This window comes from Marmota monax, unplaced genomic scaffold, assembly GCF_021218885.2.
Source record: "Marmota monax isolate L192 unplaced genomic scaffold, Marmota_monax_Labrador192_F-V1.1 WCK01_AAM20220418_F8-fsc00101, whole genome shotgun sequence".
In the NCBI taxonomy this organism is placed as follows: Eukaryota; Metazoa; Chordata; class Mammalia; order Rodentia; family Sciuridae; genus Marmota; species Marmota monax.
The window spans coordinates 1346484-1418572 of NW_026692786.1; the positions used below are offsets into that span (position 1 = coordinate 1346484).

A 72089-nucleotide genomic window follows, 5' to 3' on the forward strand; every position below is an offset into this window, starting at 1 on the left:
ACAATACTCTTACTTGATTTATTTATTTTTATGTGGTACTGAGGATAGAACCCAGGGCCTTACACGTGCTAGGCAAGTGCTCTACCACTGAGCCACAACCCCAGCCCACAAATGACATATTCTTTAACATATTTGCTATTCATATCACAAAAAATTAATTTTCCACATTTATAAAGAGCTTCTAAAAATCAACCAGAAGAAACATCAATCCAGTTAATAAAATGGCAAAGAATAGGATGTAAACAAAATATGATGAAATCATATTTTCTTTTCAGAAGGAGAAAAATCTAATGTTTCTTCAACATAAGAAAAGCCACTTGACTTCACTCATCTTAAGAGAAGAACAAATTTATTAGTCAGCCATAAAGAATAAAATTGTGGCACGTGAATGGATCTGGAGACTGTCATACTAAGGGAAATAAGTCAATTCCAAAAAACCAAAGGCCAAATGTTCTCTCTGAGTAAATGCAGACTCACAGGCCGGGAGGGGTAAGATTAGAAGTTCACCTGATTAGACAAAGGGGAATGAAGGTAAGGGAGGGGGGAGGCGAATAGGAAAGACAGTAGAATGAATTGGACATAACTTTCCTGTGTCCATATATGAATACACAACCAATGTAACTGCACATCACGTACAACCACGAGAACGGGAAGTTACACTCCATGTGTGTGTATAATATGCCAAAATACACTCTACTGCTATGTATATTAAAAAGAACAAAAAAAAAAAAAGAAAAAAGATAAGCAAATTTAAACTTCTATAAGACATGATTCTTCACATATCAGATTGGCCATGATTTTAAAAGTTTGCCAATGTTTGCTGGCAGGGGTGTGGGCCGACAGGCATCATTGAATACCGCTGCTAGGAACAGAACTTGCCAGTACCTCCAGAGAAAGCTGTGTGGAAATATTTAGAAATGCAGGGTTGTGGTTTGGATCTGGAATGTCCCCCAAAGTCTTGTGTTGAAAGTTTGATCCCAATGCAGAAAGATTCAGAGGTGGGGCTTTTAGGCATGGGTCATGGGGACTCTGAATCTCCTCAGTGGATCAACCCATTTGGTGGATTAATCTCTCTATAACTGACAGTACTATGCCTGAGACCTAGTTGAAGGAAGTAGGTCTTTGGGGCCATGTCCTGGAAGAGCTCATCTTCTTCCTATCCCTTTCTGCTCTCGCTCTCTCTGTTTCCAGGACACCATGATCTGAACAGCTTCCTTTGCTCCATGTTCCTGCCACCAAGATGTTCCGCCTCACCCGAGGCTCAGAGCAATGGAGTTAGTTGACCATGAACTGAAACCGTGAGCCCAAAGGAACCTTTCTCCTATTGCTGGGGGACAGACTGGTCAAGAAGCATCAGGCAGCACTCAGGAGAGGAGGAGGAGGAGAACTCCAGGAAAACACAACTCTAAATTCTGATCCACAGTTTCTCACAACACTTATAGGTTATTTGGTGTCATCTTAGACCTGTCCTATCATTGAGACTTTTTCCTCTTAAAAAAAAAAAATTCCTATTCTTCGAGGCTGAAGGCATGGTGCTGGGTCTCTAACATAAAGCACACTCACAGAATCAGATAGGAAGGATGGGATCTTTTCACAGGCATCTGTCACATTTCAAGAGGGAGTCCTTGGACTCCCTGGGCAGTTATTTAGGATCCAAAATGTAGGGACCCAGGGTTAATGAGGCTTCCTGGAGAAAGGCGGAGAGAAGGGAGGGGACTGCCCCTTTCCCCAGGCAGTGGTTTCTTACTATAATCTTTTTATGATCTCATTTCACAACCAGGTCTGGTTTTGCTATAACACGATAAGTTGTTTTCTCTTGTAATTGATAAGAAACAAAAGGCTGACTCATACATCCCTTTGGATTTTAACCAAGACTTATGATGCTAGAAATTTTTCCTGTAGAGAGACTCACAAATGTGAGGTAGAACATAGATATTGCTATTCACTTCAGCATCCCCGTGGTACGAAAGATTGAAAACGATTTACAGTTTAGGTGATTACTAATGGGGGGTAGTTAAATGAATCCCAGTTCACACTGTAGTGTGCAGCTGGCTTTCTGTGGGGGAAGAGCACCGATTAGCATATTTGGATTCTTTATCATCTGGAAGCAAATACGAATCTAGATGCTTATTTTCTAGAATACTAAATGCACCCTGTGTTTAAATCCTAGTATTCCTTACAGCTCCGCCTGGCTTTCCTGGCTCCTCTCTCCATCCATCCTCCCTGTTCCTCTCACTCCTCTGGGGTTTATCCTGTAGAGACCAACAACTCCCATGTCTCCATCTTCAGTCCCGTCCTCAGAGCTCCAGAACCTTCCGGGTGGCTCTCCCAGGATTTCTTGCTTGCTGTTCACCCTCAGTAAGTGAACTCCAAGCCAGACTTTCTCCTGACTCCCCAAAACATCCCCCCACGCCACCATCCCCCCTTTATATGGTCCCATCCCTCCTCCCCACACCCACAGTCACATTTCCATGAAAGGTTCTTTTTCTGTATCTCACTTTATTCTGAAATAATTTTAGACTTACAGAAAAGGAACAAAAGAACAGAATACCGAGAGTTCCTATGTACCCTTCACTCTGCTTCCCTGATCATGCATGACTACAAAAACATTAAGCAAAAACTAAAGAATTCACCTTAGTATGGCTCTGTTAACTAAACTCTAGGCTTCATATGAATTTGACCAGCTGGGTCCTGTTTAGGACCCCACACTGCCTTTTCTTGTCCTTGTCCCAATCTGTGATAGTTCTTCAGACTTTCCTTGTATTTTCATGACCTTGAACGTTTTGAAGAGTATCGGTTAAGTATTTTGTAGAGGGCTCCTTCTTTGGTTGGGCTCCTCTGATGTTTTCTTTTGATTCTGGGGGTGGAGGGAAGGGACCTCCCAGGTGCATCAGAGCAAGGGTTCCGTGGTGTCGGCGTGACATTACCAGTGGCGGTGAACTTGATCACTTGGTTAAGGTGGCGTCTGTTGGGTTTCTTACTGTAAAGTTACTATTTTTCCCTTGTAAATAATTATTGCTGGGTGACCAGCACCCCGCCAGGGTAGGTTCCTGCTCAGGATGTACGAGTCGCCTGGGAAGTAAAATGTCTGAAATAATTAGTAAGAAATAGAGACAGATCCAGAAATTAGATAAAAAGGGGAGCACCTGATAGGTCTTCCAGTCCTGATAGGAGCTGGAATTGAACAACTGACAAATGGCTCGATTCTTTATTTAAGGAGGAGGACATCAAAGGCAGGGATAAGGTTTCAGCAGGAGGGGTCTCGGTGCTCGATTCTCAGTGTGGCAGGGGGCTCACAGTAAAGAGGTTGATTGGCATTTTGGCAAGCCACACCCATCTCCTAGAGGCTGTGTGACTCCAGTGGGTCGTCCCATTTCTGATCCTATACTGAACTTGTGACGGAGCCACCTGAACCAGGTAGGACGCCACATGAACCAGGCGTTCTCAAACCAGCAGGGTTGCTGCTGGAAGTTCCTGATACCAGGCTTCCCAGCCTAATGGCTTCAACATCATTTTAGTTCATGCACAGTTCACAGATGGCTTCCTGCAAATAATCAATTTCCCTGCATGCATTTCCATCATAGGTTCGGGCACACAGTAAATGTACAGAATAAGGTTAGATCTCATCTTCACTTTCCCCATGTCCAACTTCTACCATGGCAAGAGGGACCTGGGGGTCGTCCTTGAGCAGATAAAGTCATTTGCTTTCAGGCTGAAGGTCTCTGTGGTCTCAGTCTTCCACCCTGAGGCTCTGGAAAGAGGAAGTAGGGAACAGCCCCCTCCCACAACAAGGGCATTCCCACAGGCGATTGGACAAAGACTCGGCAGCTGCCTACCACTGGTGGGTGCCATTGCTCAATGGCAGTGGGAGGCAGAGGAAAGTGGCATTGGGTTTGGGTTGGCCAGCTAAGGAGCGTGTAAGATCATTGTGCCTGGGAGGCCCAGAAGGCACAAGGCATGGGAGACTCATGCTGGATGGTGAATAGTTGCAAGCTAAATGACAGCGGAATGCATTACAATTCTTAGTGCACATTTAGTTGCAAGCTATTAATGGAAGAAAAGAGAGCTGGGAGACTGAGTAAGGAATTAAGGAGGCGGCTGGTTCAGGAATTCCTTCAGGAGATTATGGAAGCCTGGACTCCCATAGACACTGAGTGATGTAGAATCTTCCAGGCACTGCTTGAGCACGGTCATTGGGAGTGGAAGGAAAGGGATGGGAGGGGTGGTGAGTCAAGTGCCCCTTTGGGTGAGGACAATGAGCTCAGGCAATTGCACATGAATCCCCAGCCTGCAGGGTACCTTTGTGTGTGTGGCACTTGATCTTTAAATGTTGTGTTCCATAGGGCTCAATCCTAGCTAGGAAAGCACTTAGAACTGGGGACCCCCTTTCCAGTACTTGGAATCAGGCTCCTGGATTACTGAGGCTGTCCTTTGTAGGACTGGTTCAGGACTACTCCCTCAATAAGTCATTTTCTGAGGTTCACAGTCTCTCTCTCTTTCTCTCTCTCTCTCTCTCTCTCTCTCTCTCTCTCTCTCTCTCTCTCTCTCTCTTTGTCTCACTATCTCTTTTCACCTCTCTCTTTGGAAAGCATTGGACTAGATTGGGAGGGGAGATGTTCACTTGGAGAGGACTGAGAGATACTCAGTGGAAACGCAGGCCAAGAGGGCACAGGAAAGAGCCAGTGCTATAACTTTGGAATTCAGCAGGAAATGTGTGGTATTTAAGGTCAAGAGGCATGAATGAGCTCTGATGAGAGAGAGCGGACAAGAGGCACCATGGCAAAACAGACTAATTCACTCACCTAGTGGTCAAACTCCAGAGAGGGGCAATTAAAGGACTTCAATTTCCAAACAAGTCATTATAAAGCCTTCATCTCAATCGAAGCTAAGGACTTTCCTGACCCCATGAAAAAGAGAGGGAAAAGAGACATTTTCTATACAACTCAGAATAGTCTCAAGGTCTTGTTCTGGTACTTATTACCTTTATCAATTCGTCCACCTTCTTGTGGATCCTGAAGATGCTTCCCTATAGTTTGGAAAGGCCAATGGGTTAGAGTCACTGAAGGTTTACAATGAAATAAAAATATACCTGAATCTATCCCAGAGCTAAGGAAAATTGGAAAAGAGCTCTTGGATTCCATCCCTAGGGTCTTTCCAACTAAAATAGGTTGATCCAAGATTCAAGAGTACAAAAAACAAAGAGAAGAACTAGTTTCTAACTGCAGGTACCTCTTAGAGAACTTCTGGAAGTATGACTTGGTTCTGACTTTAGGTGACCACATAGTGTTTGCTTTAAATACTCACTTTGCTAATAGGTTTCTGTGGAACCACAAGAGGTTATTAAAAAAACATCAATTTTTTGTTGTTGTTGTTAACCAGGGACAGAACTCAGAGGCATTCAACCACTGAGCCACATCCCCAGCCCTATTTTGTATTTTATTTAGAGACAGGGTCTCACTGACTTGCTTAGCACTCACTTTTGCTGAGGCTGGCTTTGGACTTGCGATCCTCCTGTCTCAGCCTCTCTGCTGGGATTATAAGTGTACACCATTGTTCCCAGCTTTCAAAAATATCATCTTATTTGGCAAAATGTTCTTATCTCTGATATCTGTGCACAGAATCATGAGGATGCTCTGGCTGATAAAACTAAATCTACATAATGCAAACGTATGGCTTTCCAACTTAAAACAAACCAAGACAAACTAAAGAGAAATTATTCCCAGGCCTTCAGACTAGCCTCAACTTCACCAAAATCTTCAATAGAGATATACTTACAGACATACTGCAGGGCAAAGGGATTTGGGGCTAAAGATTGTGAATTTTAAAAGAAGTTAAAGGACAATTGTAATGGTCTAGTAGGAGTCCCATTGATTCCCTTCTGAGGAATCTGTTCCCGACAGACTAATTCACTCGCCTGCCTAGTCGTCCAACTCAGCCTTGGTCTCAATCTGACTTACCCACTATATTAAAAGATTTTCCTGGCCCATGAAAAAGTTAAAAAAAAAGAAATTTTTTATTTTTACATAATTCAGAATGGTCTTAGGGTTACAATCTCCACTGTTTACTCCCATCTTGGACTAATTGGTAAAGATGTCCAATGCCCTTGAATCCACAGAGTGGAATCATGAACTCAGCCAATGAGTGCCCACTTCCCTTCTGATGGATGCCAGGGCCCCCTGTTCCATACTCAACCTCCCACAGTTGCCCATTATAATTCTCAAGTACAAAAACCACCCCTGGTGGGGTTAGATCATTGACCACAAGACCCCTTTCTGTATCTCTTAGACCCCACCATGTCCCACATAGCTTTTTTGTTAAGCTCTACAGCCCTCTTTTCAGTTATTGGGCAAAAATTTCACTTCCAATTGGAATGCTTATCCAAGGGACTAACTCCTGAGGTCCCCGACTCCCCTCTCACTCATCTCCAGTAGATGACCCAGGTTTTCATGATCCCTCTCGACTCCCCCAGCCCTTGGCAATCCCCTTTCAGGACATGCTTGTTCACATTCCTGACTCACTTGGGGCTAATGGAATGACAGGCACAGGGCACATCTGAGAAGCAGAGTTTAAAGATGAAAACAGACCTCGCTACACCTGTCCCTAAACTAACCCAGTAGTCCCTACAACCTGAGGTACTGTATGGTTTCAGACTGGAGTGACTTCTTATTTCCGCCTCTATCTTCTAAACACATCTATTCTCCCTAACGGAGGGGCAGGGGCAGTATCTTGGTTGTGGGGTGATGGTCTATCATGTTACCAGGCCCCAGGTTCAATGCCTAGCATATCACGTGCACAAGGACACACACACACACACACACACACACACACACACGGGAAAAGGAAATGAAAAGAAACCTAGCCCTCATCCAGTAGGTGACTGATCTTCTGCTTATGGTTTGCATCTGGAATGTTCCTCAAGGGTCCACATGTTAAAAGCTTATTCCCCAATATGTTGCTAGTGGGAGGGGGCAGAATCCTTAAGAGGTAGGGCCCAGTAGGAGGTCTTAGGTCATCAGGAGTGTGTCCTTGAAGAGGACTGGGGGTGTTTGGCCTCTTCTTCTTTCTTTGCTTTTACTTCCTGGCTAGGGTGAGATGAGCCGTTTTCTTCCCCAATGCTCCCCACCATGATGTGCTGCCTGGCCACTGGTCATGGACTGAAATCTCTAAAACTGTGATTCAAAATAAACTTTTCCTCTTTGTAAGTTGATTCTCTCAGGTATTTTGTTTTCTCTTTCTTTCTGTGTTTTTCTGTGATACTGAGGATTGGGAATTGAGTCCCCCCACCCCCGCCTCAGGTGCTCTACCACTGAGTTACATCCCCTGCCATTTTTATTGTAAGGGAGACTAATTATCCCCTTTATCCATCTTAGCTCATACTTGGGAACTTCAGCTGAGCCTGGGAACCAAACTGACCCAAGATAGATTAACAGGAGGAAAGCATACAAGTTTTATATATTTTTACATATACCTGGGGACCTTCACAAGAGAATGAAGACCCAAAGAAATGGCCAAAATAACAAGAAATGATATTTAAAGAAATGGTAAGACAAAGGGGCTTGGGGTAGGGTATTAAATAGTGGGGAAATCACTAGAAGATATATGGGGAAGGGGAAGAGATGTAAAGCTCCTGGAGGAAGTATTATTTTAGTTCAGTTCATTTGTACAATTCCATTGCAGCGTCAATTTGCTGTCTCTGGTGATAAGACTTATTTTTCTCATCTGGGTACAGGGAAGGCTTACTTCAGTGTGGCCTGCTGCAGGGAAAGTCAGATTGCTCTTTTTTTTAAAATGAATTAATTATTTTTATTCTAATTTGTTACATATGAGAACAAAATACATTACAATTCATATTACACATACAGAGTACAATTTTTTATATCTCTGGTTGTATATAAAGTATATTCACACCATTCGTGTTTTCATACATCTATTTAGGGTAATGATGTCCATCTCATTCCACCATCGTTTTTAGCCCCCATGCCCCCTCCCTTTCCCTCCCTCCCCTCTTCCCTATCTAGAATTCATCTAATCCTCCCTGTTCCTCCTCCCTATCCCACTATGAATCAGCCTCCTTATAACAGAGAAAACATTTGGCACTTGTTTTGGGGGGATTGGCTAACTTCACTTAGCATTATCTTCTCCAACTCCATCCATTTACCTGAAAATGTCATGATTTTGTTCTCTTTTATTGCTAAGTAATATTCCATTGTGTATATATACCACATTTTCTTTATTTATCTATTGAGGGACATCTAGGTTGGTTCCACAATTTAGATATTGTGAATTGTGCTGCTATAAATATTGTTGTGGCTGTGTCCCTGCGTATGATATTTTTAAGTCCTTTGGGTATAGACCAAGGAATGGGATAGCTGGGTCAAATGGTGGTTCCATTCCCTGCTTTCCAAGGAATCTCCATACTGCTCTCCATATTGGCTACACCAATTTGCAGTCCCACCAGCAATGTATGAGTGTGCCTTTTCCCCCACATCCTCAGTAATACTTATTGTTGTTTGCGTTTTTAACAGCTGCCATTCTGACTGGAGTGAGATGATATCTTAGAGTAGTTTTGATTTGCATTTCTCTGATTGCTAGAGATGATGAACATTTTTTCATATATTTGTTGATTGATTGTATATCCTCTTCTGAGAAGTGTCTGTTCAGATCCTTGGCCCATTTAATGATTGGGCTGTTTGTTTTTTTGGTGTTTAGCTTTTTGAGTTCTTTATAGACCTTAGAGATTAGTGCTCTATCTGATCTGTGAGTCGTAAAAATTTGCTCCCATTCTGTAGGCTCTCTATTCACCACACTGATTGTTTCTTTTGCTGAGAAGAAGCTTTTTAGTTTGAATCCATCCCATTTATTGATTCTTGATTTTAATTCTCATGCTATAGGAGTCTTATTAAGTAAATTGGGGCCTAATCCCACATGATGGAGATTTGGGCCTACTTTTTCTTCTAATAGGCACAGTGTCTCTGGTTTAATTTTTAGGTCCTTGATCCACTTTGAGTTGAGTTTTGTGCATGATGAGAAAGAGGGGTTTAATTTCATTTTGTTGCATATAGATTTCCAGTTTCCCCAGCACCATCTGTTAAAGAGGCTATCTTTTCTCCAATGTATGTTTTTGGCACCTTTGTCTAATATAAGATAACTGTAATTATGTGGTTTAGTCTCTGTGTCCTCTATTCTGTACCATTGGTGTACCAGTCTATTTTGGTGTCAATACCATGCTGTTTTTGTTACTATAGCTCTGTAGTAATTTAAGCTGTGGTATAGTGATGCCACCTGCTTCACTCCTCTTGTTAAGGATTGCTTTAGCTATTCTGGGTCTCTTATTTTTCTGGATGAATTTCATGACTGCTCAGATTGCTCTTTCTGAAGCTATTATTTTTCAGGTGCTTTCAGCTTGAAATAATCAATCTGCCCAACTGGCGTCTTTTGGGATGCGTGTTCTTAACTCCTTCACTCTGCTTGAACTCCTATGACGGGATTCACCTTCCATGGTGGCATTAAAAAAAAAAAAAAAAAAAAAAAAACTCTCCTCATTTTCTCTACTCCCTCTTTGAGGCTCCCAAATGATTCCTTTCCCAGTTCCCTATTCATATATAAGAGAAAACAACATCCTATCTCAGAGGCCTAATGGAAAGCAGACAACCCTTGTTTTAACCTCCAGGCCCTAGAGCTGAAGCATGTGTGTGAGTAGCAGAAGCAACAGCAAAGTTGGTTCAAACCAATCTTGTCTTAGCCTGAAATTCATGTACCCTGAGCTGTCTCAATCATTCATCCTTCTCCTAACTGAAACACCCAAGGCGTGTGTGTGTGTGTGTGTGTGTGTTACTGGAGATTGAACCCAGGAGCATTCTACCACTGAGCTACATCCCAAGTTCTTTTTATTTTTTATTTTGAGGCAGGGTCTTGCTGAGTTGCTGAGGCTGTCCTTGAACTTGCAATTCTCCTGCCTCAGCCTCCTGAGTAGCTGGGAATTAGAGGCGTGCACCACTGTGCCCAGCCCACCCAAGATTTTTTGACCTCTCACTTTACCTCTCTCTTTTTTTAAAAAAAAATTATTAGTTATTGATAGACCTTTATTTTATTTATGTATTTACATGTGATGCTGAGAATCGAACCCAGTGCCTCACACATGCTAGGCAAGCACTCTACCCCTGAGCCACAACCCCAGCCCTCACTTTACCTCTCTTGAGATTCTTTCGCTTTCTCCCTCTCACATTACTTTCCACCGATGTTCAGAATCCTAACCCTGTTGCTTTTCTTTCTTAACAGAAGAGCAATCACATGGCTGCATTGCAGGCATCAACACTTTAACAACTCCTCATCTGGACCTTTTAGAGATTCCCCTTACAGACCCAGACCTCAACCTCTGTACTTCAGAAAGAACAATGCAGGCAGATATGCCAGCACGGACTTCTAAAGAGACTCTTCATGGAGTGAGTCTCTGTTGAAAGCAACTCAGGTCAGATAGTGGAACTCAATCACTCTCACAAGGGTAAGAAGAAGAGCATTAACATCTAGACCAGTGGGAGACAGCTTTGGAGGAGTACCTGACTGATGTATTGGAAACCTAGGGTATTAGGATTGTCAACCTGTACCTCTGTGGGAACTAACTTTATCAACTAGAGTATAGCGGATATGCAGTTCTTTTAGTGTTCAGTCTTACAGACTTCTTTGATTTTGAAAGTGACTTAGGTCAGCACTTATTCCCTCACCCTCATCAATGAACTTGTTTCATACATGTGCAATGCAGTTATTCTCCTATCACAGTCTGAATTCTTTCCTGGGATCTCATGACCACCTAAGTGATTTTTAAAATTTGCATACATTAAGATTCACTCTCTGGCTGGGGTTATGGCTCAGCAGTAGAGCGCTCGCTTAGCACATGCGAGGCTCTGGGTTCGATCCTCAGCACCACATAAAAATAAATAAATAAAATAAAGGTATAAAAAAAGATTCACTCTCTAGCTGGGCACAGTGGTGCCATCTGTAATCCTAGCAACTGGGGAATTGAGGCAGGAGGATTACAAGTTGGAGGCCAACCACAGTAATTTTACAAGACCCTATCTCAAAATAAAATAATAAAAACAAAGGGCTGAAGATGTGGCTCAGTGGTAGAGGGCTCCTTGGTTCAATATCTAGCACTAGAAAAAAAATTCACTCTCTATACTATAAAGTTCCATGCATTTTTTTAATTTGACAAGTGCATAATGTCATGTATCCACCATCCCAGAATCCTACAGAATCGTGTCACTGTCTTAAAACCCCCCTGTACTTCACCTCTTCTTTCCAAATTCACTTTGTTCCTTTTCTATGGGTTAAACTACAGCTATCTGGGGCCAGACTGTCATGGTTTAATCTTATAGAAGATTATGTGACATGTTGCTGTAAAATAAAGTGAATGGAATTTTAACAGCTTGGCCAGACAAAAATATGTAGGTGCATATAGGTTTCTATGGAATATTTTAGGGGTTCTTTCCTTGGGATTTTATTTGAAAGTATTCGCCAAGATACATGAAATGATCAGTGTTATCTCAAGGTAGAAACATATTACAAAGAAATATATAAAAATAATAATTTCTTTACTGTAAACCCTCCTCAGAAGTTTTTAGTGAAAACATTTCTAGTTTGGCCTCGTCGTTGTGGGCAGGAACTTTATATTACCTATTGTTACTGTATGAGTTTTCTCCTTTCAACGAGTTAATAGAGTTATCATATTAAATGACAGTGTGTATAGTTTTCTTTTCTTTTTTCTTTTTTTGAGAAAGGAATTATCTTTTGGGAACTGTGGCCTGCACTGTCCTCATTCACTGTCAACACAGTACCTACTACTGTGCCAGTTGACACCTGGGTTTGAGAGAGTCCAAGAAAGCCCTCTCTTGAAGTACCATGGTTCCTAGTCCAGGGTCTTTATTTCAAGATCTGGAAGCTCCTTTTACAACAGGAACTTCCAGATCTGGAAATAAATCTTCTCATGTAGAGAACTGGGCTCACACTTGTCCTGAAGCAGAAGTGAGATGCCCAGAGGACAAAAGACTCTGTCATTTGTTCCCTTATCACCTGGTTCTCCCCATCTATTGTCCTGTCTTTGGTTGAAGGGATCTGCTGTGCACTTGCTGGTACAATGGACAATAATCACGGGAGACCCTCTGTTCACACATATGGGCATACACTGTGTCCTGGGCACACTGAAGGGAGCTGGAACACATGGGGGCAGAGACATGGGGCCTGGCCTTGAGCAGGGCAGGAACTCACTGTGTAGTGTGGGCAACACTCATAAAGGCTCAGAGAATCAGCACTTCCACTAGGACTGAATCCTGTGGCCTTCAGAAACACAAAGGACAGGAGAATCGGAACTTGGGTAAGGAAGGGCAGGTGCAGAGGGCAAAGAATGGTCTAATGGGAAAGAATTTATACTCTGGGGATAAACTATGATTCCAGCTGAGTGAATTATGATGGTTACCAGCTGAATGGCCTCATGCATGCCACTTCTCCCTGGGCCTCAGTGTCCTCATGTGGTGCTACAGTTTGCACATGATTGGTTCCCCAAAGGTTCAGGTGTTGGAAGCTTGGTCCTCATTGTAATGGTAAAGAGAGGTGGTAGATCTTAAAGAGGTGGAGCCCAGTAGAAGATGACTAGTCATGTAGGTACCAACCTTAGGAAGGACTAGTGTTGATCTTCTTGAGTAGGTTGGGTCTCACAAGTGTGAATTAGTTCTCGAGACAGAGAGGTTGTTATAAAGCAAGGCCACCCCATGTGGAAGGACTAGTGTTGATCTTCTTGAGTAGGAAGAACCTTAGGAAGGACTAGTGTTGATCTTCTTGAGTAGGTTGGTCTCACAAGTGTGAATTAGTTCTCGAGACAGGTTGTTATAAAGCAAGGCCACACCATGTGGTTGGCCCCTTTGTGACACTATCAGGTAGGCCCTTGCCAGATGCTAATATCATGCTATTTGGATTTTCCAGCACCTGATTTATGAGCCAAATAAATCAGTTTTCTTTGTAAAGTACCTAGCCTAGTGTATTTTGTTATAGCAACACAAAATAAGATAAGAACAAAGATTAAAAAAATTAAATTGTACCATAGGGGATATAGAGCAGTAATGAGGTAAGTAGACAGGAAATGAGGTGATTTGATGCCTGAACAGATGGTTTCAAAGAGAAAACATCCCCGGCAAAGGACGGGACATGCCAAGATGCAGAGTCCAGGTGAACAACAGTGTGTCCAGAAGGGAGAGAGGAAAGGGCAGGGCCAGATTACAGGGCTTTGTGGATCACAATGAGAAATCTGGATTTATTCTACCTCTGTTTGGAGGCCAAGAAAGGGTTTTAACCAGTGACATAATCTGATTAAATCTGACTGGGGATGCTGTATGAAGAACACAAGAATTGATGTGGGGTCCCAGGGAGGTGTCCACTCCCCTGTTCAGGAGTACATTAACAGTGAACTGGCCCAGGGTGGTAGTGTTGGAGGGGACAATCTGGCACGTATTAGGAGGTGAAGCTAATGGGACACCAGGATGGTTAGGGTGCTAGATAAGGCCCAGGCAATGTAAGCTCCTCTCCTGAACCTCCATAAGATAGTCCTTTGTACCAACAACATGGCAGGGTGGCCCCTTTTCAGCACCCATTTAGAGTGACTGTATGAAGCCAAAAGCTCCTGTTTCTTAGAGGTAATGCATATGCCAGTTAGCTCTATTCAGCCATTCTGCAATGCTTATTTCCAAAATATCATCCTGTACATAATAAACACAGGTCATTTTAAAATCAATTTAAAAATTAAAAAATAAATGCATCTCATAAAAGAAGAATGAGAAAATAATATGAAAGGACCCAAGGGATACAACCTTATGCCTTCACGTATTTATTGAGTTAGAGAGCATTGTATTTTATATTTTGACAAATACCCTAAATGACCTTGTTGAGAAGGGTCTCTTACTGCCCTTTCACAGCCCTGTTTGTGAGTCTTGGGATGATGATGATGATGATGATAATGATAGCAGTAACTTTTATATAAAGCAGAAACCATGTACCTTCCATGTATCCTGTTACCCATTAGATGTGAGTAGTGTTATTTTCCCCATTTTATATACTGGATTTTAGAGAGTCCCTGTTCTCAAATTGGAGCAATCAAAGATTGCTTGATCGCCCCAAATGGCTTGTTAAGGCATTGAAAGTTGAACCCCATTCCTAGAATTTCGGAGTCCTTAAGTTTGGGTTGTTGTCTCCAACTTGCATTTCAACAAATTCCCAGGCGATGCCAACGTCCTGGTTTGAGAAGGACTGAATTAGAACACTTAATATTCGTACACAAAGATCCGCCAATCAGGTATTAACTTCAGTTTTCAACGTGAATCTAGATCCCTGAGTGAGGGGTGAAGGGCTCACCAATACCCACACCGGCAGGACGGGTGCGGGATCCGTCCCGGGCGTGACCTAGCGCTGGGAAAGGTCCCTTTAAGAGGAAAACTCAGGGACGGCCCGGCGGAGGGGGCGGAGCCGCCCCGGGCCCCGCCCAGGCCCCGCCCCCGCTGCCGGGCCGCGGGCGGAAAGGAGACCGGGTCCTGGGGCTCAGCTGGTGCATCGGCGGCTGGCGCCCGGCCACCGGCTGCAGGAGAGCGGCTTTACTTCTGGCCGCGGAGGCGGAGACTGGAACTTCCTGCGCGACAGTCCGGCGAGTCATTTCCCGGTGGCGGCTCTGAGTCCCTGCAGCCGGAGACCCTGGATCGGGTGGGAACGTGGGGCCTAGCCGCTGACCCTGCCCGGGGGGCTTTTCCGGATCGTGCAGGAAGGACGGGGAAGCTCGGACCCTCCGTCCCGCCTTTGCACCAGCCGGGACCCCCTGGAACTGGGGTGTCCGCCGGGGTCTGGAGGTCCGCCCGCTCTCCGCACCCACAGAGGCGGCCTGGGCCCTGTGCGCCTTTTACACGGCTTAGGGAGGGGGCACTGAGGGCGGCAGCACCACCCTCAGCCCGGGGTCCTGTCTCACCCGGGCCTGGCAGGATAGGTGGTGGTGGGGCTGAGTCCCTGAGAGCCACCTCTGTCACCTGCCTCTGACCTTTCCCAGGCCTCAATGGCTGTGGCGGCGTTGATGGGCCCCAGGCAGGTGAGTAGGTGGTCTTCAGACCGTCTGTGGTGGGATCCCCACCCTCTTGGTCCTGGCGCTCCTCTCCCTGCTTGAGTCAGAGAACCCTGGGGGGCAGGGAACGTCATTCCAGGCTTAGGGTCCTGGAATGCAGGCCAGGACTTACATAGAGCCGTTTCCATTTCTGCACTCTGAAGGGTGAGGGAGAAAGGGTTTTCTGCCCACAGGAACCTGCATGTACAAGTGTTTGTGAGGGTCGGTGTGTGTGTATTTGTGTGCAGTGAGTTGGGAGCCAGGAAATGTGAGGTTACTGTTTCTGTGTCTGCTGGAACCAGGCAGCCCACCCAGAAGATGCTGGGAGCCGTGGAGGATTTAGAGCAGAGGATGAACGTTGGGGATGCAAATCAAGTCAAGATGGCGCCTGGCAGTTTGCCAGGAGGAGAAGTTTGTGAAGCAACGCCAGCAAGCCATTAAGATGATGAGGATTCCTTATTGGCTGACTGCTGTATCTAGGTGATGTTAATTGAGTTAAGCTGTGTGTAATTAGTTGGGTATATGTACCTCTGCTGTCCCGCAGAGAAGTGGCTCCTGCTACCTTGGGTGCCCGCTACTTTGAGTTCTCGCTCAGTTCCTGCTGAGTTCACTCGCAATAAAGTCGTTCTTGATTCAACCTTCAAGTTGCTTGTCACCTCTCGGTTATTTTGCCCAGCCGGACTGCGGCAGATGAAGGTGGTAGGACTTGGATCTTAACCAGACTCCCTGTGGATGCAGAGTGGAAACTTGAATGTGTGGTGAGGATGGACATCAGGCAGGCCAAGGAGTAGCTCACTGCAGTAGTCCAGGTCAGTAGAAGAACTGCAGGTGGATTCTGGATCTGCTGAGCAGACTTTCTGATGGGCAGGTGAGAAGGAGGACAAATGACACCATGGTTCTGGGTTTTAGCTGCAGGAAGGATGGATGATCTGTTAACTGAGAGAGGAGGTTGGTTCTAGTGGGAATTTTTGGTGGAAATAGGTTAGGTTTTAGCCATGTTGAATCTCTGATGTTTTCAAGATTCTGAGTGGATTTGAAGAGTGGATTGATAATATATGTTCTGGCGGGGGGAGGTGTTAATTAAGGGCATGAGAACAATATGCAAACTGAACCATGGCCAGACCATATGTAAAAGTGGCACTCTGACCCGAAACCTGCCCAGGAAACCACCCCCTCAAGTTCATACACACCCCAGGAGGCCAGCCTGCTGCAAGTCAGACTTGCAGGAAGCCAGATTGCCATCTCTAGTGACAGTCCAGCTAATTAAATAACAACTTCAGTGACAATTGATCACCTGTGTGGTCCAGGCTTGATTAATAACTGACAACTGTGATTGTTTTTCCTGTGTCCAACTTAGGACCAAACACAAAAAGCCAAATGTGTTCCCCGACCCATCATACAGACTGCTCTGCTTCTGTGAGTCCACTTACAAACAACATCCGCCAGCCTCGCCCTTTGCCTCCAGTTAGGGCATACCTGCAGCTCTCCCTGTTCTCCATTATAATGCTTTCCCCCAGTTCTGCCTCCCATTGAGCCTCTGCCAAACCCTCAGCAATGGAGGCTGACTCCCTTGGTTTAGCCAGCTCTGAAGAAATAGCCCTTGCTTTTCTCGTTTGGGGGGTCTCTCTCTCTCTCTCTCTCTCTCTCTCTCTCTCTCTCTCTCTCTCTGCAAAACATCCAAATTGTGGCATCGTGTGTTGACAAGAGTGAAGATAGGTGGCAGATTTAAGAGGATGGAATCTTCAGGTCCTGGTGACAATCCTGGTAAGAGGAAGGTGTGGCTGGAGAACTGAGAGTAGGACATCTTGCTTGGGCATCAGGGTTGGCTTGTTTGGCATCACAAAAATGGATGAGGAAGAGTGGTGGTCATGGCGAGGGATGCTGTGTGGGATAAAAGCATCTGGCAAGTGGCCAGATCTTCCTCGGGGCATAGGTAGGAGATGGATATTGAGGTTTGGTAATCAGAGAAGTAATGCTCCAGTGAGGTTTGGGCTGTCCTTATCCACCCCCCTGTTCTTTCCAGAATTTTGTAGTGACCCTTAATGGAACCTGGGGATTTTCAGTCAGGCTGAGGAATGGGCTCAGGGGTAGGTAATTAGTTGGAATTGTTGCCAGCAACAATTGTTGCTGTGGGATGGTGGGATGTATTAGTTAGCTTTACATTGCTGTGACAAAATCCTGGGGTAATCAGCTTAAAAGGAACAAAGGTTTGTTGTATCTCATGGTTTTAGAGGTTTCAGTCCATCATGGCTTAGCCCTGTTGCTTTGAGTGTGCATGCATAGTCCATCATGGTGGTACTTGTGGAAGAGAAAGAGTGTTCAGCTCATGATGGCTAGGAAGCAAAGCGAGAGGAGGGGCTGGGATCCCAATGTGCCCTTCAAGGACCTAATTTCCTTCCAGTAGGCCACACCTCCTAAAGGTTCCACCCCCTCCCAATAGCATCACAGGCTGGGGACCAAGTCTTCAACATATGGGACTTTGGGGGACATTCAAGATCTAGACTGTGAATGGGAGTAGGAAGAGCAGAGGGATTGGCTTTGAGTGTGGGTGATGAAGGGATGGCATTTACAACACAGAGGGGCCAAGTGCACCTGACACCTCATCTGTGTGTGCTCCGGGTGGTTCATGTTGAAGCCAGGAGCAGGTCAGGTCTCAGAAGCAGAGGTGAGGTTACCTTTGGCAGTGGGTGACACCAAAGGCCCAGGGCAGAATGGGATCATGGCTGTATTTGTCAAGCACTCTCTGGGTGCCATGTGCAGAGTGACATGTGGGAGTCCATGGAGATGGCTGTGCTGTGGACAGGGGAGAGGGTAGCTGTGACAGCGAGCATGGAGTGGTGAGGTCCAGAGTTGTTCAAGGAGTGAAGCGCATCCAGGAGTGAGCTCTTGGCCGAGGGGATCCACACTGGGGATTAGGGGAAAAGACGGAGCCCCCTTTTGTTTGAGCCTGAGAAGCATGACGTGGATGGCACTAGGGAAGGGGGTTGAAGAGGGGTTTAGCCCCTCCAGGACAGGGCCAGAGCTTAGATGGTGTCCCTGTACCCACTGCTCCGTGGCCATCTGTGGGCTGACAGAGTGGTCATGTGGAGCAGGAGAAAAGAGCAAGCAGGAACTGGGCCTGGTGTCTTCCTGGAGCTGGGGAGCAGGGTGAGGGAGGAGGGTGAGCAGGGGACAGGTAGGGCATGCTGAGGAGAGAGACTGATCACAGAATGAAATGTCCTCATCATAGCAGGGCTGTGTGACCTTTGAGGACGTGACCATTTACTTCTCTCAGGAGGAGTGGGGACTGCTGGACGAGGCTCAGAGGCTCCTCTACTGTGATGTGATGCTGGAGAACTTTGCACTCACAGCCTCACTGGGTAAGGCCGTCATGTCCTCCTAGGTGTCCTGAGCTTGTCTCTGCCTGTCCCCTTTGCTCAAGGGACAGCTCTTTCCTTCTCACAGCCAGACCATGGGAACTGCTTCCACTTTCCAGTCCATGTGTTGTGGGTTCCAGGGCGGAGCTGTGTGCAGTATCCTCGTGTCCCCCATCAGCCCCACACCTGCTGCCTGAGCCTTGCAGAGAAGTGTTCAGGCAGAAGGAGCCTAGCAGTCAGCCTGGTAGAGCCCATCTGATTTGGCCACTCCTCACCTGGATGGTCGTCTAGATCCCTGACAGTGGTTTGGGTTCTGCTGTCCTTTGCCCACATTTCCTGTGCTTGAGTGCCAGAAATTCCAAGTGCTCGTGTGGTGGCTACTTGCTCACTGGATATTCCTGCCAGACTTCCTCTGTGTGTTCTTTTTGTAATATTGAGTTTTCTGTGATCTGATGTGGGTTAGTTCCCCCAGGTAGGTGCTGGCCACTGACCTTCCTTGTCTTTCCCTCAGGACTTACATCTTTCAGGTCCCACATAGTTGCCCAGCTGAATATGGGGAAAGAGCCCTGGGTGCCTGACAGAGTGGATATGACAACTGCCATGGCAAGAGGGGCTTATGGCAGGCCTGGTTCTGGTAAGTGGGAGCTGGGGAGGATGGGGTGTCAATAGTGTGTTCAAAATATTCCACCATTTTTCTTATATTCATCATTAGTGCCAAAGCCAGTGGCCACACTCATCTCTACCTTTCCTTCCCTATTGCCCACTTGGCATCTCTGCTCTGACTTTGGGTCCCTGGTTGGGCCCCACCTTTCTGGCCTCACGTCTCCTCCTTGCTACAGCTTCCTCAGTAGCACTCTCCAGTGTTGGATTCCATTTTGTAAATCCTGAGATATGCATATTTCCTTTAAGTGCTTGAAAACTCAGTTGGAATCAGATTTTCCCAGGCCTGACCTGATGCATAGCCCTCAAAGGTTTACAGCAGTGAAGACCCATCTGAAAGGCTTTGGAGAGAAGTGAGTTAGAGATACGGCCTCTCCACCCTGTACTGTACCCCATTCTTTTGTTCTTGGTTCTAATAAGGCCTCTCTTGTCTTGTGACTTGGTCAAGCATAAGACTGCAGAGCATAGCATTTTTTACTTTGTCCTGAGGCCTCTCACTTTACCAACAATTCTATGGACTCATTCCAGGGTTGGACAAGGATATGTACTGGGGTGTTTTCATCAAAGTTTATATGAACTTCACTAGCATTGCTCTGTTTGCAGATTTTTGCCAAGGAAGAGAGGGTGAGAAGCTACCTTCTGAACAAAGTGTCTCTGTAGAAGGAGTTTCACAGGACAGGAATTCCAAGGCAGCTCTATCTACCCAGAAGACCTACCCTTATGACACGTATAGCCTACAGTTGAAAGACTACCAGGCAACATATCCCATGCAGAAGCCGTCCATGTGTGAGGTGAATGGGAGAGGGTTCAAGGTCAATGCAAGTCCTCTCCAGCAACAGGCACAGCAGAATGCAGACAGGTCTGTCAGAAGGGAGGAAGGCAGAGCCTGTCCTATGAAGACCTTCAGAGACCACACATCAGAGAAGACTTTCATGTGCAGGGACAGCAGGAAGGACTTTGCGACCACATCAGGCTCTCTGCAGCATCACGTCACTCCAAGTGTGGAGGAGTCACACAGGAGCAGTGAAGGTGCAGTGGATTCTCAAACTATGCGAAGACATAACAAGAGCTGTGAATTCAGGGACGGTGAATTTTTGAGCGACAAATCCTCACTTGTTCAGCACCAGAGAATCTATGCTGGAGAAAGGCCTTATGAATGCAGCAAGTGTGGAATATTCTTTAGCCATGTTACCAGTCTCATTCAACACCAGAGGGTTCACAGCAGAGGAAAACCTTATGAGTGCTGCGAATGTGGCAAATTCTTTAGCCAAAACTCCAGTCTCATAAAGCATCAGAGAGTTCACACTGGTGAAAGCCCTCATGTGTGCAGCGACTGTGGGAAATTTTTTAGCCGAAGATCCAACTTTATTCAACATAAGAGGGTTCACACTGGAGAAAAGCCATATGAATGCAGTGAATGTGGGAAATTCTTTAGCCATCGCTCCAACCTCATTCATCATAAGAGGATTCACACTGGTAGAAGTGCTCATGAATGCAGGGAATGTGGGAAATCCTTCAATTGCAACTCCAGCCTAATTAAACATTGGAGAGTTCACACTGGAGAAAGATCTTATAAGTGCAATGAATGTGGAAAATTCTTTAGCCACATTGCTAGTCTCATTCAACACCAGACCATTCACACTGGTGAACGACCTTTTAGGTGCAGTGAATGTGGGAAAGCCTTCAGCCGAAGCTCTTACCTCATGAAACATCAGAGAGTTCACACTGGTGAACGGCCTTATGAGTGCAACGAATGTGGGAAATTGTTTAGCCAAAGCTCCAGTCTTAATAGCCATCGAAGACTTCACACTGGTGAACGACCATATCAGTGTAGTGAATGTGGGAAATTCTTTAACAAAAGCTTCAGCCTCAATAACCACCGGAGGCTTCACACTGGTGAACGGCCTTTTGAGTGCAGTAAATGTGGGAAAACTTTCAGACAAAGGTCAAATCTGAGTCAGCACCAGGAAGTTCACAAACCAGACAGGCCTTTTGAGTGTAATGAATGTGGGAAAGCCTTCAGCCGAAGCTCTGACCTCATGAAACATCAGAGAGTTCACACTGGTGAACGGCCTTATGAGTGCAACGAATGTGGGAAATTGTTTAGCCAAAACTCCAGTCTTAATAGCCATCGGAGACTTCACACTGGTGAACGACCATATCAGTGTAGTGAATGTGGGAAATTCTTTAACAAAAGCTCCAGCCTCAATAACCACCAGAGGCTTCACACTGATGAACGGCCTTTTGAGTGCAGTGAATGTGGGAAAACCTTCAGACAAAGGTCAAATCTGAGTCAGCACCAGGAAGTTCACAAACCAGACAGGCCTTATGAGTGTAATGAATGTGGGAAAGCCTTCAGCCGAAGGCCCACCCTCATTCAGCATCAGAAAATTCACGCCAGAGAAAGGAATATAGAGAATGTACTCCCTCCTTGTTCAACACAACACCACACACCGGAGAGAAGCTCTGAGAGTAGGCTTTATGAGGAGCTCTCAGACAGATGTTGAACCTTGGTCAACCAATAGTCTGCACTGGGGAGATTTCCTATGGAGGCTCGATATGGTGGAAGCTTCCAGGAGCTGAGTTGCATTTTCCGACGGTGAATGTTATCAGAGTTCTGTCACTGTGAGGATTTATAACAGAAGCTCTCCCACTGACAGACCTCCAGAGTGTATGTCAGCCTCTCCACAGCACTCAGGGAAGGCAGATCTCTTTCTGCTCCCTGGAGAGAATGATCAGTAGCCTGAGGCCATTGGAAGATGTCCTTCCCTTCCCCTGTGGCAGATTTATCCGTGGACATGATCCATTTTTAGCCATGAAGACCTGAGTGGGGTTCTACTGGCAGCTTGCAGAAAAGGTTTCCCTCTTTCAGGGACATTGGTCTAATGTGATTCTTGTGATGGACTTATTCAGCCTCTGTGTTACCTGGCCCAAATACCTACTGCACATTGCTGTTTTGTGTGATAACAAGGGCTTTATTGATAAAGCCACCTTTAATCTCTGTGTTCTGATCACTGTTAGGAGTGGAATGAGAACAGAGCAAATGTCTACTAAATTAAAGAAGTGTTGTGTGTGCCTCCAAATTTACTGCCTCAGAAGGGACAGTTTGATGGTAAAGAACAACTCAGCCCAGATCTGGCCTTGTGCATTGCCCCCCAGGGGTTTTAAGGAAAGATCATGTGGCTTGGTGAGCCCATTTTTGCAGTCTGAATGCTATGAATTTTCATAATATGACCATGTTATCCTAAGGAGGGGGCAGTTGTGACAACCTATAAGACATCTAGGAGCAGTTCATACTTAGAGGATGTGTCCCTTTTTGTTCAACACAACAACACACCAGAGAGAAGCTCTGAGAGTAGGCTATATGAGGAGGTGTCAGACAGATGTTGAACCTTGTTCACCCAAAAATCTGCACAGGGGAGATTTCCTATGGATGCTAGATAAGGTGGAAGCTTTCAGGAGCTAATGTATCCCTTTTCCCCTAGCAGTATTAAGCAGTTGCTATTTAACTGGTACCTGAGGTTCAGCATCTTCTAACAGATGTCTCTTTTTACCAAGATGTTCCAAGCCCAGGTGGACCCATAATTTGTACAGAAACATAGAGCATGATTATAGGGCATAGGTGAGATTATCACAAACCAGCAGGAATGGATCTACACTAAAAGTGCATCCACAAGCTTCCTTTGAATGTGGCTGTGCAGAATTCAGGATTTGCTGAAATTCTCAGAATCTTACCATGTCTGTCCTACAAATAAATTTGCTGCGAGAGCAAATAATCTAAACATACTGTAGGCTGTATGCACAATGCATCTCAAGGCCATTGCTGGCCTTTCTACTAAGAGAAAGGATCCTGTTCTCCATGGATGTCACATTCTTTGCTTGCCAAGGCATGAGGAGAGAGATGGCAGAGTTAATATAAAGGTTACTAAATCTACTAGTTTTCTAAAATGGGTGGTCAGATTTTTATGTGCAACAAATTCTTTTAATGTCTTGTTAAAATATAATTGTCACACAATAATTGACTATACCTGCACACATTTGATAAATTTTGAAATACATTACTCATATGTATCATATGATATTATGATATTTAATATCATAATTATGATAAATACATTATCGTAATTATGATATTAAAGATATCTTTAGCCCGTGACCAGCACCAGCTTCATGAATGAAGGTTCAAAACGTGAGAAATCTCTAAGGAGTTTTGAATTAAAGAGACAAGACTCTAATTACCTTTAAACCAGCTCCAGGACGGCTCCTCCTAGCTCCAGCCTCCAGCCACCTATTTGGTAGCGAGGTTTACTGAAGAGGCTAGGGAGAGAGAGAGAATACGCCAGGGAGTGGACTTTTATTGGGGAACAAAAAATTCTGGGGAAAATCCCATCCAATGAAGATTAAGGGGGGCAGTGTCCCAAGGTCAGGGGTGACAATTGGGTCTTCGGGGTAGTGGCCAGACACATCTCCACACGGACAAGCCCTCGGACCTGAGGAGGGTGGGGAAAGCTCTGGACACCAGCCAGGGAGGTAACTCAAATCACGTGTGAGGATGGCCTCCCATACATATCCATCACCCATAGAGCTACCTCATACCCCTTTATTATCCCTTCCTGCAGTCCTAGGAAAGCTATTGATTTACCTTTTTTTTTCCACTATAGATTTGTTAACTTTTCTCGAATTGCATATAATTAAAACCATAAAATATTATACTCTTTTTTAGTCTGATTTATTTTATACTGAGCACAGTTATCTTTTTTTTTTTTTTTAACAATTATGTTGACTAAGTTGTTTTAGATTTCAACAGGAGAGAATGACTGTATGTGAAAGCATAATTATTTTGAGAATCTCTGGGTTGTGGCTATGTCTAGTTCATTCCTTTTACTGCTGAGCAGAGCACTGTTGGATGAGTACACCACAATTTTTTTTGATTTATTAGAAGTTTTAAAGTACATAGCAAAAAAATTTGGCACCTTAATCATTTTAAGTGTACAGTTCAGTGGTATTAAGTATATTTATATTGTTTTACATCCATTACTAGCATCCATTTCCAGAATTCTTTTTCATTTTGCAAAACTGAAATCTATACCAACTAAATAATAGCTACCATTGTCCTTCCTTGCCAGGGTTATACCCTTGTGGGGTCCAGGGAGTCCTGAAGGATGAGTGGCATCAATGAAAAGGAGGAAACAGGGGTTGTTCCACTGGAGCAATCTCCAGAGAGAGAAATCTAATACAGCTTTCTCTGGGTCATCTTTTATTGCAATTTTTCTCATCATTATGGATTCAGAATACATCATTGATTATACAATTTCAAAAACTTTGCCAAGATGTGACATTTTCTTAACCATCACTAGGGATATAGAAAAATGTAACATCAATTTACATTTTTCCAGGATGTGGCATTTAGTTATCATTTATTAAGTGTACAGAATCGTTAATAAAATGCATCACTAATTTACATTTTCAGATTTTTCCGAAGATGTACTATTTTTCCCAAGATATGCTATTTTCTTATTAGCTAATGCCAAACTACATAACCAGACTCTAAGTCTCCTCACCTATCATTAACCTTTAAGTTTAAAGTATACTTGCACCTTATTCTTAATCTAAAATTCCCATCTAAAGAAATCCCCTTAAATCTTATACTTAAAATATCCTAAAGTCTACAAACCATTCTTAAATTCTATAAACCATTCTTAAAGCATATCAGAAAGCCATACAGCTAAAAACTTAAGAATTCTAAACCCAAGAATCTAAACAAAATAATATTTCTATCATTATTCTAAAAATATGTCTTACAAAGTTGCTTTAATTAATTCCTACATTTATTCTCATAAAACTGGTTGAACTGCTTTCTCAAAGAGTTTTTTTTGTTTCTTAGTCAAGGTGCACTAGTTCTTTTTTTAAAATATTTATTTTTTAGGTGTAGATGGACACAACATAATGCCTTTATTTTTATGTGGTGCTGAGGATCAAACCTGGGTCCCTCCCATGCTAGGCAAGCGCTCTACCGCTGAGCCACAATCCCAGCCCCAAGGTGCACTTGTTCTTATATCTTTGTAATCTCTCTCAGTAAAAGGCAAGTTCTAAACATCAGTCCATTTACCGCCAACATTAACTATGCTCATCATAAGTCCCTATGTGAAGTAAAAGAGGATTTATAGAAAAGAGGAGAATATACCTTCATATGCCTTAACTTTCCTAAGTGTATAACATAACTTTTCCTTAATCAAAAATAAAACTACATATGGTGGGTTTTGTGCAATAAGCCTAATGATTAGGCTTTCTAAGAGGCCGGAAATATGGGCTTGGATTCTTAGTTGATATAATCAATGTGGTGCTTAAAATTCTCGTGACCTTTCAGAGAATGATTGTTGTCCATTATCAGTTTTGTCCTCAGTGTACTGAGATAGAGGAGCAGCCTTCTATTTTGTCCTTGTCATATTGAGGGGTAGTAGAACAGCCTTCAAGTCATGAACTACCTGTTATGTTCTAGCCATCTGAAATTTAATTTGGTTTAGCATTTAACATACTCATGCCTCCTGTCAGGAACATGAGCATGAAAATGAAAAGTCCCAATTACATAAAAAAGGGTCTCATGATTTCGGTTTGCCAGCATTCATCCTCACTGTGACCTTGTCAAGACAGTGGGAGAGTGGCTTTGCCAGCATTCATCCTCACTGTGACCCTGTCAAGACAGTGGGAGGGGGAGCGCCTTCACCACTTCCTCCCCATCCCAGGTCCTGGAAACCATCATTATACTTCCTCTTTATGTGAATTTGACCACTCTCAATACCTCATATAAGTGGGATCATAAGCATTTGTTTTTGTGGCTAGCTTATTTCCCTTGGTATAATGTCTTCAAGGTTCATCAGTGCTGTCACATGTGTCAGAATTTCTTCTTTTTTAAAATAAATTCCTTTTAAAAAACATTTATTTTTTTAGGTGTAGGTGGACATAACACATTATTTTTATTGGTGCTGAGGATTGAACCCGGGCCCCACCACTGCTAGGCGAGCACTCTACCGCTGAGCCACAATCTCAGCCCCTTAATATTTTTTAAGTTGTTGATAGAACTTTATTTATTTATAAGTGGTGCTGAGAATCTAATCCATTGCCTCACACATGCCCCAGGCAAGTGCACTACCACTGAGCCCCAGCCCAGAATCTCTTCTTTTTAAGACTGAAAGAATTCCAGCTTACTTCCTAAATATCATATTTTTGATGCTATTATAAATGAAACGGTTTCCATAATTTTCTTTTTGGATTTTTTATTATCAGTGTAGAGTAGCAGCACCCATTTTTCTGCATTGATTTTTTTTTATCCTGATACTTTGCTGAATTTGTTAGTTCTAACGTTTGTGTGTGTGTGTGTGTGGTGCTTTAGCATTTTCTCCATATAAGAAAATATCATTTGCAAACAGTTTTATTTTTGCCTTTCCAGTTTTAGTGCCTTTATATTTCTTTTTACTTTCATTTTTTTTTCCTACTTGCTGTGACTAGAACTTATAGTTCTGTGTTGAAATAGAGAAAGGGAGCATCCTTGTTACTGATCAAAAGGCTCTAAGTATTTCATTGAGTATGATTTCAGCTGTGAATTTTCATAATTGGCTTATGTTGAGATAATTTCCTCTATTCTTAATTTATTCCATGTTTTTAAAATCATAAATTGATATTGAATTTTGTCAAATGTTTTATGAGCATCATGAGTTGATGTTTTTGTCCCTTTATTCTGTTGATACTAGTGTATTACATTGATAAATTTTCATGTCAGAAATGCTTGCATTTAAGAAGTAAATTCCATCTAGACAGGGTGGAATTTGGTTTCCTAGTTTTTTGCATTATTGTTCATAAGGGATATTGGTTGGTAGTTTTCTTGTAGTGGTTTTGGTGTTTGGTATCAGGGCAATGCTAGCCTCATGGTATGAGTTAAGAAGTGTTTCCCATTTTTACAATTTTTTGAAAAATTTGAAGAAATATTGGTGTTAATTCTTTAAATGGTAGAATTCATTGGTTAAATTTTCAGGTTCAGTGATTTTTTTGGGTGGGGGTATATGTTTTTTTTATTCACTCTCTTTACTACTTATTGGTCTACTCAGATTTTCTATTTTTTCATGACTCAGTCTTGGTAAGTTTCCTGTTTCTAGGAATTTGTCCATATGTCTAAGTTATCCAATTTGTTAGGATACAGGTGTTCATAGTGCTCTATTGTCATGTTTTTATTTCTGTAGAATCAATAATAATATATTCACTTTCATTTCTAATTTTAATAATTTGAATCTTCTATCTTTTCTTCTTGAGAAATATACTTTATTTTTTAAATTATTTTTACTTCTTTTTGTGGTATTGGGAATTGAACCCAGGGCCTTGTGCATGCTGGGCAAGAGCTCTACCCCAGAGCTACATCCCCAGCCCTATCTTTTTTAAAAATTAATCTAGCTTAAGTGTCAAGTTTTGTCAAGTTTTAAAAGCTCTTTGAACATTCAACTTTTGGTTCTGTTGCTATTTTCTATCATTTTTCCATTCTCTAGTTATCTCTGTTCTAATCTTATTGTTTTCTTCCATCTTCTAGTTTTAGGTTTAGTTTGTACTTATCTTATTAGTTTCCTAAGTTGTAAAGTTTGATTTTATAAATTTGAGATTGTGCCTCTTTTTAATGTAAGCTTTATTCCTATAAATTTCCCTATTTGCACTGCTTTTGCTATATTCCATAGTTTGGGCATATTGTATTTTCATCTCTAAGTATTTTATAACTTCCTTTATGATTTCTTCTTTAATATATTGAATGTTTAAGAGTGTGCTCTTTCATTTCCACAAATTTGTGAGTTGTCCATTTTTTTTTTCATTTTGCTGTTGACAATCTGACTTCATCTTTTTGTGGTCAGGGGAGATATCTCTTTTAAAATACACTGAATCTTTATTTGTGGCCTAATATATGATCTAACATGGAGGATGTCCCATGAATACTTGAAAAGGATATGTATTCTGTTACTGTTGGGTAGTGTTCTGTATATTTCTGTTAGATCTGATTTGTTATATTTGCTATGTCCCTTTTTTCTTCATTGATCTTGTGTGCAGTTCTATCTATTATTGAGAGCAGGGTATTTGAAGTCTTTCAACTAGCATTGTAGAACTCTCTATCTCTTCTTTCAATTCTGTCCAATTTTGCTTCATATATTTTGATAGCCTATTATGTAGAATCAATAGTAACATCTCCACTTTCATTTCTAATTTTAATAATTCGAATCTTCTATCTTTTCTTTTTGAGAAATACTTTATTTTTAAAATTATTTTTACTTCTTTTTGTGGTGCTGGGAGTTGAACCCACGGCTTTATGCATGCTAGGCAAGAGCTCTACCCCAGAGCTACATCCCCACACCTGGTATGTCTTATTCCATTTGGTGTTGCTACAGCAGAATACCTGAGGCTGGCTGCTGTCTTAAGGAAAGAGATTAAAATTCTGGAGATTCAAGAGCATCTTCTTGATTCTTGCAAGGGCCTTTTGGCTGCATCATGACATGGTGGAAGTCATCATGGGAGCACTTGTGAGAGGGAGAGATCACATAACAAGACAGAAAGTAAGACAGAAAGTAAGAGACAGTGGAGACCCATGAACTTGCTTCATAACAACTAATTTTTGTGAAAACTCTTCCACTCTTTGAGACCAGCATGAACCCTTCTTAGGCCAGTACTGCTATGACCTCACCATCTCCCACTAGGTCCTGCCTGCCTCTTAGAGGTTCTACCACCTCAACACCATCACAATAGCAACCAAGCCTCCAGTGTGTGGACCTCGAGGGACACATTTAAACTTTATCCAAACCATAGCAGTGTGTAAATGTTTACATGTGTTCTTGTTGTATTGAATCTAAATATATACTGCCCTTTGTTTATTGTTTTATAAGTACACTTTGTTTAATACCTGCATAGCCACCCCTGCCCTCTTTTGGTTACAATTTACATGGAATGTCTTCCCATCCTTTCACTTTCAACTTATCTGAACCTTTGAATCTAAAATGAGTCTTCCACAGACAGCATATCATTGGATCATGGGATTTTTCAATTGTTTGTATTGTTTTGTAAACCAGTCTACCAATCTCTGTGTTTCTTTAAGAGCTGAATAATTTATATTTAAAGTAACTACTAACAAGGAAGACTTACTTCTGTCATTCTGCTACTTGTTTTTGATGTTTTTTGTTCTTTATTTTATGCATTACAAGCTTCTTTTATGTTTGATTTTTAAAATGTGAAACATTTTAATTTTCTTTTGTATATATTTTATGACCACTTTCTTTGGGATTACACTTAATATCCTGGAGTCATAATACTTTAACTTGAACTTATACCACCTTATTTGATAACATAGAAAACTCTGTTCTTATGAAACTCCATTCCTAACACCTTCAGTTATTGATGTCACAAAATCTTTTTTTCCATTTTATGTCCAAAAACCTAGATTAATTTTTAAAAATATATCATTCTCTTAAATAGTGTAGAAAAAAGTGGAGTTACAATAACACAAGCTTTTAAAGTTTCCTGTGTATGAACCTATGCCAGTTATCTTTATGTTTTCACATAGTTTTGAGTTACTGTCTAGTGTCCTTTCATTTTAACCTGAAGGGCTTCCTTTAGCATTTCTTGTAGAACAGGTCTATTGATGATGAACTCCCTCAGGTGGAAATGCATTAATTTCTTCATCACTTTTGAAGGATAGTTTTATTCGATGGAGATGTCTTGTTTGGAGAGAAGCACACAGGGATGTGTGCACACCAAGGAAAGATCATAGGAGGACACAGCAAGAAGGTGGCCATCTGTAATTCCACAAGAGAGGCCTTAGGATGAATCAAAACTACCCATACCTTAATCTTGGTCTTCCAGCCTCCAGAACAGAAAGAAAATATTTTTACGTTGCTTAAGCAACCCAGTCTGTGGAATAATGTCATGACAGCCTTAGCAAATATATCAATTAACACATAGATCATCTTGCCACCTGAAAACAAGGATAGTTTTATTTCTTCCATTCTAATCTGTTTACATTTCCTGTCTTGTAGTAGTGGCTAGAATTCAAGTTACAGTAAGAGTGGTGTCATCGGAAATCCACCCTTTGTTTCTGATTTTAGGTGGAAAGATTTCAGTCTTTCATCATTATGATTGAAGTTGCTTGTTCAATTTTTTCAGTAGTTGTTCTTTATCAAGTTGAGGAATTTCCCTTCTATTTCTATCTAGTTTGCTAAGGTTTCTAATTATTTTAAAATCATGTTTTTATTTGGAAAATACTTTGTAAGTATCCTTTTATTCTTCACTTGCCAAGTGCCCCGTGGGTTTGGCATTTATCATTTCTGCAGGTTTGCTCATGGTATGCACAGGGAGAACCTTGGGGAGAAATGGATGGCCCAGTACTGCTGAAGTATTCTGTGCTGATGTGCAGCCACAAGCAACTTAAGAAATTAATTTGGAGGAAATAGCAGTTTCCAGTGTGGACTTCAGCTAGCATTGGGTAACTAACGAGAATGAGAATGAGGTAGATGGTGGCACAAAGGTGATCTGCAATCAGCATGCTCTCCTCTCCCTGGTCTCCGTAATGTCAAGGTTATACTTGGCTTCAGGCTAGAAATTTTTACAGACTCTTAGGCCATTGTCCAAAGAGTTTCCCCTTTGGGATAAATAACTCTGGGAATATCTTACCAGGCCTCAGTGAGGCACTTGTCCCTTTCAGAATCCCAGACATTATTGACAATGACCAAGTACTCTTCTCACTTCTCTGAATGCACCTGCTGGGCACTTGCATGAGACTCTCAGTGGAAAGTCCACCTTCCTAACAGGCTTCAGGCTTCAGGTCTCATAGCGTGCTATAATGGCTGTTGTTAACAAGTTCAAATTCAGTTAAACAAAACATGGCATGTTTCAGTCATCAACCAAACTTCAGGGGTGAACTGTAATGAAAGTCTGACTCCACTTTTTGATGTTTGCTCATAGCTTTTAAGTCTCATCTCTTTCTTCTTCTTGTACCTCACATCCAGTCAAGCTGGTAAGAAAGTGATCCCACATCTTAACCACAATAAAAACCCAAGCCTGACCCCAGGGACCTCACTATGTATAACAACCCTTTCGTGTGTGTGTGTGTGTGTGTTCATCAGTCTCCATATATGAACTAAAGTTTAGGTGGGGGGGTCCATCCTGTCTTGTAGGGGTGGCTAAAACATAACTTTCTATATATTTTTAAAAATGGCATCAAACATGTTAATTATTTCTAAATATTTAAGTTAAAAGTACTCATCACTTTTATTTTTATAGTAACCTTAGTAATGTTGTTCTGAAAATATTGTGTTTCCATTATAACAACAAATGGAAAGGGGCTGTGGCTGTGGCTCAGTGGCAGAGCGCTTGCCTCACACATGTGAGGCGCTGGGTTCCATCCTCAGCACCATATGAAAATAAACAAACAACATAAAGATATTGTGTCCATGTATAACTAAAAGAATATTTTTTAAAAAGTAGACAGGAAATTTGTTAACTGGAAATGAAGACATTTAGTCCGAGAAGGAAAAAAAAATACAAAGCCACTTTCTCTATGTAAAATAAATAAATTTGGTTAAAAATGTTTTTATCACTATGAACTGAATTGGTTAAGAAACATCACCTAAAATGTAGTGAGCAGAGCATCCAGGGTTTTGCTTTTATCTTAGCTCAAGTTGCTATAGCAAAGCACCATAGACTGGGGTTTAAGCAGTGGACATTTTATTTCATCCACAGTTCTGGATGCTGGAAGTCTGAGATGAGGGTGCCTGTGTGGCTGGGCTCTTGATGACAGCTTTCCTTCTAGTCTGCAGATCTGCTTTCTCCTGTGTGTTCACAGGGCCTCACCTTGATGCATCCACATGGAACACATGGAAGGGAAAGAGAAAACCAGCTTTTTTTTTTTGTTTTGTTTTTAGATGGACCCAATATCTTTATTTATTTATTTTTATGTGGTGCTGAGGAACGAACCCAATGCCTCACATGTGCTAAGTAAGCACTCTACCACTGAGCTACACCCTCAGCCCCACCACATCTTCTTTTAAGGGCACTAATCTTATCTATCATGAGGGCTCCACACTCTTGACTTCATCTAAACTTAATTAATTACCTAAAGCTTTACCTTGAAATAACATCTCACTGGTAATTAGAGCTTCCACCTATGAATTTTGGGGGGCATAAATTTCAGTCCATAACATTTTCCCCCTAGTCACCTTCAAATTCATATCCCTCTCACATGCAAAATAAATTCATTCCATATTACCCCCAAAGATCTTAACTCATTCTAGCATTGAGTTTTTTTTTTCTTTTGGGTACTGGGGATTGAACTCAGGGGCACTCAACCACTGGGACACATCCCCAGCCCTATTTTTCATATTTTTATTTAGAGAAAGAGTCTCACTGAGTTGCTTAGCATCTCGCTAAAGTGCTGAGGCTGGCTTTAAACTTGCAATCCTCCTGCCTCAGCCTCCTGAGTCACTTGGATTACAAGTGTGTAATCCTACAAGTGTGTAATCTGTGCCCGGCTCCAGCATTGACTCTTAATCCTAAAGTCCAAAATCTCATCTAAATCAAATATGAGTGAGACTTGAAGTATGATTTAACCAGAGGCAAAATTCCATTCTACTTATGAACCCAGGAAATCTGACAAGCTATGTTCTTCCAAAACACAATGGTAGAATAGACAATCCAGTCCAAAAGTAGAAATTGCAATGAAGAAAGAGGAGGCGAAACCCAACCAACTCTAAAACCTATCAAAGCAAATAAGACAACATGGTAAATTTTAAAAATAATCCTTTTTTATTCAATGCTCCACTATCTGTGATGCTGTGAGCCTTTCAAGTACAGTTGCATCCTGAGTCTTGGTTTACCCAAAGACACTGCTAGGTGGAAGTAGTGCCCTCAAGACTCCAGACTGCCCCATTCCCTGGACTCTGAGCAGCTGCAGTCTGGTCTATTGAAACTGAGGTGTTGGCACCCCTGAAAATAGCTCTGTAATTCAGTCCTGTGATATCTAAGAAGTCAACAGCCTTCTTCATATTTTCCTGTCTCTGTCCCCTTCAGTTCAAACTGGCAGAGTTTTTGCTGAGAGCTGATTAGGTTGCTGGTTCACACCCACACTAATCTTACCAATGGTACCTTGCCATACCCTTGGATTTTTCTTCCAAACACACTTTCTCATTTTGTGACACATAAACAATCTTCTAGTTTATTTTTTGTTATTGTTTGTTTTGTTGAACAAATAATTCTTCAATTCATTTCATCCTTCTTATATTTCACTATAAGTCATCAATAGGACCCAAGCCACTTCTTTATGACTATGCTTAGAAATCTCCTAAGCTAAATATCCAATTTTACTTCCTACAAAACACTACAATATGAACAAAATTCAGCTAAATTCTTTGCTGCTTTATACCATGGATAGCCTTTTCTCCATTGTCTAACACATTTTCCACATTTCCTTCAGAAACCTCATCAGAATGGCCTTTACCATCCATTTTTTTTTTCAAAATTCTGTTCATGGTTATTTATGTATTCTTAAAGGAGTTGGAAACTTTCTGTATAACTTTTTTCTTTTTTTCCTGAGCCCTAACCAGAATCATCTTTGTAAGTCCTTTTACAGCAATCTTGGCTTCTCCTAGCTTGGCATGTGTCTAACATGCACCTCAAAATTCCTTTCTCTTAGTTCCACAACCACTTCCATATTTTTTAGATAGTTGTGTAACAGAACCCATTTGTAATAACAAGATCTGTCTTTAATCAGCTCAGGCTGCTATCACAAAATACCGAAGATTGGGTGGCTTAAACAACAGACATTTATTTTTCATAGTTCTGGAGGCTGAAAAAGTCTGAGTTCAGGATGCTAGTGTGTTTGTTGAGTTCTTGGTAAGAGCACATTTCCTGGCTTGTAGACAACTGCCTTCTCACAGTGTGCTCACAGGTCTTTTTTTGGTGGGGGATGAGGGGTTGAGAGGGAGGAATAGATCACTCTTCTTATTCTTGTAAGGACTCTAATCTCATTATGGGGGCTTTACCCTCATGACTCATCTAACCTAATTATTTCCCTCACCTCCAAATATCATACTATTGTTGATCTTGGCTTTAACGTATGCATTTTTTTTTTTTTTTGGAACACAAACATTCAGTCCACAATGTTTCATCTTTTATATCACTCCCTACAAAGTTAATTGAGATTTCTTAGAGAAATTATTACTTCCAGCAATGGTGCAGGGGAATTGCAAGGTGATCTTGGGACAGCTTTGTCCAAAAAGCAAAAAATTAATATATTTTATAAAATACACAGTAGTCAGGTTAAAGGATTTCTACTGACATGAGTTGTGATAATTTGAGCATGTCAGTACAAATCTTTTCAATCCTTAGACAAAAGCCAAGGATGTCCACTCTTACACTTTCAACGTGGAACTACAAAACACAGTATGAGTTGAATATTGAGACTGGATAGAAAGAAGTGTCTTAATTTTGTGTATAGAAATCCTAAGAAATCTACAAAAAGCCACTGGAACTCAAAGGAACTTAATTAGGTAATAGGAAAATTAAGATGCAAAAAATGATTCCTACAGTAGTTAAGATCTTTTTCTAATTGTTTACCAAGAGTAGTTGCCATGACAGAATTATTACTTAATTAGGGATAAATTTCACAAAATATATAGAGGATCTGACTCTGATTATTAGAAAATATTGCTGAAATTAGAAATCTAAATAAAAGGAGAAATACATGCTGTGGGTGGTGGACTTAATAGTGTTAAAATGTGAATTATCTCCATATTGACTAATAGAGTCAATGCAATCCACTTTATAATCCCAGCAGCTTTTTCCTCTCCATAGAAACTGATGTTGATTTAAAAATATGCAAGTGAAAAGGACCTACAACAGTCAAATAATTTTGAATTGTCATAATCAATATTCTTTGATATTGAAGCAAAAAAAAAAAAAAAAACCCATGGCACAGTGGTATCTTAGTCCACTTGGATTACTATAACAAAATACTATAGACTTGGTGGCAAATAGACAATTCACTTCTCCTGTTCAGGAGGCTGGAGACTTCAAGATCAAGGTGCCAGCAGATTTGATGCCTAATAAGGGCCTGTTTTTTCATAAACTGTCTTCTCACTTTAACTTCACATGGCAGAAAGAGTGGTGGTGGGGTCTCTCTTGGCCTCTTTTTTTAAAAAAATATTTTTTAAGTTGTAGTTGGACACAATACCTTTATTCTATTTATTTTTATGTGATGCTGGGGATTGAACCCAGTGTCTTGCATATGATAGGCAAGCACTCTACTGCTAAGCCACAACCCTAGCCCCTCTCTTGGTCTCTTTTTGAGGAAGTACTCCACTCATGAGGGCTCTACTCCCAGGACCAATAAATTCTCAAGGCCTCACCTCCTAAAACCATCTTCGTAGGGATAGGATTTCAATATAAGAATTTTGGGGAGGCATAAACATTCAGACCACAGCTAATGGTATAGAAGAGTATACATTGAGAAATAATTAAATCAAGCTTGTGGTCTGTTGATTTGCAACAGAGTGACTCAATGAGAAAGGTAATTCTTTTCAAAAACCAGCCCCAGAACAACTGAATATGATTATTTCTTCTTTTAATAGCTTTAGTAATTACATATACTCTGGCAATTATTACATTGGTGGAGAATGAAAAGGTGAACAAAATGGTTTCCTGTTGGTATTAAAACTATTATATATAAACAAATATTTCAATTTTACAGCTTTGGCCTCAAATTATAATACTGCCAGGTATGGAGGCCTGTGCCTAGAATTCCAGCTACCTGTGAGGCTTAGACAGGTGGAACACTTAAGCCCTGGAGTTCAAGGGCAGCCTTGGCAACATAGCAAGACTTCATCTCAAAATAAGTAAGTAAATACAATAAAAATTAAAATGTTTCTGATGCATAGGCATCTCATATTGCTGTTTTCTAAATAGACAAGAATTTCAAAATTTGATTTTCTCTTTATAATAACTATACAAATAGAGATACAAAAATATCACCATTCAGATTATTCACTGTATAAGGGAGCCTTATAATAGACTCCAACAATGCGTACCAAGTTTTAAGTTTGACTAATTATTGAAAGTCTGTATTACATGTTTCTAGATATAGGCAGCATCAGCTTGGAAATATTTTTTAGAACCCAATGAAATCTTTATAATATATGTATGTAAAAAGGGGATAAAAAGAACAAGTTAAATGACAGTATAAACAATCAAATGCAGAATGTAAGGCATTTTACAATTTCCTTAAACTCTTCCATAAAAATTCAAAATTGTGTAAAATGATGGGGCTCAAAAGTAATAGACTAATATTTAGGGGTGACAGCTGATGTTTTCTCAAATGTAGAAATGACTGTACAAGAGATACAGTGACAGATAAAATAAATAAGACAACATGTTATTAACAATGGCAGCAATTTTACTATTGTTTCTGCTTTTCTCCATGTTGAAAGTTTTCATCATAAGTCTTAAAAGAAAAATTTCAAGTGGATTACTTATATTTGCTACTCTATTATTGATTTCTAATTTACCTTGAATTTTAGACAAATAATGTGGATCATAGGCTAGTGTCAACACATTGTAACAGTGGATCTTTCAAGAATTGTAACTCACCTTATGAAATGATCTCTACATGAATCACCTCTCCTGTTCTTTCTTTCTGTTTTATCTGGAAAGATTTATCTAAAATGGATGAGTGGATACAGAGGCATTTATCGATTAATTATATCTTTAGGGGTTAACTCTCAAATTTTCACTTTATTTATTAAAAAAAAAAATCAAAAGAACCAGGTTCAGTGGCACACGCCTATAATCCCAGTGGCTCAGGAGGCTGAGGCAGGAGGATTGAAAATTCTAAGCAACTTCAGCAAGTTATCAAGGCTCCAAGCAACTTAGCCAGACCCTGTCCCAAAATAAAAAATAAAAGGGCAGTAGATGTGGCTCAGTGGTTAAGCTTCCCTGAGTTCAATCCCAGGTACCAAAAAAAAAAAAAACCCACCCAACCAACCAAACAAAACTATTATTGAGCACAGGTTTTTACAAGAACGTAGGCTTTATTATCAACACTTTAAAACAATGCCTTGAGGTGATAAGTATGAGTGTATTATCAACAGGCCTGTGGAATGATGATGATAGTTAACATGTTGCTAAAGGCTTTCACTGTATTACATGAAATAGTTTTTAAAAACCAAGATGAATTACCTAAAGTTCAACAATGGCTTCAGAGTTACAGGGAGGTTTTATTCACGTATTCTTATTCATTCAGTTATATTAGAATACAGCATACAAAATTTCAGAATATCCAAGCTGTGAGAACTAAGTATTAATGTTTCCCACCTTTCCTCAATTGTCCACCAATTCTGATACTGTAAACACAAGAAAGACAAATGGAAGCTTTCCTATTTTCTGAATTACATTATGAATTCTCTAAAACAGAGGGTCCCTGACTTAATGATGGTTTGACTTAACAATCTTTTGACTTTTGGATGATGTGAAAGTGATATGTATTCATTAGAAACTGTACTTCAAATTTTGATTTTTTTCAATAAATTACTGATATATTCAACATTTTATTATGACACAGGCTTTGTGTTAGATGATTTGCCTACAAATTAATGTAATTGTTCTGAAAAAGGTTAAAGTATGTTTGGCTAAACTATGGTGTTTGGTAGATTAGTTATACTACACTAAATGTGTTTTCTATCTGTTTATTGGGACATAATCTCATTGCAAGTCAAGGAGCATCTGTTAAGAAAGATGAGAATATTTTAAAAAGGTCTACCAACATTCTTTACTTCAAAAGTTTCTTACCAGTATACTGAACAATGAACCATATATAAAAAAGACTTCCGATGGGTGTAGTAGCATACACCTGTAATCCCAGCAGCTCAGGAGGCTGAGGTAGGAGGATTGTGAGTTCAAAACCAGCCTCAGCAACATCAAGGTGCTTAGCAATTCAGTGAGACCCTATCTCTAAGTAAAATGCAAAATAGGGCTGGGGATGTAGCTCAGTGGTGGAGGGTCCCCAAGTTCAATTCCCAGTACCAAAAAAAGGAAAGAAAGAAAAAAGATCCCCATATTTCTGAAATTCTTAGGATTGTACATCCATATGCTTTCTCTGATGTGCTTTAAGGGCTGAACTATGCCTAAAGGCCTTCCCACATTTTTTACATTGAAAGGGCTTCTCACCAGTATGTATCCTGTGATGTTCAGTAAGAAATGAATTCAGTCTAAAGGCCTTTCCACACTCCTTACATTCAAAGGGTTTCTCACCAGTATGAACACTCTGATGTCGAGTAAGGTGTCCATACACAGCAAAGGCCTTTCCACATTCTCTGCATTCATAGGGTTTTTCACCAGTATGAATTCTCTTATGTTTAACAAGGGATGAGCTAGTAGCAAAGGCCTTTCCACATTCTTTACATTCATAAGGTTTTTCACCAGTATGAATTCGCTGATGTTGAACAAGGTATGAAAAGGTACTAAAGGCCTTCCCACATTCCTTACACTCATAGGGCTTCTCACCAGTATGAGTTCTCTCATGTTGTATGAGGTACGAGGCCCGACTAAAAGTCTTTCCACATTCCTTACATTCATAGGGCTTCATATCAATATGAATTTTCTGATGCTGTGTAAGATGTACATGCACTCTAAAGGCCTTGCCACATTCCTTACATTCATAGGGTTTCTCACCAGTATGAACCCTTTGATGCACAGTAAGTTGACGGTGACTAATCAAGACCTTGCCACATTCATTACATTTAAAGGGTTTTTCAACAGCATGAATTCTCTGATGCTGAACAAGGTATGAGCCAGTACTATAGGCCTTGCCACATTCCTTACACTCATAGGGTTTCTCACCAGTATGAATTCTTTGATGTTGAACAAGATATGAGGCACGACTAAAGGCTTTCCCACATTCCTTACACTCATAGGGCTTTACCCCTGCATGAAATCGCTGATGTGCATTAAGAAAAGAGCTAAGCCTAAAGGCCTTCCCACATTCCTTACATTCAAAGGGTTTCTCACCAGTATGAACACTCTGATGTCCAACAAGTTGAGCATAAGCAGTAAAGGTTTTCCCACATCTGTTACATTCATAGGGTTTCTCACCAGTATGAATTCTTTGATGTTTAATGAGGTATGAGCTAGAACTAAATGCCTTCCCACATTCCTTACACTCATAGGGCTTCTCACCAGTATGAAGTCTTTCATGTTGAATAAGATATGAGGCACGACTAAAGGCTTTCCCACATTCCTTACACTCATAGGGCTTTACTGCTGCATGAATTCGCTGATGTGCATTAAGAAAAGAACTAAGCCTAAAGGCCTTTCCACACTCCTTACATTCAAAGGGTTTCTCACCAGTATGAGTACTTTGATGTCGAGTAAGTTGTCCATACACAGTAAAGGCCTTTCCACATTCCTTACATTCATAGGGTTTTTCACCAGTATGAATTCGCTGATGCTGAACAAGGGATGAGCTAGTAGCAAAGGCCTTCCCACATTCTTTACATTCATAAGGTTTTTCACCAGTATGAATTCGCTGATGTTGAACAAGGTATGAAAAGGTACTAAAGGCCTTCCCACATTCCTTACACTCATAGGGCTTCTCACCAGTATGAAGTCTTTCATGTTGAACAAGATATGAGGCAAGACTAAAGGTTTTCCCACATTCCTTACACTTATAGGGTTTTACGGCTGCATGAATTCGCTGATGTGCATTAAGAAAAGAATTAAGCCTAAAGGCCTTTCCACACTCCTTACATACGAAAGGTTTTTCACCAGTGTGAATATTCTGATGCCTAATAAGTTTTCCATATGCTGTAAAAACTTTCCCACATTTCTCACATTCATAGGGTTTCTCACCATTATGGATTCTTTGATGTTGAACAAGATATGAGCCACTGTAAAAAGCCTTTCCACATGCCCTACATTCATGCGGTTTCTTACCAATATGGATACGCTGATGTACAATAAATTGATGGCTACTGTTAAAAGTCCTTCCGCATTCCTTACATTCATGAGGTTTCTCAGCAGTGTGAATTCTCCCATGTTTAACAAAGGCTGATTCCCTAATGAAAGTCTTCCCACATTCCTTACATTCATAGGGTTTCTCAACAATGTGAGTTTTTTGATGTTGAATAAGGTATGAAAAAGGACTAAAGCTCTTCTCACATTCCTTACGTTCATAGGATTTCTCACCAACGTGCAATCTCTCATGCATAGTGAGTTGATGTCCACTACTAAAGCTCTTCCCACATTCTTTATATTTGTAGGGGTTTTCACTACAATGTATTTTCTTGTGTGGAACAGGCTTTGAGCCTTGACAGAAAGTCTTCCCATATTCTTGACATTCACATGGTTGCTCTCTACTAAGAACTCTTTGATGTAGAGCAAAAGATGTACATTTTTCATAAGGGGGAATTTCTTCAAGGCTGACTATTTCCTTCTCCAACTGCAAATCTGAAAGAAATTTTAAAAAACCAAAAAGTTTCTTTTTCCAAATAAGAAAAAATAATTTCTATGAAAGAGAAAATAAAAATTGAAAAAAAAACTAGAAATAAACAGCTTAAAAAAATAAAAAATAAATAAATAGCTTAGATAATAATTACTATAAAATTCAAAAAGAAAAAAATGCAGAGTTAATGGGAGTTCATAGTAAGATTAGTGATTAGTGAAATGTTTCATTTCTGATATTTAGGTATAGATCAAAATCTTCAAAGGGCTTGTTAAAAAAACAAAACTAAACTAAACTAATGTTCAAGCACTATCTAGAGCCCTGAATCAGGATATACAGAGAAGTTCTTGGGCATTGATATTTTTAACATTTCTAACAAATGTTTCTGATACAGATGAAACTTTTATAACCCATATTTCATCCTCTCATAGTTTCTTTCTACATTTAGATTAAACCCATATGCCTTTTTATAAATAATGCAGTCCCTGTTTACATGTCAGGCCTCCCATGAAGCCACAGCTCCCTTTGTTCCCTATTTACTTCACTTCCTCCTTTCAGCACCTAGAATGTGACACAAATTTTCTCATCTTTTGGTTCTATGAGCAGGTAGCACCATCTCCCCAAAGTTCTTTGGCATGTGTTGTTTGCCGACTGGATCTTTCTCATCCTACATAGGTAAAATGTCACTTTACCAGGAATACTAAAAAACTGCTGGCCTTGTCTAAGGATGTCCATGTCTTTCTTTTTTTTATCCAAAACTTCATTTCTTGACTTCCTACTAGTTTCTGATTCTATACTTAAGATTTTTCTGTTATGATTTTAATTTATTTTTCCCAAACACCTCTGTAGTAAAGAATATTTTTGTCCTCATGATCTTTGTCCGCTCATCAGGCCCATGAATACATTGTGCCACCTGGTAAAAGGTCTATAAATAAGGCTACTAATCGGTTGATTTAAGGATACTTAAACTCTTAACATTTGTTAGAGTTTTCTCCTGGCTGAGGACAACAGAGGCTCAGAGAGATTCAGCAGAAGGGGAAGTAAGAAATATTTAAAGTGTAAAAAGGAGAAGCCTTACTAGCTCTTGGCTTAAATAAAGGTGGAAGGGGCCACAAGGAAATAAATTCTGCCAACAACCAGTGAGCCTGGAAGAGACCCCTGAGTACCAAATGATAGCAGCTATGACTGATACCTTGATTTAGCCAATCTGTGCTGACTTCTGACTTGTAAAACTATGTGATAATATATGAATTTAATGTTAAGCTAGTGCATTTGTGGTAATTTGTTGTGAAGCAACAGATAACTAGTAATACATTCCTCAATTCAGGCCCAACACATCTTTCATTCAGGACTGAACTATAAGCACACAGTAGTAATTAACTGATTGCAAACAAATCTCTGAACAAAAGAAATGAAATTAGAGCAAAATTAAGAGATAGTATTATAATAATAGTTCAATGATAATCCATTAATATGAATCAGGAAATCCTTGATGGAACAGATAAATTTCCAGAATGAGGCAGAAGTACAAAGTGAGACTCAGTCATCTTAATCTAAAAAGGAAGAATAATTTCTAAGATTGATGGGTTTCCAAACTCATCAAATTATATTCAATATGTACAGCTTTTTTTGTATGCCAATCATATCTAAATAAAGTAGCATAAAAATTGAGTTTCATGAGTTTGTCCAAAAAAAAAGATGACTTAATTTGGAGCTCTGGTAAAAACAATAACAAATCTAATGACAAAAATAATATGCAAATAATTATTTTGAATTATAAAATCAATGACAATGAAAAATGAATACTTATGATACAAAGACCAATCCATATTCTGAGCTTCCCTGAATGTAGATCTCTTCTAAATTACATGTCTCTTGTGAGGACCCTGGAGACTATACCTATGGCATTGTTACAGATACTAAATTCTGTGAAATATATCTTCTTTAAGTCATGGCAACTCCCAAACCTGCCTGATGTGTACCTCACTTCTTTGCACCTTACTTTTTGGATGACTGTGAGTGTATCCTGCATGAAACACTCCGAGGATTCATACTAAGAGGAACAGTTGATGCTGCTGTGTTGGCAAGCTGGAGTTCCTCTTGTGTGATCTAAAAGAATGAGCCAAAACACCAAAGACCACCTTAGTCTTAATTGAGCCTAAGATGATCCTTTGGTGGGTACTGCCAGTGAAACATCACGTGTGGGGACTGGGGATGTGGGAGTTTAGGGAGAATAATATCCTTATTCTTAGTATTTAAGGATAAAGTGTTACAATCTGTGAAGCTTACTTAAATAATATAGCTAAAGTTTTATACATATAAGGTATACAGCAAAGTGTGAATCTAGATGAAGATTTTAAGGATGGGCATTGTATTATTCTTTCACCTTTTTATGTAGTTTTTAATTTAGTTGGCAAAATGCTAAAACAAACCAAAATCCTACACCTTTAAGAATAGTATAATATTCCCATATGTTAGGAGATACAAATATGATATGTAACTAAAACAAAATATGCTCAAAGCAATATAAGTAGTCTGCTAAGATACAAGGTATGTTGGATTGAATACTTTCCCCCCAGAACTTCAGAACATGATTTTACCTGCCTGTTTCATCTTTTCTGAACCAAAAGCCTCACAAGAATTATTATACTCTCAGGGGTTCTGGCCCTCCAGATCACCTCATCCAGTACTATGGCCTTAAATACTAGCCATATGCCAATAAATCTTTCTTTTTCTTTTTTCTTTCTTTTTTTTTTTTTTGTACATGAGCCTAAATGTTCCCTGAATTCTGGAACTGCATATTCAACAGCCTACTCAGCATCTCTCACTGGATGATTAGTAATCATCTCCAAATTAACATAGGTAAAGCAGGTATCTTTAGATCTACTTTCTCATTATCATCTCAGGCAACTGTTACCCTTTCAGCTTCTTAAGCCAGAACCTGTTGATTTCCATCTTTGCCTCCATATCATATCATGAAAACTATACCTTCTCACCATTTTGGAACCATTCATGTTCTAAACCAAATGCTATCACCCACAGTTTCTACTACTCTTGTCCCCATTCAGACTACCCTCTACAAACATCCACAGCAATTATCTAAAATAGAAATTAGAATTAAGGTGGAAGTACTAGGACTGTTTTTTAATTTAACCAAATAACTTCCATAAAACAAAGCAAACAATAGAGCAAAACTACAAAAAAATCTATACACAACATATACCCCCAAACTACGGGGAAAGGTACTCTTAAAAACTCTTTATTAGTGGGAGGATGCAAGATAATACAGCTGAGGTTTATGTGGTCTACATATTTGTGCAGGAAAAAGAAAAGAGAGCAGTGTGAAATTACTTGACAAACCCAAGAACCCAAAAACCCCAATAGGTAATCAACAAAATGTTTAGTAGGCTAATTTGAGAAGAACGTGTGAAAGTGGGAGATATGGGATACCTAGAAAAGTTTGAAGTGGCTAAATGGTTAATTAGGGAGGGAGGAAAAGGGTTTATAATTCGACAGAGGCATGTGAAAGACTTAAGCAATAGTAGGAAAATTTTATTTCCTCATTTGGAGAGGGATATATGAAAAATCTTTGTATAATTTTTTAACTTTTCTGGAAGGCTGACATTATTTTTTTATAAATGTTTAATCTTCTGAACCATTATAATAACTCATCAAACTGTATATTTTAATGTGTTTTTCTAGTATCTATTTCATATATCACAGAAATTTTTAAAATTTAAAAATTAGATAAACATAAATTAGATCATAGCCACTAGTCACTTTTAGAGAAATAATTCAAATACTTGACAATTAATTAAAAAACTATATAGAACCTGGCTCCTCCTCTAGCTTCCTTTTTTATTCTTATTCTTCCCTATTAATCTGCTATCACTTATTGCTCCTGACAGAGCTCATTCCTACCTCAAGGTATTTGTTCACCCTACTTAAGATGTTCTACATAATCAAATGGCTTGAGCCCTTACTTCTCGTTCTTGGGCCTGATCCAATATTACTACCTCAGGATATATAAATAAATCTAAATGTAAAAGACAAGCTGGATGCAAATTCAAAATACAGATGAAAAATTATACTAGGAAAGAATGTAAACCTCAAATAAAATGAGAGAGAAATAAGAGAAGGCAAATAAGGGTTAAAATGGGTAAACATGAGGCTCCTTTGGAAAGTTTGGTGAGATATCTATTTCTTCCCCAAGTCTCAGGCCTTTTCCACACAGGTCTTTGAAGGAAAACTTCCAACCACCCTAGGGATATGCCTCCTCCCTGACCACCTGGGCTGTTTCCAACAGTGATGGTTTCCACACCTGACTCACTCTTACCTGCACATCGTCTTCTTTTATCTTTCCTCCCTGTCTCCCATGGATCCTTCCATTGTTCCAATAAGGTAATCACATGTGGTTTAGAAAGAGAATGCCCTGCTTATAAATAAGCATGCCAAATAATAAAGCAAAGAAAAATATTAATTCAAAAATACCGGGGCTGGGGATGTGGCTCAAGCGGTAGCGCGCTCGCCTGGCATGCGTGCGGCCCGGGTTCGATCCTCAGCACCACATACAAACAAAGATGTTGTGTCTGCCGAGAACTAAAAAATAAACATTTAAAAAAAATTAAAAAAAAAAAAAAATACCTTGAGCTTTGGTTAATTTTTAATAAAGGCTAAAACAATTTTGATAAATACTTCAAAAAAGGGAAAAGGAGTTCAAGTAACCAGACAGGCAGGGAAATGGTTTTATTTTAAATGAAATCTATGTATCTATCTACATACCTACTTATCTACATATTTATCTTCTGTGTCTTTAACAGAAAGTATGACTATGCAACTGAGAACACAGAATGCAGAAACAAAGTGCCTGGGTTCAATTTTACTTTTGCTACTTATCAGCCATGTGATCTTATTAAGTAGTATGTAATTTACTTAAAGAGCACTGTCATTTAAAATGACTGTAAAAATAGTACCTGTCTTAAAGGTGATCCTAAGGATAAAAATCAGTTAATATAAGTATCTATTAAAGATTCTACAATAGTGACTCATACATGATAAGCACAGCATAAACTATTCACATTACAATGGTCATTTTGCTGAGGAAAAAAAAAAGTTTCCTGAGTCATTTCCATCTATAAGATAGTCATTTAATCTTAAATACAAAGTTGAGGAGATATTCATTTTATCTATACAATCAGATTAATTATGTTCTAAGAAATAAAATAAGGTAAATTGTTTTAAATGATTCCGGTTTATACAATCCACCATTTGTACAGGCTCTTCAGATATTTGAAAAATATCAGGACTCTTTGTCTAGCTGTTCTGCCTATATATGGGTCAGACTTTAATAGAGTATTTATTTATAGCAATTTTGAGCATAAACACAATAGGAAACCTGGCCTCTCTGTCAGTGTTTATACCATAATGGAATTCTAATCTTGTTTCATCCTTTCTAGCCTAACAAAGCTAGACTCTTTGGGATCATGGAGAATCAATTGTGTTCACTTAAGACAGCCCTAAAATTTATAATGGACAAAGTTTCAGGGAATACATTTTAAGTTATTTAAGAGAGGTAAACTTACCCAGTGAGACCAAATTCCTATAGTTCTCCAACATCACATCTCTGTACAAGTCTCTCTGAGAAGAATCTAGACTTTGCCACTCTTGCTGAGAGAAAGCAATGGCCACATCCCTGAATGTCACTGATTCCTGAAACTGCAAACTCATATAAATCTGGTGAAATTAAAGAAGTTATTTCTCAGTTTCAGTGTTGTAAGAGAACAATAATATAGCAATTGAGTGATCTGGAAGCCTATGATATGGGAATTGTATGGGAAGCAAAGTATCAGTATATTGTAGAAGAATCTTATTGCCACAGACAAAATTTTCTATATGTTGTAGATACTTCAATTCTCTAGACCTACAGGGAAATGAATAAAATAATACAATTTCCCCTGTCATATGATATAGCACAACAAAGACACTGCTTGCTAGGTACCAACTAATAGAATCTCAAGAACTATTAGTCTCTACCTTTAAGAGAAAAAAACTATGTTTTTTTTTCTTTCAAGTAAATTTCTATTTAAAAAGTAGGCATTACAAAATTTGTTAATTCTTTACGCTTCAAGATCACTCTGTCAAATCAAAAGTACTTTTCCTTCTGTTGAAATAAAAGTTTTCCATGAGGACATAAAAGACAACTCATCTATAGATAAGAATTGTTGAGAGCCACAGCCGAAGGGGCCATGCTTACAGTGAAGGGTGCTTGAGGATCATAGGTTGTTACAGCCTCTTTTAGCTGCTTCACTTTTTTGAAATTTAAAGCATGGTGAATTCACTGCCCTCCTGCCTGCTCAAATACAGGGCATGTTAATATTTGAGATCCTGTCTCAGGATTCCAACTATCAACTGCGGGGGTTGGGAGCCTCCCAGCATATGGAGGTGGCGCTGTTGGTTGGACACTTACGCCCTCTGGTGATAGAAAGGTGTTAGTAGTAGTCTCCTGTAGAGGTGGCGCTGTTGGTTGGACACTTACACCCTCTGGTGATAGAAAGGTGTTAGTAGCAGTCTCCTGTTGTAACTTTTCCCCTGATGGCTTTTTCTGCTCTAAACTTTCTTCCTCTGTCTGACTAGCTCGAGAGACCTTCTCTTTTACTTGAATCAATATGTCTTCTCCTTCCTCTACCATTGTCTGAACTGAAGGCTTTGGACTAAGCAAACAAGATACGAATGTTCACAATGGCAATGTGCCAACTGGCAGAGTCCCTGGGCTTTTCTTTTCTATTCTTTTTAAATCTTCACCATGATGGTTCCATTGTGATATATTTAACAACTCCTCCTTAAAAAGCCATGGGCTACATTTTTGTATTGTATCAACGTATGCCCTGACTGCTCTTGATTTTACTGGGATGCCTCCTTCCTCTAAAAATTTACTTAACACTCTTTCGGTTTGTTTTTTACTAATTTCTGATCCCATATTTCTACTATAATACAACCCAACAAGATGACGCCAAACAAAGCCGAGACAGAATGAAACAAAAATGGAACAACACAAAATCATTATATCAGCCTTTCTATCCTCCTGAAATGTCCATCCGTCCTTTCTCCCTATCTGTTCCTCAGACGCAAATAGTTTGTCCTCAGATGTGAGCGGTTTTTCTTCCATCTCACTCATCTCCAGAGACAGGCAACTTAAAACAAAAGCGAAATAAAACAAAAGAAGAATCTTAAAATGGCTACCCATCCTCTCGCCCTGCCCTCAGGGGCGAGCAGTTTACCTTATCACTTACCCTCAGTCGTTCCCCGTACGGGCCACCAAATGCCACAGTCTGGCTGGGCACAATTCAGGAGCCACTTGTCAAAAGAAACAAACTTTATTTTTAGAACACACACACCACACCACACAGCTCCTCAGGAAAACCTTCAGAGCCCAACTGCCACCACGGGCTTCCCACAAGCCTCTCCACCTCCCCCACTCCTCCTGCTCTTGAGGCAGATTGGCTGGGTTGCATGGGCGGAGCCAAAAAAAGTCCCCCAATGAGCAGCTCCATGGTCTGAAAGGGCGGGGAAACAGCCCAGTGAGCATCACCACAGAGGAGCCAATCAGTTAGCAGCTAGAAGTTTGCTGGGGCCCCTTCAGCTGTGGCTCTCAACAAAGAGCTAGCAAATTATTTCATATTTATAAATGTAGACTGGACTGTCTCGGGTTTCCCCAATCTGTAATCTATTAACCTACTACTTAGGAAAATATACTTGTATTGTTATACAGGATTCCTCACTTGACACTTTTTGCTGTTCTTGAATCAGTGGATTATTATGAAGATGACTCAGAATCAGATGTATGCTACCATTACACAAGACTAACCTAGCATCACCCTCAACATCCCCTGGCAAAACCATATGAATGTTTTCATGTCAAAGTGAAGTTCCCAGTCAACCTTAAGAGCATGTGATCTCATCATACTAAGATTGAGATCAATCAATACAAAAATTCCAATTTATCAGGATTCAGGGAAACTATGAATCTTTGGATATGTGAACTAGTAAAGCCAACAGCTCTAACTCACCAAACCAAAGACAGAGTAAGCTCAATAATTCTCTCATGGATTTCACTCCTTCATTATTTTATCATAGCCCTTCCACAAAGACTTATCATATAGTTCCTGCACAGTTATTTGTTCAATGAATTCATGAACACTGATTAGAAGAACAGAGGACGTTGTAAGGAGGAAACAGTTATTTGGCATCATTCTTTCAATGAAGAATCAATGAGCAATTAGATGGTGTTCTCTTAGGCAGATCAATTCAGCTTAATTAGTGAAAATGGCTATGTAATCTAAAAATCCCATTATTTTAAAAATAAATACTAACTTACCTGGGCCATGCTTTTTGAAATATGGGGTTCCTCTTCAGAGAAACTCAGAGCTGAAAGAAGAAAAGGAGGCTTTAGTATTCCCAATGACGTAAATTGATAAACTTTTTTTGTCTCTTCATTTTAGCTTCCAAACCATGCCACAACTACCATTAAGCAAAATTTTGAGGAAAAACAAGAGGATTCAAACTCCAGCAAATCAAGCCATTCCCCTGGATACAGAGTGGTGATGAAGGCAGAATCTAATTTCATCACATGATTTTACCTAACCATTTACATTACACTGAACTTATACAAGATCATTATCAGATATTAAAGTATTTGCACATCAATGGTTCAAAGTATTTTTATGATGCATAGTATCTTTGTTAATAGAATAAAATCACAATGTTTCTCCCCAGAAAAATATGTGTGTGTGTCTGTTTATTTTCTACATACAATTCCACATGCATTTACAGGTGGGTTGTGATCACCTGGAAGGCTCTTAAATAATGTCAAATATATCATTTTAAGAATTTCTTTTTTTTAGCCAATTGAGTTTATTTCTGTTGCTACTGAATTCTGAAGGAGAATAATCCAGAATTACTAACTAATAAACAGTTAATATTTCCTGAACATGTATAATGTTCCAGGCACTGTTTTAATGGACTTTACACATACTAAAACATCTTATCCTGCTGGATGAGGTGGTACATGCCTGTAATCCCAGCAGCCCCAGAGGCTGGGGCAGGAGGGTCACAGGTTCAAAGACAGCCTCAGTAATTTAGTGAGGCCCCAAGCAACTCAGCAAGATCCTGTTTCTAAATAAAATACTAAAAAAGGGCTGGGCATATGGCTCAGTGGTTAAGCAGCCCTGAGTTCAATCCCTGGCATTGCCCCCCCCCTCAAATTCTTATCCTTATATCCTTATGAAGCAGAAACTATTATCAATCCTATTTTAGAGATGTAAACAAGAATCCATAAACAGATTGTTCAAACTCAAACATCTAGTAAGTGGCAGAACCAAGATTCAAAATCAGATATTGAAAATTCAAAACTCATACTCTTCAACAGCACACCACACTGCATCTTACGGCCTAATGATTCTGAAATAGACTCTGCAGTCAAAACTCAAAGAAGACCTAATAAGTTTCTCAGGACACAGAGCAACCTATATATGCTCCAATCTACAATCACATTGCCACTTCTAGAAGCTTCACCCAGAATACGACTTTGTCATGTTTACTAAAATCATTAAACTGATTTCTACTTTGCTAAGCTTTGATAATGATGCCTCAGGCAAAAATGTTACCTAGCATGCCATGCAACATAGATACTAAGTGTCCTCCTTACCAAATCAGAATCTAAAAAGTAGTTCTAAAAGCCAACTTCAGAGTTGTATTTCTCCACCAAACCATCACAATGCTTAGAAAGAGAGCACAGAAGAGGATCTGAATGATTTGTTCAAAGGGAACAAGAAATTAACGAAGAGATAGAGAATGAGCAGTCACAGGGAATGGAAGCACAATCTCCCAGGACCTCATTCACAAGATCTAGAGAGGTCACAATTCCGGAGAATATTTCAGGCAAAAGAAAGTAAATATTCTCATATTCCGAAAACAATAATTTATGTACAAAAGAGAAACACAAATTTTCCTAAATCTTAAATCTTACTTAGGCAGCAGTTATTTCTTTGCGTTAGGGTCTGTCTCTTAAAGAATGACAGAATTGGAAAAAGAGACCATGGAGACAAAAGGCCTTTTGGGGACTCAGAAAACCCTCTCCAGGCCAAACTCAAACCTTCCTCACACATATAACCGGATGGAAGTGAATGGGAGGCAGTACCTGTCGTCAGTGCCCCGGGAATGCCGCGTTTCTCAAACTGTAACTGGCACCCACAGACCCCCCCATCTGGGAGGAGGGAGATTTCCCAACCAATCTTCTCGGTCCCCCCCACCCCCCCGAAAACACTTCAAGCTCTAAAATTTCCATCTTCAGACCAGTTCCCAGCCTTCCTGCTGGGAAATTTCTTTCAAGAACTGAGCTCGCTTGGGGGCCACCTGTTTGGGACAGACCCTGTCGCTGTTTGGAAACGGGTGCAGAAGGCAACGGGAGCCCAGAACACCGGTCACCGCGGCGCACCCCGCCGCGGAGAGAAGCCAGCTTCACAGGTCACGCACCCAGTCTTCCTGGGGACACAGGGTCCCTGTCACAGGCGCGGACGTTCCCAATTCCGCCCCGCCCCCCAGCTCCCGCGCACACACACAGGCTTCGGATCCGGTCTGGACGAGCTCTGTCGCCGTCCTGCGTGTCCCGTCCACTCCACGCTCAGCCAGCGGCCGCGGACTCAGTCTCCCACCCCCACAGCTCCCCACACTCTTTTCCTTCACAGGAGTCCAACTTACCCCGTGAGCTCGCCCGAGTCTGCAAGCCCTCGGCCTGAGGCCGGGGGCTGATTTTATTTTCCTCACAGAAATCCAAAGGTCGCTGCCAGGTTAAAAATCACAACATCCTGGATAGTCAGAGCGCAAGGCGAAGTTGCCCCGGTGGCCTCTGGGAAGTGTAGTTCCAGGCTAAATTGGTTGGATCGCAGTGGCCTATGGGACATGTAGTCCGGAGCCGGAAAACCGGAAACGTGCGAGGCCACCCGCCCACTCTGTGCCCCGGAGGTTTGTGGGAGTTCCTGTAGGTGCTGGGGCGCAGGCGCAAGCGTTCATTTTGGTTAACCCTTGGTGACTGTACCCGCCTCAGAGGTGCTGTGCGGGTTTGAGGGGGTCGGTGGTCATCGCCCAGAAGAGAGAGGGGTCTGGGCGCGCCAGGAGTTCTAGATTTCTCGGCGTCTGTGACCCGAAGTAGATGCCCAGCTTTCCAGACAGCCAACACCAGAAGAAATAAACAACAGCACCAACAACAAAAACCCACAATGTGTACTAAAATGGTTTATTATCTCAAACCTATGAAAAATAGGTGTTTGAAATGATTTTTTCTTTATGGATCTACTTTTCTGTTACAGGAATGCTATTATTTTAATAAAACCTTAATAGGACTAATTTAGAGTGGTGATTAGTACGACTAACTAATTACACCTGTGTGTGAGGACGATATTTCCACTGGTACAGCAATTTAACTTTGTATTAGACAAATTCTGTAGGCTATATTACTGTGTATTCTTAAGAGGCATAAATGTAAGCTCTTTTAAAAGGAGAATGTAAATATGAAATGACTTAAGACATGTTTCTGTCCTGTATATACTAGGATATTTTTACTCTTTCTGCTGCCTTTTCCAATAATAACACTTCTGCATCTAGCCTTTATGGCATTCTTCTTGTGTAGTTGTAAAACTTAGTACAGAAAAACGTAAAAATCACTTTGACTTGCAGTTCCACTCGAGTCAAGCCTACATGACATTGATTCTTGTTGTCGGTCCATAGGATGACATTGACTTAAATATCCTTTCAACAAAAGCATTTGAGTGTGGAATAATTAGGATTTTACTTCCTAGCAACAGCAGTATTGTAGCTAAAAAATTCCATCCAAATGAGAATGATTACAGTGTCAGTACTATCCTAACCCAGAAATCACCAAAAGAAAATTCTATGTAACTATTATTTTAATGACTGATGGAAGAATACATACAATTGACTTAGGTAAATTCAACAGCATGGTGCACAATAGGAAGGACAGATTTTCATACTGGGCATGACAGACAACAGCATGAAAGAGGTGTTGGAGATGGGGATTTTGCAAGTCCAGGATGAATCAGAGAAATACTTCTAAATCTAAATTTAAAAAGATTGATGTTGGGCTGGGGATGTGGCTCAAGCGGTAGCGCGCTCGCTTGGCATGCGTGCGGCCCGAGGTTCGATCCTTAGCACCACATACAAACAATGATGTTGTGTCCGCCAAAAACTGAAAAATAAATATTAAAATTCTCTCTCTCTCTCTCTCTCTCTCTCAAAAAAAAAAAAAAAAAGATTGATGTTTGTCAAAAATGAATAGCTAAATTATCTTGGACATAATCACATGAACAAACGTGTTCTATCATTCCTTTGTTTATGAAACTGAGTAAAGTTACATTTCCTGATCCAGAGATTGTAACAAAAATAACTTGTGGTTGAACAAAATGAGACATTTTGATACTACCTATGTTTACCCCTTACAGTGCAAAGATGATTATATCAGATCTTACCTATCATAGTGTGATGTATGGGATCATGAAAACACTAATAAAAATATTTCCTGTGCTTCTTGTTACTTTGATTTGAAAAATGGAGTTTCAAATGGTACTTATTTCTATGAAGATTATAAATGAACCATATAAAACTGAAATAAAAGATTGTTAATATCCAAAAACAAAACTTTAATCATTTATCTGTATCTTCAGTAAGCAAAGAAGGTGTAAATTTTGGCAAAAATTCATCCAGTTCATAAATTTCTTACTAAATAAAATGAAGAGCTCTATTTGCTAATTGTTCTGCACAACAAAAACACAGAATGACTACAAGTGATGTTGCCAGGTTTCTATTCCCAACTAAAAGGCTCAGGGGTCACTCCAGGTAAACTGGGCTGACTGGGCTGCACAAAATAACCACACAAGAGACACAAATACTTTTTCTTTGGGGTCACTGTGACGGCTCCTCTGACCTTAAGGGTCCACAGAAAGAGAGAGAGCATGCGCTGACCCCTTTTATTGAGGAGAAGCTGTTCAAATGAGGCAAGGGGTCAGGTTTCAGGGGGCTGAGTCTATCTTCATGATGTCCACTGTCAGCAGGTTGACTGACACCTGGGTAGGCCACACCCAAGGGCACAGTAAGTGAAGGGGACACACACAAGTCACTTCCATGGAAGATTCTATCCTAAACAGGGCAAGAGGTTATATTACAAAGGAACAAGTGAACATAGCTCCACCCATGGGGCTGTAGGATGCCTGATGCCACATCGCCCAGCAGGGGAGTTAACTCAGTCACATGCGAGGTTGGTCTCCCACATGATGTCATTTGCTTACCTATGATATTGAAGACTTTACTAAAGTTTTTGGCCACTTCAGTTTCCTCAAAATGTGGAAAAGCATTTTATAGACTTTGCAGAAACGGAAGAAGACTAGACATGTACTTACAGTAAACACAAGAGTCATTGTTGTCAAACAAACGCTGGTTTGTTGACCTGCCGTAAAACCATATTTTCAAAGTGTGGGACAAGAAAGTGCCTTTCTCTAATTTGGAAATGCATTGACAATAAGAGTGGAGGAAAGGATTACAGTAAAACAGAAATGTATATGACATCACCCCATGATTGCCTGTTCCACAGTGACTGCTCTGTGATGAATGTTAACCTGTTATGTAAAATAGTCACACTTCACATCTACTTTCGTATTTCAGCCACATACCCTTATTCCATCTGGGTCACTGGCCACTGCCTAGGAATTTACATATATTCTAACGTTAGGTTATTTCACATAAAATAGATGCCCATGTGCTGTGTTCACAAGTCAGTTCAATGGAAATGCTTTTCCTCTGCACTATCAAGCATACTCCAAATATGAATTTAATGTCCCTGCACACTGAAATGATTTATCTCACATTTATTTTCTAGGTATTTAGATATTTTCTAGTTCACTTTTTGTTCTCTGACTCATTATATCTGTTTCCATTTTGCTTTCACCACATCAGTTCTTTATGTAACTGTATTTTATGATTAATGTTTCCTTTAGTTCTTTTATATTATTAATATACTTAATTTCCTCTTTAAGTGGTATTACTATAATCATTTTTATTATTGCATTTAAATGGATTTTTAGTATTTTCCAAAGAGCTGCAGGCACTTGAGATAGGAACCTGTTGCTGTAGGCAAAATGTTGCAGGTGAATTCAGGTGGTTCTTGGAGAATATGGAGAAGGGCTTTTATGCTGATTTACTTCCACTGCTTGAGTCTCCCAAATAATGTCTGCCAGCACCAAACATCCCTACAGTATTCAAACATGATTCATCACTTCACATTTGAATCTTCCCCGTATCTCATATCACTCCTTAACTGATTATATCATTAATATGACACATGATGATTTCATATACGTATCTCTCCTTACCGAGTATGAAAATAAAGAGCACATCAAAAATGTAGCTACATTGTGAAAATAAACTTTATTTCTTCACTCATAAAGGAAAATGTCCATCACATTATTTGCATAAACCTACAGAAATGAAGGCACTATCAAGGTTAAATCTCTCAGACGCTCTCCTTGAGTTTATGGAAGTTCCTTTATGGCAATTTCCATACAGTGGCAGGAAAATTTAGAGGTGACAATAAAGATATTCAGCCCAGTAGAACTGTGGTAATCAGCCAGGTCCCCTGGTCTTTCTGTCTCAGCCTTCTGTCTTTAAATTTTATTTTTAGAAGTTGTTGATTAGCTATGAACAATGAGTACAGAGGTAATAGTATTTGCAAGTTGACCATATACTTTCTATAAAGTAGGATGAATGTATTTTCCCAGTTTCCTATGTGTGCATAGGAAAAATCTAGCAAAACAAGATGTAAATGAAATCTAATGTGTGATCAAAACACAATACCTAAAGGTCATGCGGAATTTCCCCATGTCCTTGGATGGTGCTTAATTTATTTGGTTAATAAATCTAAAATTCATAAGTATGAAATATAAACTTTCATTTTTCTTTAAAAATAAAATGCTTACCATTTCTTCCACTTTTAAAATTTTATGTAACCTCTTGTTTGGTCAAGACTAGTTTATTCTTCTTCTTAAAGTTTCATTCTTGCTCCTACTCAGCAATCATGTGCAACCCGGTAAGCAGATTAGTTCTTTTCTCAGTATCTTTTAACCATGCCATAAATTCCCTACTATATTCAAATTCTTCTGTATATCTTTTATTTTCTATTGGCATGTATAGGAAAAGAACATATTTCTGTGTAAAAAAAATGAACACCTAAAACAGCTTATATTGCATATATATTCAATAAAATGGACATATTGTTGGAAACACTTCCAAAATGGACTCAAGTAGATGTAGAAAATATGAATAGATCATAATAGGTAGACATTAAACCAGCAATCAAAATTTCCATACAATGAAAAGTCCAAACTGGATCACTTCTATGATTAATTTTTAAAAATAATTTTTTTATAATTACTACTTAAGCATACTAACATGAACCTAATGAAAGTGTCAGATGGAAAAGAAATAAAGACGGGACACAAATCACATTCCATCACTATTGCTGGTCCACACCATCATCATCTCCCATCTGGACTATGGCTTTAACCTCCTGACTTGTTGCCTCCACACTCACTCCCAGGTAAAGAACAACGCTGCCAAAAATCAAATCAGATCAGGCTATCCTTTTCTCTAAGCCCTTTAATTACTCCAATCTCTGAGTAAAAGGCAACTTTATTATGACATCCTGCAAGGCCCTCCTAGACTGTGCACTGTCCTCTCTCTGCACTCTTCTACCCTCATATTTGTTGACTCTATTTCATCTTAATAACTACTCCCTGAGGACACCCATCTACGCTTCTCCCTACCTGCAAATTCAATTCTCCACAAACCGTTTTATTCTCTATAGCAGTTGTTATCAACTAGCCTACAAAATAATTTACTTCTTTATTCTGTTCGTTGATGTTCTTCCCTCCAACTAGGATATAGATATCACTTAAGCAGGGATTTGCCTTTTTTATAATTCCTACCTAAAATTGTCTTGAGCACATCCTCACTTCTAAGTATGTTAAATTCATATACAAATGAATTCATGGCCCTCTAAATATCACCTGGATCTTCACATTTAAAAATCAAACTTATTATATTTGTCCCAAACTTCTCATGTCCATTGATCCAAACCCGGTAGCTAAAGTCACTGTGGCCTCTTTGTAGACATCTGCTTTACCTTCTCTTCTGTTGCTTCCTCACCATCCCCACCATCAGCTCCTCTAGACCAGGAGCACATTGACTTCTTTGCTTGAGTTGCTGCAAAGAGTCCTTTAAGCCCCTTTACTTTGTCCTGGTAGGCATTAAATATGTGATATTATGCACTCCTCTGCCTTCTCAGGCACACACAGAGGTATTTCTAAAGTACATAATATAATTAATGTAATATATATTCCAAGATATATATCTTAGAAATAATATATATTAGAAATTATATAGATTAGAAATTTTATATATATATATTATAGCCCTGCTTAGATTATGGCTCAGCTCATAAGCCCCCTATAAAATAAAGGATATTAATAGATAAGACAAGGTAATATAAAAGGATAAGTAATGTTAAGTTATCCTGGCTATAAGTTAGAAAGAGTACTTAAAAGAACTTAGTCTGAGTGACTCCATTTTTAAGTTCCACCATAGTAACCTTGATATAACCCTAGTTATAAACTTATTTTTTGTAAAAGTCGGTTTTGTACTTGATGTGTTCGGAACAAGGATGTGGTTATATGCATTGGCTGGCTGACTGCTAACTTTAGCTTCTGTGTCCTGCTGGCTTGCCTGCACCTACATTTTCAAGGATATGGTTTTTCCCCTTATAAACCCTATAGAACTCGGACCCAGCGCTGTTCCTGGCACAGACAGTTTGGGTCCTGCAGGGAGCAGTCTCCAGCTGGCTTAACAAAGACTCTCCAATTTGGACAAAATGGACTTGAGTGTGTTTTCTGAGTGATCGGCCCATAACATCCATATGTTCAGAATCATGGAAAAATCATATGTCCTTGTTGTAGCCACATCTCCAGCTTTGGTTTCAGATTCCACCCATACTTGACTACCTTACCTTTTCCACTGGCTTAATTCCTTACCTGAATTTTTTTCATGCTATTTCATTGACTTTGGAAATAGCCCGTCTCTACTTACTTGCTTCTTTAGGCACAAGTCAAGTTTTGTCTCCTCCTAAGTTTTAAGTCCTTCTTATCTGCTCCCATATTCCTACAACTATTCTTTTCAATTACAATTTATTTACTAATTCATTTGTAGTCCACACTGATTATAATTACCATTGTGGCAAGAGATGTCTTTTAACTGATTATGACTAGGGTCTAGGAAAGACTGTAGCGTAGAGTCAGAAATGTTTTATAAAAATAATATGTAAGATTGAAGGTTCAGTACTTTCAACCTTAGAGACAAATTGGCTGATGGATACTGTGGCCTTGACAGTGGGTATCTGCTCCACACTGGGTTTGGCTTGGTCAAATGGGAGGAAGCCCCATATTGGGACCTGAGGGAGACTCAAAGATGAAAGTCTGTGAAAAAGGATTGGTATCCACATAGCTTATACCCAAGCACAAAGCAGGCTTGAGATTTAGTCTTTAGATGTGCGGCCTGCAATGGTGGAGTGATTGCGAACACAGTGATAGAGTAGTTGGTGAAGACAGGAGTAACTATGTCACTGACTAGAGAAGTCTATAAGGAAAAGAGGGAAAAACCCACATGCATAGAGGTCGCTGACGCATTTGGCAGGAGGTGGGCTTTAGGAAAATGATGAGGGATTAAGAAATCTGCAGCTAAGGAACTTGAATGCAAATTGCCTCCATTCCCATTTATAAGTGGGAGTTCCTAAACTCTTATGGAATTTAAGAGAGAGAAATGGCAGGGACAGGGAAAAAAATAGAATTTAGAATTTAGGTATCTCGTTTCCTAGTCAATATGTGATGTGTGATTGGTAGCGGGGCAAACCAGATTGGGAGCCTGGAAGGGCCTGGAAGGACAGCCAAGTGAGTGACTGAGGTTATGGTGGTGTCTGAAATCTGCACGGTAGAACTGGCCAAGGGAAAGGCTGACTACAGTCACTGTAGCAGGCAGAGAGAAAGAGGCTACATACTGTAATGCCAGATTCGTGGGACCCCAATAGACCCCCAGGAGCCAAATCCATTGGAATCACACAAAAGTCTTTATTGCAAGCTCGAGCCTGGACTCACAACCGTTCCCGACTCAGTGGTTCCAGGGAGTGAATCCCAGTCCTTTGTTCAGTGAGATTTTATAGGTTTTTTGGGGGTACTCTATGCGTCACAACATCACACAGCAAATCATTCCATACCACGGGAAAATCAAACAACAACTCTTAACATTGATTGCACATTCACTGGCGGGAACAAGTTGGGTAGGGGTGATTGCTTAGTAAAAGAGGGGGATTCCTTTGAACTGATTGGTTTAGGCCACGAGGGGTGTACATGCTGAACTACATGGTTTCCCAACTTGTTATCAACCACCATAAACTACTGGGGGGGGGTCATCTGGTATCCCAGGTATTTTCCCTGTCTCATGCTGATTGGTGGTTGCTAGGGGGGGTTGCTATGGGTCACCTAGCCTAACTGAGTCAGGGACACCTGGCGCCACAGATCTCTCCTGTTATTTGCAGACAAACAACTCATCAGGATGGGTATGTGCCTAGGAGTGCTCTGAGGATTTTTCCAAGGACAAGGGTCATGTCCCCTTCCTTAGGACAGGCCTTGAGGTAGAAGCTGCTGTTATTTATTTTCAAAAACGGAGTCACATCAGTTTCTCAATACGAAGAGCCTTAGGTGGTTGGGCAGCTCACCTTGACCCCATAACAATGACAGTGTCAGTGGCCTTGGAATAGTGTTCATACAGCCACAGTGGCCAGACATGGTGAATTCTTGTTTGACAGGGTATCAGAAACCTTTCCTCCCTGTGTCTTCTCTGTCTTTGTGAGGCTAGAGAACTGGATCAATGGCCCATATCAAGCTGTTCTTTTGTTGAACTTTCTAGCAGCAGAGGGCCCATTACAAATGGACCAGAAAGTGTCGGGCTCACTTCCAAAGAACCAGGAATCCTCCAGCAGACTGGCATGAGCTGATGAAGGCCTGGCCTTTGATGAAGGAGCTCATACCAACCTCCAGGAACGACTGCCTGCTCAAGTGACAATGGAGAAGAGCCAATTAGCAAGTTGAGTGACAGATTTTGATTGTTTTGAGTGACTGAGTATTGGAGTCACCAGCAGTTGGCAATGGTTTCCTCAGAGAGTCCTGTCTTGATGCAGGAGAGGCTGCCCGAGAGGAGTACCGAGCTGCTGAATCAGATACCAACAGCAGTGAGGTAAAGCCCAGGTGGTAAAGACTGAGCATACAGTGGAAGAGCCTTCCAATAGTCTTGCCCACGTCCTATGCAGGCGATGGAATTGGGTCCCTCTTTGTGGAGTGGGCTGGATGCGAAATAAAAGGTAACAAAGAGAAAATGGTGAAAACCCCACAGTACATGGGAAGTAATTTTGAAAAGCAGGGGCAGAACGGCTCTTTGATCTTAGGGATCCAGCTTCCACAGTGGAAAGAGAGATGGAGCCTACGCCTGCTTTAATTATGGAGGGGGGGGGACACCAACGGATTTCCATGGAATGTTCTTGCCAAATAAGGTAGGAAGTGGGTTGTCTAGTTCCCAATGGGTTACGCCCAACTCTGGAGCTAGGAGAGCTCTCTTCCAAGTAGAGCAAAGACAGAGATCTAATGCCTTGGGTGGTCTGATACCACGGGAAAGCTGGGATAGTCCCCCAGGAAAAAAATCTAAGTCTCCATGGCTCAGTACCGAGTAAAGACCCCTCATGTAGTTCACAGGGGCTTCCCACAAAACAGGGCCCAGGACAAGGCAGCCATCAGCTACCAGGTGACCCCAGCCAGACAGAGGATCACTGGTGGACAGTGGCCAGGTAGCAGGAGTGGCAGATATGAAGCTTGCTGATGAAGTTGCCCATGAAAAGTCGCCTGTTGACTGTGAGATCCTTGGGGTGGGGTGGGAAACTCAGAGAAGTGTTTTGGCTGCCAGCGCCTTCAAAGAAAAGCTTACATTGTTCAAGCTGATGCAGGGGAGATACCATTGGAACACATGAAAAACAAAGGGGACACAAAAAGAGGACAAAGGGTGTGCGAGGTCCAATGGCCAAGCCCAGTTAGACTCTCAAACTTTGAGCTTTAGCTCACTTGTCTGCAGCCATTTGGCACCAAGTGCGGCTCCACCCCCTATCTCCCAACCCCTTGCCCCTACCACCATAATTGCTCATGAAGGACCAAAGGGGTGCTCATCACCTGGTTGGTGTTGCTTCCCGACTCTGCCCAGTAGCCAGGGATCCTATATCTTGCCTGTGCTAAGGTAGGGAAGAGAACAAGAACAATAACAGCTGGAGCAGAACTATTAGTTCTATAGTTTCTTTGTTCAGCTTTTGTTTGGAAGATCTATCTAGTGGTGAAAGAGGTGTGTAAAAGTCATCCAAAATTATTGCATTTTGGCCTATTTGACTCTTGAGCTTGAGAAGAGTTTGTTTGATGAACGTAGACGCTCCATTGTTTGGAGCATATATATTTATAATTGTTAAGTCTTGTTGGTGTATGCTTCCCTTGAGCAGTATGTAGTGTCCTTCTTTATACTTTTTGATTGACTTTAGTTTGAAGTCTACTTTATTTGACATGAGAATGGAAACTCCTGCTTGCTTCCACAGTCCGTGTGAGTGGTATGATTTTTCCCAACCCTTCACCTTCAGTCTGTGGATGTCTTTTCCTATGAGATGAGTCTCTTGGAGGCAACAGATTGTTGGGTCTTTTTTTTATCCAATCTGCTTAGTCTATGTCTTTTGATTGGTGAGTTTAGGCCATTAATATTCAGGGTTATTATTGAGACATGATTTGTATTCCCAGTCATTTTTGTTTATTTTTGGTATTTAATGTGAATTGGTTTCTCCACTGATTAGATTTTCCTTTAGTGTAATCCCTCTCTCTGCTGATTTTCATCATTGTTTTTCATTCCTCTTCATGGAATATTTTGCAGAGGATGTTCTGTAGTGCAGACTTTCTAGTTGTAAATTCTTTTAACTTTTGTTTATCATGGAAGGTTTTTATTTCATCATCAAATCTAAAGCTTAATTTTGCTAGATATAAGATCCTTGGTTGGCATCCATTTTCTTTCAGAGCTTGGTATATTTTGTTCCAGTATCTCCTGGATTTGAGAGTCTGGGTTGAAAAATCTGCTGTGATACAAATTGGTCTCCCCTTATATGTGATCTGCTTCCTCTCTTTTGTGGCTTTTAAGATTCTATCCTTATTCTGTATGCCAGACATTTTCATTATAATGTGCCTTGGTGTCGATCTGTTATAATTTTGTACATTTGGTCCTGTAAGCCTCTTGTATTTGATTTTCCAATTCATTCTTCATGTTATGGAAATTTTCTGATATTATCTCATTGAAGAGATTGTGCATTCCTTTGGTTTGAAACTCTATGCCTTCCTCTATCCCAATAACTCTTAGATTTGGTCTTTCGATGCTGTCCCATATTTCTTGGATGTTCTGTTCATGGTTTCTTACTATCTTCACTGTGTGATCAACTTTATTTTCCAGATTGTATACTTTGTCTTCATTATCTGATGTTCTTTCTTCCAAGTGATCTAGTGTGTTGGTGATGATTTCTATTGAGTTTTTTATTTGATTTATTGTATCCTTCATTTCAAGGATTTCTGACTGTTTTTTTTTTCTAGAGTCTCTATCTCTCTCTTGAAGTAATCTTTTGCAAAATATTACTACCTGTATTTGCTCTTTTTATCTCGTTGGTGGAGTGATCAATTTCTGCCTGTATTTGCTCATTTAAGTCATTCTTTAATTCACAGATCATTTTAATTATGAACCTCTGAACTCCTTTTCTGACAGTTTATCAACTTCACTGTCCATGGGTTCTGTTATTATAGTATCCTGGTTTATTTGGGGCACTTTCCTCCCTTGTGTTTTCATGTTGTCTGTGTGTCTTCCTTTCCTGCAGTGTGGATCTGAGATATTACAGTCTCTGCCCTATATTCTTGTAGTACCCATGCAGATTGTACCTCATCTTGATGTTGGGTTTCCAGACCCTGCTGGTGTCCCTCAATGTATGGTACCGCATCTAAAGGTGGTGGTGGCAATAGCCGAGGTAACTCAAGATAATAGCTGAGGTGCCCCAAGATGGAAGCAAAGTCTTACAAAGATGGGGCTGAAAGGGTGGGCCTCACATTCTCTTTGGGATGCCTGCTCTGAGATGCAGCTGCTTCTAGGCCCTGTCTGTTGTCAAAAAGTTAGGGGCCACTGTGTGGGGAAGGCTATGGTAATGACTGAAGTGTCCCAAGATGGAAGTAGGTTAGGCTTGGGCTCCCAGGTGTGTGTGTGGGGGGCAAACTTGGACCTACTCTGGACCTGGTCCTGCACCAGTCGGTGTGGGTGGATCTGGGCCGGGCCTGGGCTTCTGTGGTAGTCTGCTGGTCCGAAGAGGCAGTCCTGTGCCAGAGGCTGGGCTCTGGTGGTGCCTGCCTGTGGAGGGATGGTCCTGGGCCTACTGTGAGCCTGGGTCCTGTGCAGGCTGGTGTGGGCGGATATAAATTATTATTTATAATAATAAATATTTATAGAACACAGGGTGATAATTCAATGTATTATATTAATTTTTGAATATTTAAACCAACTTTGAATTCTTTGGTTTTTTTTTTAGGGATCTTAATATATTTATTTATATGTAGTGCTGAGAATCGAACCCAGTGCTTCACACACAGGCTAGGCAAGTGCTCGACCACTGAGCTACAATCCCAGCCCCAACTTTGCATTCTTGAGACAAACCCCATGAGTTGGCTGAAATAGACAATATCTTTTTATAATTGTTATATCTTCTTGATAAACTGATTTTTTTCTTCAGTATTCAATCTCTTTCCTTTGCTTTTATAACAGTTTTTGACCTAAAGTCTATTTAGGTGACATTAGTATATCCACCCCAGCTCCATTTCGGTTACTATATTTATCAGGTAACTTTTCCCATGTTTTCACTTTCAGTCTGTGTCTTTGGATCTAAATGAGCCTCTTTTAGATAGTGTGTAGTTATATTTTGATTTTTTAAAAAAAAAATTATTAAATCCATTCTTCCAGTCTGCATTTTAACTGAAGGGTTTAATTCATTTAAATTTCAACTAGTTACTGATAAGGAAGAACTCTACCATTTTCTATTTGTTTTCTGTATGCCCTATACCTCTTTTGTCTTTCTTTTCCTCCATGTCTGCCTTTTGTGTGTGTGTGTGTTTAATTGATTTTTTTATGAACTGCTTTTATTGTGGTCTCATTTCCTTGTGGTTTACATGGGAATTAAATTTAACATCCTAAATTTATGATTTAGTTTGAATTTAGTACAAGTTAACTCCAGGGGCATATAAATATCTACTATATAGCTCCCCCCCCTTTCATTTTATTTTTATAGTTACATCTTTATATATTGTATGCCCTGAAATGTGTATTTTTAATTTATTTTTATGCATTTGACTTTATATTATGTAAGAAATTTAAAAAGTGGACTTCCAAGCTAAAAATGCACTAAAACTGGCTTTTATATTTGATTATATGGTTACAATTATTAGAGATATTTGTTTCTTCAGATATGTTTATTTTATAAAGCTCTTCCTCTAAACTGTAAGAATAGGGTAAATATGGCCACTAACACCTCCAGCCAACTATGGACATTCTAGCAAGAGCAACTAGGAAAGAAAAGTTTTAAAAAACATCCAATTTGGAAAGAAAAATTTATTGCTACTTATAGATGGTGTGATCTTATATGACAAAGAATGATTCTACACACAAAAATCCTGTTAGAAGCAATAAACAAATAAAAAAAATGCAGAAAATTCGCATGAAAATTAGTGTAACCACTCTGGAAAGCAGGATGGAGAGTCCTCAGAAAACTTGGAATGGTACCACCATTTGACCCAGTTATCACACTCTTTGGTATATGCCCGAAGGACTTAAAAATCAGCATACTACAATGACACAGGCGCATCAATGTTTTAGCAATGTAATTCATAATAGCCACGCTATGGAATTAGCCTAGGTGCCTGTCAACAAATGAATGGATAAAGAAAATGTGGCATATATAAACAATGGAGTATTACTCAGCCATAAAGAAGAATGAAATTATGGCATTTGCCAGTAAATGGATAAAACTGGAGACAATCATGCTAAGTGAAATAGGCTAGACACAGAAAGTTAAAGGTCAAAGGTTTTCTCTGATCTGTGGAAATTGGACCAAAATAAGGGGTGGAGGGAAAGGAAAAAGAAAATGTGGAGGGGGTATTCCATGAAAAGAAGAAAGAGGTCAGTGGATTAGAAGAAGGGATTAAGGGGAAGGAGGAGGAATGGAAAAAGGAAAGAAGTCTGGAATGAATCTGACCTCACTTTTCCATGTCCATATATGAATATACCACAGCGAATCTCACCTTCAGGTTTTCCACAAAGCACTTGCTTCAGTCAGCTTTTTCACTATGGTGACTTAAAGACCCAACCAGAACAACTTCACAGAAGGAAAAGTTTATCTGAGTGCTCAAGAGATTTTCAGAGGTCTTAATCCACAGAAGGCTGGCTCTATTCCTCAGCGCTCAAGGTGAGACAGGACATGATGGTGGAAGAGTGTGGCAGAGGGAAGCAGCTCACATCATGGTGATCAGGAAGCAGAGAGAGACTCCACTTGCCTGATACAAATATATACCCCCAAAGCCATGCCCCCAATTCCCACCTCCTCCAGCCACACCCCACCACTTCAGTTACCACAGTTAATCTCCTGTGCATTCACATGAGCTTTTAGAGGACACCTCACATCTAAACCACAATAGCACTAATTTTTTTTAAAACTATAAATAAATAGAATAAATATCAGTAGAGTAGAGGTAAGGAAACAGTGGGAGAAAGGAGAGGAGAGAGAGGAGAAGGACTGGACACTGGATTAGAGCAAATTATATTCCATGCTTGCATAATCATATCCAAATGCACCCTAGTATTATGTATAACTAAAATGAACTAATAGAAAGTTGCATGATATGAAATCAAAACATAAAATCAGTTGCATTTCTAAATACTAACAATGTAAAATTCACTGTGTTATATAAGAAAACAACTACTTACCATAGCAACAAAAAATACTTAAATGATGCAAAGGACTCATATAGTGAAATGTATAAACCTTGCTTAAAGAAAACACACATAAATGAAAATATAGCCATTCAATGCATCCCTATCAAAATCTCAACCACATTTTTTGCCAAAATAGAAAAAATACCCTAAAATTTATATGAAATCTCAAGGAATCCCTAATAGCCAAAACAGGTTTGGAAAAAAAACAATGTTGAAGGTCTCACACATTCCAATTTCAAACTTATGAAAGAGTGTGGTGCTGATATAAAGACAAATAGACAGATGAGGTAGAATTGAGAACCTGGGAACAATCCCACAAATGTTTTTTGGTGGGGAGGGGACACCAGGGATGGAACCCAGCACACTCCAACCACTGAGCCACATCCCCAGCCCTTTTTATATTTTGAGACAGGGTTTTTCCATGTTTCTTAGGGCCTCACTAAGTTGCTGAGGCTGGCTCTGAACTTTTGATCCTCCTGCCTCAGCCTCCCGAGCCCCTGGGATTACAGGTGTGTGCCACTGTGCCCAGCTCCAAGTATAATCTTCAAAAAGAACATAAAGAGCATTCAATAGAAAAAAACACAACTTTTCAACAAATGGTGCTGGGGAAATTGGATCTCTACATGAAAAAGAATGAATCTGTGCCCAGTGCTCTGGTTTGGATCTTGAATATCCTCCAATAGCTTCCAAGGTGTGTGTGGAAGACTTGGTTCCCAGGATGACACTATTGCAGGCATGCCCTTGAAGGGGATTGTGGGATCATTGCTTTTTTTTTTTAATGAGAAAGGCAATCAGTTCTCCCCTCCACTGCTTTGGGATGAGTAGCCTCCCCAGACACGCACCAGAGGCTCAGAAGCACAGGTACACACAGGAAGATTCGCAATCATATTGAGTGTATGCTCTTTATTCTCTGACATCATCTTCCCACCAAAGCAATTCTTCAGTGTGCTGGCATTTGCAATATGATAGATTGCTGTATTAATCATCTTTTCATCACCATTACAAAGTATCTGATGCAGGATACTTATGAAGTAAAGAGGATTTTTAATTCACAGTTTGGGAGATTCAAAGTCCAAATGGCATAAATAACCTCAGCTCTGTGGTGAGGGCCATCCCTTAGCTATATCACTTCATGACAGACAGCAATGGCAGGAACACACATAGGAGCCATAAGATTATATCTGGGAAGGTTTGGTTCTTTTATGTCAATCCTTTCACTAGAACTCAAGGTGTTGCAAGAAAACTTCCAGGAGCACACCCCCAATGACTTAAGGACCTCCCACTAGGCCCCACCTTCCAACAGAGCCACTTGAGAAATCAAGCCACAAATCAAAATGGACGCTTGAGGGGCAGTCCAAACATATCCAAACCATAGCAGTTATCGTGGTATTTTGCTACTACATTAGCATGTTGATCAGGGGTGATCATGATAATATTCATATCCACAACTGGTTATGAAAATGTCACAACCCTGACCACAAAGGTAAAAATGACAGTGCTTTAAAGCACACTTATCAAAACATATTCATTCATATCAAAATATATTGATTTGAGCATGTCGGGAAAGGTCATGACATGCTCAAAACTTCCTTAATGAGTTTTCAGAATTCCAGGAAAACAAAACAAAACAAAACATGTCTCCAGCTGCCTTCCTCTGCAGGAGGCAGAAACAAGATTTGACAAAGCAGCTGCATTGTGCAAGAGACAGGTGCTCTCTATCTACTGTGGGACTCCTTTTTCATGACAGACAGCAATGGCGGGAACACACATAGGAGCCATAAGATTATATCTGGGAACAGGTTACATGTTTTTTACATGTTTTTGGTCATACAGTGGGACAAAATCTAAGTCAAAGTTTCATCTTCCAGGAGGTATGTGCCTGGAAGTGCCTAGATCTATGGAAGGAGGATATATGTTTGTGGACAATATGGTAAGTCTGAAATTAATGAAGACATAGATTGCCACAGTCCGGCTGGCTGCAGCAAAATAACCGGGGGGTGACGAATAACTTGTGTACGTTGATACAGCAGGAGTGGGAGCCGTTTATTGCAGGACAGGAGCAGTATTTATACATTCCACACAGCTTATCTAATTAGCATAAACTAGATACAGCAGTCAACCAATCAGGAATCTCCACACTTAATGGCTTGCTTTTGTTACTTCTCAAACCACTCCCTCTGGCATTTTGCCAGGCACCATCCAGACTTGTTTACGAACTCTAACATTCCCCTGGCAAAATGCCAGGTGTTATTTTTGACTTGTTTACAGACTCTAACAATAGATTTCCTTCCCTATCTTGAGGGCTCTGACTGAGGATCAGCTGACATGGAAACCTAAGGCGTAGATTGACAAAAAAATCTGACCTAGGGGGAAAAAAAGAACCCTAAATGATACACAAGTGAGGCAGCTTATCAGAATACTGTGTATCAAGATTCCACTTTGGGGGTCTGGCTTATTATTACTGGCCTTTGGCACTTACTAACTTCTATATGGTCATGCTCCAATCACCTAACTCCTTGAGCCTATTTCTCCATTTATGGAATGAGGATTATTTAACATACATGCTCAATATTGTTCTGGGGAGTCAACAAGATAATGCACAGTGTTGCCTTCTATCCTAGCTGGCGACCTAATGCTGGGTTCCCAAAATCTGACTATTCCAATAACTTAAGAAAACGGCGAAGAAATCACACAAACACACAGAAGTAACTTTTCAAAATCTGGGATGGCTCTCTGACCTTAGGGATCCATGGAAAAAGAGAGAGAGCCACTGGAATTCTTTATTCTTATATAGGGGACATGTGGAGAGCCATTCTCACGCGTGACTGGGCGACTCCCAGTTTGGGTCTGAGGCGTTCTGGCTGTGTCGGAACTTTCGCGGCCCTCTCCTGATGAGAGAACCCGTCCGTGTGGGGGTGTGACTGACCACTGACCCCGGGGGCCCAATCACTGACCCTGACCTTGGAGTGCGGTCCCCCCATCAACCTTCATTGGATGGAATTCTCCCCTGAATTTCTTGTTCCCCAATAAAAGTCTACTCCCTGGCGTGCTCGCTCTCTCTCTCTCTCCTGCTAGCCCTGAGTAATCCTTGCTGCCCTACGGGTGGTTCAAGGTTGGAGCCAGAGAGGGGAGCCATCTTGGACCTGGTCATAGAAAAAGGTAACTGAGTCTGTGTGTTTTATTTCGATCTCTGCTAGCTAACTTTTATGCCAAGAACTTCATTAATGAAACCAATGCGCAGGCCGCATGGTGGAGGGACATACAAGGGGAGGTTCCAGGGAACACTGTATCCCCAAAAGGGGAAAAGGATAGGATTACAAAGGAACAGGTGAGTGTAACTCAACCCCACTGGGTATCACCTACTCCTGGAGCCACGCCCCATTATCCCAGGGTAGTAAAGCCCAAGTTATTTAGGAACACAGTAATTGTTCAGTATCTCTTGCTTAGGACTTAAGGGCATGCGTGTATTTGCAGAGCAGATTAAGTTTATCCACATAATTCTAAGCACAATGCAAGTCCTAGTAAGTAAATTCCCAGTGAAATTTTGTATAACCAATAGGGGAATAAAGAAAAGTAATCCTAGATCTAAAGCCATGGTCTCTTCTACCATGGCTCCCAGATCAGGCTTCTTACATGATGGACTATGTCAGCCTGGATGTAAACTGAAGACAGTCTGCCCTTGACCTTATAGGATTTCCAAAAATCTTAGTGCTAATGGAAACATTTCAAAGCTAGTTTCAAGGACAGGCCAGAGCACGTGCCCTCTGACTAGTTGATGAGGCCCTTTTCTGCTTTTATCACAATCTGCCTTTCATCTGCTCAGCAGCCTCTCAGCCTGTTTCAGGAGCCCTGGCTTCTCTCCTACATTTTGGCCCAGAAGTTCTATTTGCAGGTGAACTGAGTCCTCAGCCTGGTTTTTGGAAATGACCTCAAACCAGACCTGAATCTACCAGTGTTCTGACAGCCCTACTGGGAGACACTGGCCAGACTGCTGTCAGGTGCCCCTTGCACTATGGTAGTCTCAGGGGGGCATGGGTGTCTTGTGATCCACATATTCTGCCTCATCTCACCCAAGATGCAGCTGTGAGCAGATGGTCAAGGAGAAGCAGGTGGCTAACAGCATCTGAGAAATCCAGGCTGCAACAGTCAGAAGTGGGGTCATGGCCGAGCTGCAGAGGATACTACACTGGCCGTGCTGATTAGTGCATCTGGTGTTTCTTCTCCTAATAGCTCTTGCCTTGGACTTCTTTGGTTATGGTTACTTGAACCCAAAGAGCCAGAACCTTAAAAGCATGCAAACTGAGGTAAGCATGGTTGTTATAGAATGTCATGATCCACGAGTCATAAAATTACCAAGAGTGGTATCTCCACAGCCAAATGTGCTAAGACCCTCTAGGACAGATGTCCATGTTTTGACTTCTTGGTTTGCCCCCATTGTGTGGGAGGGAACTTTCAACAATGACATACTGAATGAGCAATTCCAACACCAGAATGCTACCATTGGGTTAACTGTGTTTGCAATAAAATAGAGAGAGAGAGAGAATGAGAGAGAGAGAGAGAGAGAGAGAGAGAGAGAGAGAGAGAGAGAGACTATTTGAAGGTGTTCCTGCAGACTGCAGAGATACACTTCATGGTGGGGCACAGGGTGAGCTACTATGTCTTCACTGGTCAATCCAACAATGTTCCTCAAATCCTGCTCCAAGAAGAAAGGCAGATGGTCATCCTCAAAGTCCACAGCTATGCCCACTGGCAGGACTTCTTCATGCACTGAATGGAAATGATCAGTAATTATTCTCAGGAGCACTTCCACAGGGAGGTGGATTATCTTGTCTGTGCAGATGTGGACATGAAATTCAGGGACCTTGTGGGTGTGGAGATGCTCTCCTCCTTGTTTGGCCCTCTTCATCCTAGCTACTTCCCCATCCAGAGGCAGTTTTTTGACTATGAACACAACCCCCAGTCACAAGCCTGTATTCTAGAGGATGAAGGGGACTTGTATTACACAGGGGCCTTTCTGGGGGGCTCTGTGCCAGAGGTTTATAGGCTCACCAAAGCCTGTTACCAGGCCACAATGATGGATTAAGCCAATCACATCGAGGCCATAAGGCATGATGAGAGCCACTTGAACAAGTACCTACTTCACCACAAACCCACCAAAGTCCTCTCCCCAGAGAACATGTGTGTGAAAGCAGAGGAAAGTGTATTGTTTCAGAACAAGCCGGGCTTGTCCACCATCATAAAACGGGCAAGATTTGTGGTCTTGGAAAAGAATTACCATTTTATGAGGGCTCATGAGGGAAGTGTCCAGAAAGGTTCAGAGAAGGGTAACGTGGTCAGCCCTAGTCTTCCTCCTAGTATGCTATCCTAATTTGAAATCAGTTTTATGTAACAATTGTAAGTCCACCTCTTCTATCTGTATGGATGAGGAAAATTGCCAATGCCTCCCAATTTAGTCATATAAAGCACCATAGATCTCTGGCCTGTCATCCCTCACACACATTTAGGGAGGTCACATTCCACAGTTTAGGCACAAATTCATGAGTTTCCACCACCCAAAGATGGATGAAAAGAGTGAACTGAGCCTGGCTTTGAACTTGCCATCCTTCCTGCCTCAGCCTCTGGAACCACTGAGATCACAGCCAGCCATGTTCCACCACGCCTGGCCTACAAGGTTTTCTTTCAAAGAAAGAGGCCTAACAACCTCCAAAACTTGTCCCATAGCCCAGGGCCTGCACTCCTTCTCCTTTTGGGTTTGCACCCTGCTCTATTGTTTGGTTTCCTGAATAAGAAGTCTCTACTCTTTTTGCATGGAGATTCATCTCTAATTTGTGTTTACCTTTGATACCCCCTAATCTTCGGGTACAATCTTAAAACACCTGGCCCATACCCAGGTGCAGCCAGGATGCCGGACTCCATGGCAGGACTGGAACTGAATGTGACATCAATAGGCTGGAACCAAGACTGACCTGAGACACAGGAAGGTGCATCAGCTGACCTCCGACAAACACTCTGACCTCATTCCTCACCTCTTTGTTACTGATTCCGTGGTTTCTTGTGCTATCAGAAGAGTCAAACAGAGGCAGAGCAGCACAGGAACAAGGCTTTTTATCCTTAACTTGAGCACAAGGGAAACAGCACAGGGAAGACAGAAATCCCAGACTGACTCAAACAAATGGGAAAGATGCAACAAGCTTTG

The 72089-nt window shown here is 40.7% G+C and overlaps 3 protein-coding genes across 16 annotated transcripts in view; 2 read left to right on the forward strand and 1 right to left on the reverse strand.

Moving 5' to 3' along the window:
- The first annotated feature begins 14606 nt into the window (after positions 1-14606).
- Positions 14607-22223, forward strand: Znf792 (zinc finger protein 792). Of its 5 annotated transcripts, none has more exons than XM_058580460.1 (4): positions 14607-15112; positions 15427-18483; positions 18992-19114; positions 19744-22223. In XM_058580460.1, exons 2-4 carry the CDS (start codon positions 18450-18452, stop codon positions 21645-21647), a joined length of 2061 nt encoding a protein of 686 aa, XP_058436443.1. In that variant the 5' UTR covers positions 14607-15112; positions 15427-18449; the 3' UTR covers positions 21648-22223. The 5 variants fall into 5 exon arrangements, with proteins under 5 accessions (XP_058436443.1, XP_046303950.1, XP_046303952.1 ...); XM_046447994.2 differs by having other exon boundaries at positions 18354-18483; XM_046447996.2 differs by having other exon boundaries at positions 18357-18483.
- Znf30 (zinc finger protein 30) lies at positions 22066-51541 on the reverse strand. Of its 10 annotated transcripts, none has more exons than XM_058580456.1 (7): positions 51398-51541; positions 49017-49066; positions 47932-47995; positions 47109-47832; positions 46225-46357; positions 44979-45077; positions 37216-40647 (listed from the first exon to the last, which is right to left on the reverse strand). In XM_058580456.1, exons 4-7 carry the CDS (start codon positions 47328-47330, stop codon positions 38273-38275), a joined length of 2829 nt encoding a protein of 942 aa, XP_058436439.1. In that variant the 5' UTR covers positions 47331-47832; positions 47932-47995; positions 49017-49066; positions 51398-51541; the 3' UTR covers positions 37216-38272. The 10 variants fall into 10 exon arrangements, 9 of the variants coding, with proteins under 9 accessions (XP_058436439.1, XP_058436438.1, XP_058436436.1 ...); XM_058580455.1 differs by having other exon boundaries at positions 44979-45074; positions 46225-46375; XM_058580453.1 differs by having other exon boundaries at positions 46225-46375.
- Positions 51542-70203: 18662 nt separating this feature from the next.
- The window catches only part of LOC124094922 (histo-blood group ABO system transferase 2-like), an 8753-nt gene continuing 6867 nt past the window's right edge, over positions 70204-72089 (forward strand). Inside the window, 2 exon segments of the mRNA XM_046447931.1 lie at positions 70204-70417; positions 70471-71217. Of these exon segments, the coding sequence (XP_046303887.1) occupies positions 70204-70417; positions 70471-71217 (961 nt within the window).

Coding starts and splice junctions, on each gene's coding strand:
- Znf792 (XM_046447994.2), top strand. CDS start 15,080: ATGGCTGTGGCGGCGTTGATGGGCCCCAGGCAG. Junction 18,484..18,991: donor TGCACTCACAGCCTCACTGG/GTAAGGCCGTCA, acceptor TCTTTCCCTCAG/GACTTACATCTTTCAGGTCC. Junction 19,115..19,743: donor TTATGGCAGGCCTGGTTCTG/GTAAGTGGGAGC, acceptor CTCTGTTTGCAG/ATTTTTGCCAAGGAAGAGAG.
- Znf30 (XM_058580453.1), bottom strand. CDS start 47,330: ATGGTAGAGGAAGGAGAAGACATATTGATTCAAGTAAAAGAGAAGGTC. Junction 46,376..47,108: donor CCTTTCTATCACCAGAGGGC/GTAAGTGTCCAA, acceptor TAATTTCACCAG/ATTTATATGAGTTTGCAGTT. Junction 45,078..46,224: donor TAGGAATTTGGTCTCACTGG/GTAAGTTTACCT, acceptor CTTATTTATAAG/CAGGGCATTCTCTTTCTAAA.